Genomic DNA, 53,247 nt, shown 5'->3' with positions numbered 1-53,247 from the left:
AAATCATTTTAAAAGTGGACTATTTATAGAATCTTTTGTTTATTTAAATTCTAAAATATTAACCATTATTTTATTTTGATTTAAATAAGTGAAAATTAAACTTCTTATTTTTTATAGATTTAATTACTCTATTAGTCTCTATAATTTCACAAAATTTTTAATTAGGTTCCTATATTTTTTCTTTTTTAATTGAGTTCTTATACCAATTTTTTTTCAATTGAGTCCTTTATTTAAATCACTGTATCAAACTTTTTTTAGTTAAATTCCTATATAATTAAACCAATTATTATTAAAAGGAATCTAATTAAAAAAATTGATATAAAAATCTAATTAAAACAAAAAAATATAAAAATCTAATTAAAAATTTTGTAGATTCAATACAAAAATTAAAACTTTTTTTTTATATTAACTGAAAAGTGAAAAGCTTGCGTTGTGAGGTGTGGTGGTAATAAGTTATGTAGGGTAGAGCAGATGCAATAAGTTTGGAACTTGTGGGTCCCACATTCTTGGTGATTTGCATAGGTTTCAGATCAAGTGCATGCTGCTCCACTCAATTTAGTGTGTTTGATTCCCTAGCCGCTACGCTTCTTCATGCAAGGAATATATATGTCCAGTTTAATTTAAAAATAAAGAAAGAAAAATAAAAAGAATCATCATATTCTTCATATATAACCTTATTTTATAATAATCAGTAATCACTAGTGGGCTCACACCATGTCTAAACAATGGTTACGTTGTAAGCAAGTTCTAACAAGAGTCACTTCCCATTCTTGATCTTAAAATAAGTGATCATGTGTAAATTGAAATAATACAACATAGAATCCCACCATATATATCATATCTACACATATCTATCCTTTATTTTTTTCCCCGCTTTGGTGTGTTGCTTTTCTTTTCGTGTTAGTATGTAGAGAAAAAAGAGAGAGCAAAATCTTCAATGAAAAGAAAGAAAGCAAAAGCAGCTTCTTTGTGCTAAACATCTAGACCAATATAATTAAAGATTATATTTCCTTTTGTTTTTTGGTCCAAAAAGTTATTAGTCCACAAGAGGAACTCTATTAAAGTATTTGTATACAGTACTGCAAGTTGGCATATATATTAATTAAAATTGATGTCTTATCATGGATCTTATCTAATGTTAATTATAATAAATAATAGGCCTGCATCTATCTAATTCTGTTTGATGAGAAAATTCTTCCATCTTATGAAAATGAGACGTTGATGGAAACATGCAGACAAATTAAAGAGTGAAACATTGATATAACGGAGCTGTGTATGTCGCTGTCATTACTCATTAGAATTGACGTGCCGAGTAGAAAGTGAATTAGTTGGCTAATTTCACCAATAGCGTTAGTTGATCTGTCCAATTTTTTTCAATACGTACTAAAATTACTAGCTATGATCTTATCCACCAACACATTACCTATAGGAACCGGCTGCACTTAAATTATATATATATCTACCAACTGTAATCACCATTGTCTTCTTCTCCAAACACTACAGATCTAAAAAATTTAATATGCAGGAACTAAATTGTACACAAATTTTTTTGTTATTTTTCTATTATATAAAAATAATTTAGACCTAATATGTATTTGTTCATACCCTGACCCAATGATAAAGGCCCAGGTCCAAATAGAAAGGCTTAATCCGAAGAATTAAGCCTAGCTAAGCACCGACCTTCATATAAGAAGTCGGTGTTGACTACGACTTACTTCGAAGAAGTCGGACATGAGGTTAGCTGGCGGATAAACACTCATTTGAATGAGTAACCGCCCCTAAAATCTCTCTAACCGCTTCATCAAGCCATATCTTAACCTCCCTAAGATAGAGGGACGGTTGACACCCAAAAGATACGGCACTACTCCAACGGTGGTTATTGGCTCACCACTATAAATACACTGACACCCCACAGGTATCTCTAAGCCCAATACTCTCTAGACCTGCTAACACCCTTGCTAACTTAGGCATCGGAGTGTCTTTGCAGGTACCACCCCCCATTCACTTACGCACACAAGTCGGAAGGAGGCTCCAGCGTGCGAACCAGCTCGGAGACTACCATCCGCGAGCGATTGGGCCAACCAACGTCATCTATTCTGTTAATCTCCGGTTACCCACCGTAACATTGGCGCCATTTCCGGGGACCCGAGAGATCATCCATCGATGGCGGACAGATCCCACGAAGAAGGCCATGTGGAGACAGACTCTGAGCAAGAGAATCTGGACACAGGCAATAACGATGTGGACCTCGCCCTCCACCAGGAAGTGGATAATCAGCATAGAGAAGGCACCTCCGGGGTAAAAAACCCGAAGGTAAACTCCTCAGAAGGGTGCGAGTCAGAGAAAGGAGGACCATCCCACGTAACTGAACTCATGGGGTTAATCCACAGCCGCCTGGAACAGTTAGAACAAGAGCGGGAGCGGCAAAATGAAACCGAAAAGAGCCTAAAAGAGGAGATGGAACGACGAAAAGAGTTGGAAAGAAAACTCTTGAAGTTAGAATCCTCCCTCAAAGGTCGTAACTCCCGTGATGAACAAGAAGAACTGCCTTTAGGTGGGGAGGATCCTTTTAGCGAGGACATAATGAGAGCAAAGATTCCGAGGAACTTTAAAAGCCCTGACATGGACCTCTACAATGGAACCACGGATCCAAAGCATCACCTGAGTAATTTCAAAAGTCGGATGTATCTAGCCAATGCTTCCGACGCTACGCGATGCAAAGCTTTTCCGACCACTCTATCAAAAGCAGCGATGAAGTGGTTCGACAGCCTCCCCCCGAGGTCAGTTACTAGCTTTGAAGACCTCTCAAGGAAGTTTTTGATGAGGTTCTCAATCCAGAAAGACAAAGTGAAACATGCACCGAGCCTCCTGGGAATAAAACAGGAGGTCGGAGAATCTTTACGAGCCTATATGGAAAGGTTCAACAAAGCATGTTTGGAGATTCAAGACCTGCCCACAGAGGCAGTCATAATGGGGTTAGTCAATGGACTCAGAGAAGGTCCCTTCTCACAGTCCATATCTAAAAGACACCCCGTTTCTCTAAGTGATGTACAAGAAAGAGCTGAAAAGTACATCAATATGGAGGAAAATTCCAAATTGAGAGACCTGAGCTGGCGACCTGGGGTCCCTCCCTCAACAAAAGAGAGGGAAAGGGAAACCAAGAAAAAGGAAGAACTCGGTCTCGAGAGGCCAAGGAAATATCACTCTTATACTCCCCTGAAAGTTTCTATAGTGGATGTATACAGAGAAATTTGCAACACTGAAAGACTGCCACCCCCTAGACCCATTAAAAATAAAAAAGGGGGGGAGCCGCAGCGATTACTGTGAGTACCATAAAATATATGGTCACTCCACAAACGACTGCTACGACCTTAAAAATGTGATAGAAAAGCTGGCCAGAGAAGGTCGGCTTGATAGATATCTCATAGAAAGGTCGGACAGTCATGGAAAGAGAAAGCGAGATGATATGGATAGAAGAGATCCACCACCGCAGACTCTAGAAATACATATCCATATGATCTCAGGAGGGTTTGCGGGAGGGGGACTCACCAAATCCTCTCGCAAAAGACATCTCAAAAGAGTCTACCAGGTCGGGGAGGAGTCACCCGACCTTCCTACCATTTCATTCACAAAAGAAGATGGGCAAGGAATAATCCCTGGACACGACGATCCAGTGGTAATAACTATGATCCTAGCAAATGCCCATCTCCACAGAATCCTAGTAGACCAAGGAAGCTCGGCAGACATTCTCTTTAAGCCTGCTTTCGACAAGCTAGGGTTAGATAAGAAAGAGTTGAGAGCCTACCCCGACACCCTATACGGATTAGGGGACACGCCAATAAAACCACTAGGATTTTTGCCCCTTCACACCACTTTTGGAAAAGGGAAAAATCAAAGACTCTGAGCATATAATGCTTTAATCGGCAGAGCTACCCTTAATCGGCTCGGAGCTGTGGTATCCACTCCCCCCCTTTTCTTTTCTTTGGCCATTTTTTTCATTTTTTTAATGATTGTCTTTCGTTTAGCATTTATATCTTTTTTTTTCAATGAAGAATTTGTCCAATTAATAGAGTTTATTCTAGTATTTGATTTGTAAATCGTTGGATTTTTCTTACTCATTGTTGAATCGTTTTGATTTTGACTTAATTTAAATCCAACGATTGCATGAAATTCCCGACCTCAGCGGGGATAGCAACGGTAAGGGGAGACCAAAAATTGGCAAGGAAATGTTACAATGAAAGCCTAAATCTGAGAGGAAAGAACAGAGAAGTTCACACAATAGAGCTCGGCGGCGCAAGGGCCAGAGAAGAGTTGCGACCACAACCGGGAGGAAAAACCGAGGAGATACAGGTCGGCAAAGAGGAAGGGAAAAACACTTATATAGGAGCCGACCTAGAGGAAACTCTAAAACAAGGGTTGGCAAAACTTCTAAGAGATAATTCCGACCTTTTCGCCTGGAAGGCCTCTGACATGCCTGGGATTGACCCCGAGCTCATGTCCCACAAGCTCTCGGTTTATCCAGGGTCACGACCTGTACAACAAAGAAGACGCAAGCTCGGCCCAGAACGAGCCCTAATAGTAGAAGAGCAAGTACAAGCGCTCCTGGAAGCCGGCTTTATCAGAGAGGTCAAGTACCCAACATGTCTAGCCAATGTAGTGCTAGTCAAAAAACAGAATGGCAAATGGAGAATGTGTGTCGACTATACCGATTTAAATAAGGCATGTCCCAAGGACCCTTATCCCCTACCAATACTTATCGTTCATGGACGCCTACTCGGGATATAATCAAATCCCGATGTATGAGCCAGACCAGGAGAAAACTTCATTCATCACACCTAGAGCTAACTTTTGCTACGTGGTCATGCCATTCGGATTGAAGAATGCAGGAGCCACATATCAAAGGTTGATGAATAAAGTATTTTCCCCCCACCTGGGGAACCTAATGGAAGTATACGTCGACGACATGCTAGTCAAAACCAAGAAGGAAGTCGACCTCTTGTCCGACCTCTCACAAGTCTTCGACACCATAAGGCTGCATGGGATGAGGCTAAATCCCGCAAAGTGCGCCTTCACGGTGGAGGCAGGAAAATTTCTAGGGTTTATGCTGACACAAAGAGGGATTGAAGCCAATCCCGACAAGTGCAGAGCCATCCTAGAAATGAAAAGCCCGACTTGTTTGAGAGAAGTCCAGCAGCTCAATGGCCGACTTGTAGCCCTCTCTAGATTTCTGGCGGGATCGGCGCTAAAATCCCTTCCACTATTTTTCTTATTAAGAAAGGGATGCCAGTTCAAATGGACTCCTGAATGCGAGGAGGCGTTCCAGGAGTTCAAAAAGTTATTAAGCCAACCTCCTATCCTAACCCGACCAGTACCGGGGAAAGACCTCGTTCTGTACCTATCCGTAGCAAACAGGGCTGTCTCGTCAGCCCTGATAAAAGAAGACGAGGTCGGACAACATCCAGTCTACTTTATCAGTAAAGTACTACAAGGCCCTGAACTAAGGTACCACAAACTAGAAAAGTTTGCCTACTCCTTAGTAATAGCCTCACGAAGGCTACGACCTTACTTTCAAGCTCACACAATACGAGTCCGTACGAACCAACCCATGAAGCAAATCCTCCAAAAGACGGATGTTGCAGGAAGAATGGTTCAATGGGCAATAGAACTCTCCGAGTTCGATTTGAGATATGAAACTCGGACAGCAATTAAAGCCCAATGCCTCGCCGACTTCGTGGCGGAATACGCAGGGGATCAAGAGGAAAAACCGACTACATGGGAACTCTATGTAGACGGATCCTCCAACAAAACGGGAAGCGGCGCAGGCATAATATTGGTAGATGAAAGAGGAACCCAGATAGAGGTTTCCTTAAAATTTGAATTTCCGGCTTCAAATAATCAGGCAGAATATGAAGCCTTGATCGCCGGACTAAAGTTGGCAGAAGAAGTCGGTGCTACAAAGGTAAGGATATACAGCGATTCACAGGTGGTGACCTCCCAGATAAGTGGAGAATATCAGGCAAATGACCCAAACATGAAGAGGTACTTGGACAAAACTCTGGAACACCTCGGGCATTTTGCGGAAACCGAGGTTAAACACATAACTCGGGACTTAAACAGCAGAGCAGACGCCCTGTCCAAGTTAGCAAGTTAGCAAGTACCAAACCAGGAGGGAACAACAGAAGCCTGATTCAAGAAACCCTCCAAGAACCCTCCGTAGCAAAAACAGAAGACAAGCAAGAAGTACTTGAGGTAACAGGTTTAAACCTCGGATGGATGAACCCTCTAGTCGAATTCATAAAATTCGACGTCCTCCCTAAGGAGGAGAAAGAAGCTAAAAAGATCCGAAGGGAAGCACAACACTACACCTTGGTAAGAAATGTCCTCTATAGAAGGGGGATATCAACGCCATTGTTAAAGTGCGTACCGACCTCAAAAACTCCCGAGGTATTGGAGGAAGTACATAGTGGGATCTGCGGAAATCATCTCAGAGCAAAGTCACTAGCCAGAAAAATAATCCGAGCTGGATTCTACTGGCCGACCTTGCAGAAAGATGCCACAGAATTTGTGAAAAAGTTTTAACCATGTCAGATACATGCGAATTTCCACGTGGCTCCACCAGAAGAGCTCATCAGTATCACTTCTCCATGGCCTTTTGCAAAATGGGGAATGGATTTGTTAGGTCCTTTTCCCCAAGCGTCAGGACAAGTCAAATACCTGATCGTGGGAATAGATTACTTCACAAAGTGGATAGAAGCAGAACCATTGGCCACCATCACCGCTCAAAGAAGTCGCAGGTTCCTCTACAAGAACATCATCACAAGATATGGGATACCTTATTCCATTACTACAGATAATGGAACCCAATTCACCGACGCTACCTTCAGAAGCTTAGTAGCCAGTATGAAAATCAAACATCAGTTCACCTCGGTAGAGCACCCACAAGCCAATGGGCAAGCCGAGGCAGCCAACAAAGTCATACTGGCAGGGCTAAAGAAGAGACTACAGGAAGCAAAAGGAGCTTGGGCTGAAGAGCTCCCTCAGGTGCTATGGGCTTATAGGACAACCCCCCAATCCGCCACGGGAGAAACACCTTTCCGACTAGTCTATGGCGTAGAAGCCATGATACCAATAGAAATCAATGAGCAAAGCCCAAGGGTAGTTCTCCATGACGAGGTCGGAAACATACGGGGACACAAAGAGGAGCTCGACTTGCTCCCCGAAGTCCGAGAAGATGCCCAGATAAGAAAAGCAGCCTTGAAACAAAGGATGACTACAAGGTACAACAAAAAAGTCATTCGAAGAACATTCGCCCCTGATGACTTGGTCTTAATCAGAAACGACATTGGAGTCAACAAATCAAGAGAAGGAAAGCTCGCCGCAAATTGGAAGGGACCATACAAAGTCAATGAAGTTTTAGGAAAAGGTTATTATAAAGTAACCGACCTGAATTACCAAGGTCGTGGCATGCTTGTAATATGAAAAGGTACTACAGTTAAAAGCGAACTCTACTCCCTGATGTACTCTTTTCCCAACTTCATGATTTTTTCCCAAAAGGGTTTTTTCTGAAGAAGGGTTTTTAACGAGGCATCATAGTAGAGGCTAAGGGAAGATAGGCTATAAAAACCCTTAGTAGCAAGAAGGTACCTCCCCAATAAATAAAGATCTTTTTCATCTACAATATCTCTTATAAAATCCTTTTTATTTTTTATAAGTCTTTCTACGAAACGCGCCGACTTAAGCTCGACAAAACGTGAAAATCCCATGAACCGACCTAGATGGTCGTCAGGATAAAACGACGAGGTACAAGTCGGTGTAAAGAGGTTATATGAGTTGAACGTGAAAACTCGGGAACAATCCGACTCGTAAGTCGAAATGAGAACCCGAGTAGAAAAGCTCGGAAATACTCCGACCCATAAATCGGAGCGAAGAATCGAGTATAAGAGAAACGTATCGCAAAAATAACCTAAGTCACAAAAACTCGCTAAAACAAAGTCGAGTATAGGGGATAACAAAAAGAGATTGGAAAACCTAGGAAAAGTTTAAAGGCTGTCCCAAAAGTCCTTAAACAAGAAGCTCAGAAAAACAAACAAGCCAAAAGGAAAGGTTTTCAAGAAAAGATCAAGGGGACTTCAAAAAACCAAAAAGCATACACGCATAAGGTAATCTAAACCCTTATCCCAAAAGGGTATCCATTTTGTTAACTTAAAAACCCTCATCAAAAAAGGGTATTTTTTAAAATATTTTGTTTACGGCCTGGGGAGGCCAGAAGAAATTGTTCAAACCACACAACCAGTTATAAATAAATAAAGAGTTTAAAAATGGGGGGGGCCCACAGGCCGGACCCCCAAATAGCCAAAGATCATTTTTTCACAGCAGACGGATCGCCACCACCAGAATCGGGAGGAGCGCCACCAGAAGCATCCATGGGAGATGAAGAGATCAGAGGAACTGCTGAAAAACTCGGAGCGTCTTTAGAACGAGGAGGAGACTCAATAATCCTCTGCCCCCGAGTCTTCAACTCTGACTCAGAAACGATTACGGGGATAGGAGGATCTACAATGGCACCGTCAATAACAACTTTGTCGGGATGTAAAGGAGAAAGATCCAAGTCGGGAGCAATAACTCTGACTTGCTCCAGGAAGATCCTCCAAGACTCCTCGGCACCATCGGCAATAGAGTCCTCCAACTCCTCATATGCTTTCCGAGAATTCAACAGGTCAGTCTTCACAGACACAAGATCTTTGAATAAGCTTTGATAGCTGGCCTGCGCTATTTTCCTCAGATCCATCTCCATGTTGCATTGGGCCTGCAAAGCCTTCCCTTTCTCCCGGAGGGTATCTCTCTCCTCCCTCAGCTTGGCAATTTCCTTCCTCAACTCTCCCTCATGCTTTTGATATGCACGAAGCCTTCCTTCCAGCTCCTCGACCCTCGAGGTCATCCCTAAAGAGCTGAGAGGAGCCTTTTCGAAAATATCCAAGAGCTTGCCACAGACCCCCGCTGCTTTGAGACTCTCCTCGATCATAGTGGTAAGGTGGCTCCGAACAGACATATCATCCATGCCTATACGAGTATGAGGATAGATATTCTTTCGAACGAACGCAAGAGCATCCGCCTTAACCTCACCAGAAGAACCAGACTCTAAGGTCTTGCGCTTCTTGGGATCAGGGGAAGGTCAGACGACGGGGGGCGGCTGAGAGGGAGCTGAAGAAGAAATCACCATGGGATTGGAAAGAGTCCCAACGTTCCGAGGAGGAGGAGGAGGAGAGATAACCCTGGCACCACCAGCCCGAGCGCGGGACTTAGCTTTAGCCTCCTGGACCCTCTGGAAAGATTCTTGAGCATTTGTCTTTGCCATTTCTGAAAAAGAAAACAATAGCTAAAGAATCAAACAAGTCGGGCTTTTCATTTAACAAGTCGGAAATCTAACAGACAAGAGAAAACTACCTAGCTGCGATTGGATAAAGGTCGGAGACCCTTGGAGAAACCTTTTAGTATCCAAATATGGGGCCCTCCCCCATACTTCTCGGAGGAACCCCACAACGGCAGCCTCTACTTCATCCAGGTCATCCAGACCATATTTCTCACAAGGGGAGGCCTCCAGCCAGTATAAAGGAAAGCGAGGAGAAGAATTATCATCCAGAAAAAATGGGTGATGACCCTCTACAGCTTGCACTTTGAAAAAGAAATTTTTAAAGTCATGAAAAGATTCGTCGAAAAGGGTAAAAATCCTCCGACCTTGTATGGCTCGGAAGGAAACCCATTGTTGTTTATTGTTCAGCCCACTAAAAGGCTTGGTCATATGAAAAAGATGGAAAAAGATTTTCAGAGAGGTCGGGAAATCCAGAGCATGGCTAATAAACTGATAAATTTTCAAGAAACCCCAAGAGTTGGGATGAAGCTGGGTAGGGGCAACCCGACAATGCTGCAAAACAGACATCTCAAAATCTGAAAAGGGTAGAAAGACGCCCAGATGGGTGATCATGCACTCATACATAAAGAAGAAATGGGGAGCCATTTCATTGGCTCTCCCATGACAAACTCGGTCCTCTGAACCAGGAACCAGCAATTCATACTTAGGCTCATCCTCGTCCGAAGTACAGAGCCGGTGGTGGGTGCGAAGATGAGTAATAAACTCCGCATCAACCAACGGCTCCTCCCCTAGAACAGTAACATCGACCCAATCTACGGAGGCCATTTTCTTTCTCTAAGGAAAAATGAAGAAACCTACAAAGGGAAAAAGAAAAGAAAAAATAAAAAACAAAGGTCTCTAGAGAGGAGAAAAAGGAACCAAGCAAAAGTCCACAAACCTATTTCTCTACAAAGTAAAGTCATACAAAAAGTGCGAAGAAGGAAAAAGAAGCTAACCGCTTTCTGAAAATGAAGGTTGGAAGAAGCAGAAGTCTCCGGAGCACGAGAACACAGTACAAATAAATGCAGCACGAACAAAGAAAGAAGAAGTTTGAAAGATTGCAGAAACGGAAAAATGAAAGAGAGGGAAAGTACTTATAAACATGCTAAGGGGCATAATGGTAAAAACGGAGCAGTCATTAATGAGAGTGCACCGTTATCAAAGCCATCAATCCCTAAATGCATCCCTAACGGACACGACGCTTGAATAGACGTAACTGTCAGAAACAAAAGGTCGCGAAAATCACGTCGGTTTAAAAACCCGTGTTTCCTCCAAGAAAGTCGGCTACGAATCCGAGTTGAATACTTGAACCCAAAGCCCTAAAGAGATCTTGGGCTCAAGTAGGGGCACTGTTCATACACTGGCCCAATGATAAAGACCCAGGTCCAAATAGAAAGGCTTAATCCGAAGAATTAAGCCTAGCTAAGCACCGACCTTCATATAAGAAGTCGGTGTTGACTACGACTTACTTCGAAGAAGTCGGACATGAGGTTAGCTGGCGGATAAACACTCATTTGAATGAGTAACCGCCCCTAAAATCTCTCTAACCGCTTCATCAAGCCATATCTTAACCTCCCTAAGATAGAGGGACGGTTGACACCCAAAAGATACGGCACTACTCCAACGGTGGTTATTGACTCACCACTATAAATACACTGACACCCCTCAGGTATCTCTAAACCCAATACTCTCTAGACCTGCTAACACCCTTGCTAACTTAGGCATCGGAGTGTCTTTGCAGGTACCACCCCCCATTCACTTACGCACACAAGTCGGAAGGAGGCTCCAGCGTGCGAACCAGCTCAGAGACTACCATCCGCGGGCGATTTTGCCAACCAACGTCATCTATTCTGTTAATCTCCGGTTACCCACCGTAACAGTATTTTTTTAAAAAAAAATCTAAAGTGCATAGCGTGATTATCAAAATATAATCATATAAATTATTATTAATATTCTATATAATGATATAATGTTAAATATCTGAATATTTTAATATTATTATAAAGGCAAACAAATTTTTTTTAAATAGATATAGAAATGAGTATATAAAAATTAATTTAAAAATATATAAAATTATTAAATCACATAATATTTTTTATTTTTTTAAATATATATAAGTATAGAATTTTAGAATTTTTTAAGAATCGATGGTACTACTCGCTCCCTTTGGTATTCGTCCCGGTTATGTTGTTAACTGCATGTTAGCGTTTCTTGATTCAGTAGGTATCAGCCGGAGTTTTAAATTTCCAATATCATAACCAATAATATATAATTAATTGAAACAATTTGTCGAGTGGTGGAAAATTTAGATGAAAAAATTCGTATATATAAGTTAGCAAGTGGAAGCTACTAAGTGAAGTGGGTTTCTTTGACTTTAGTCTTAAGTTCATCTCAAAGTGGTCCACCTAAGTGATATATGGAGGGCATAATGCCATCTCTTCTCTAAGTAACACGCATAATAATGACAATCACAACATAAAAATTCGACCTTGATAGAATCAACATATCTAAATTCACCATCATGGTTAATTATTGGACAAGCTAGGTAGTGATAAGTGTGTTGTGAATGCATGGGATGAGAGAGGACATTCTGGTCAAAATAATTGTGGATTGGCTACTTGCATATATCTACTTGTGCTTATGGGTCCAAATAAGTCTTCAAAGGGACTTGCATTATTTTTGAGGTACCTTTCAAGTAATGAAGCACCAACAAGATACAGCAATAAGATTGGGTTTTTCTTTTTTTTGGTCATGGTATGGTCCGGATAGCCCGACCCACCTACTAACATTAATATTACAGAACATGACTCTCCCTTCATATTCTTATCAACTATGTTGGGCTTTCAAGTCCTTTGTTCGTTCTTGGTACTTAATTGAATTGGTGGAGACCACTGGTTGTTTCACATCCGAATCAAGTGACATAATTCACAAAAAGCAAGACCCACCTGAATTACAACTCCACACGAATACTGCGAATCTCAAAAATATTTTGACCAAAAATTTAACAAGACTAACCATGATTATCAAAACTAAATTCATTCGAATCTGATACATGCAGCGAGTCATAGCAATCTATTGGTTAGCTACAGATTTTTAAATAGAGTTTAAATTTGTGATAAATTAGTCATTAAATAGATTTTCACCTAATTAGATTGAATTTTACTGATTTTCTAAAAATTGACTGATTTTCAACCAGTTTGACCATTATTGACCGATTTAACTGCAAGTTCGTTTTGTATAACTTACTGAATCAGCTAACACTTCTAAAGTACAAAAAAAAGAGTGACTGAGTATTAGTATAAATAAAAAAAATAATCAGTTAACATTTTTTTTTATTATTATGATTTTATAGTTTACATAATTGATACATGTACCAAAAAGGATGAAGAATGAGATATCTATCTGACAATGTAACGCATGGTTTTGGTGTAGCGACGATGGCGGTGGTGTGTGTGGTAGATGATCCACAAAATCAAAGAGAACATTACGGCTACAGAAACCACCAGTAATCCAAAATAAATCCATTTAGTAAACAAGCTTAGTGAAGGGCAATAATTGTGTGTTATGGCTGAGAAGGTTTCCCTGACAAAAGTGCAGTCCACTAAATCACTCAAAAACGGTCCATAATGATATAAACCATACGTCACATTCACTAATGCCCCTAATTGTGTGTACACTGTTGGAGTCATTCTACCAACACTCACACACCTTCCCCGTGAAGATGCTTTACATGTGTAATTCTTCCACACAGCATTGGCATCTTGCAATGTCACTTGTTGCAGCTTGTTGCAACTCTGGAATGGGTTGCACACAAGAGGGATTGCAGGACCCGATTGGTTGAATTCGAGTAATGGAAGGTCTTGGTTCAGACCATCCGAAATGAAGACATCTATTGCATCAACTATTTGACCAATCACAACCTTGCTTCCTAGCAAGGTTTGTTGTGCAGTTGAGTTATCTACACATGGAAGAATCTCGTCCAGAGCTGTATGTGCAGTTGGATGCTGCACCCACTCATCCATTGCAACACCTGTATCCCCAATCACACTGTTATGTATGTATATATAGTTATTATTCGTATTACGATAAAGGTGAAAACTCAGTTACAGTTAACTTCATGTAAGATTGATAACTGAGAATCGATAGATGATAATTTAATCTCAGTAATCAACTTCACATGAAGTAAATTGTACCTGAATTTTCACCCTATTCAAAAGTCAAGATCAGAGTAACATTACATACTTATGAAGAAACAGAAATCCAGCACAAAGTATGAAGGTACATGCAACTAGAATCCATCCAATAACTACTAGGCTGCAACCACCACAGAATTCAACACAATCATGATTTGAAATGCAATAAAAAAGGTAGGTCAACATAATATAATGACTAACAATCAATGAACTTACAAGTATACAAGGCACTGTATCCCAAGTAAGGAACATACTGCATAAAAGTAAAACACTCTCCCATATTAATAATTAAACATTAGCTAGCAATCTTACAGAATAATAAGGAATTAAGAAAACTTACAGAATCCAGAAAATGTAACAGAGAGCATAACAGCAGAAACAATGATAAGGGCCAATCTCCTACAAGCCATAGCGCTGATCTTTGTTAATTATCTATAAATATACAAATAAAATGGTATACATATAGTTAATTATTATTACATTGTGTCTAATCCTTGTTGTATGTTGTGTGAGTTGTGATCAGTCTTATTGGAAAGAAGAAGAGAAGCACTAGTGAGTTTGGTTTTAACATGATCGATTTGGTCTCCGAAATCCGGCGGCAAGAATGATAGATCAGCAGCAAGGCCAACCTGCTTAGTTGTATCAAAATAATCTGAGACCTCCCTGAGATTCAGAGCAGTGAGGTGAGCTTGATTCACTAGGAAATGCAGTGTTTGTGAGGTGCTTTCGTGAAGCTTCCCCTGACCACTGTAGAGGATCAAGCATCCACCTCTAACACAATCAAAAAAACAAACACATATATCAAGAAAGAAAAGTGAAACACAAAGCATATATATAAAAGAGTGAAAATGTGATACATACATTGCTGCAATGGTGAATAAGAAGAGGAAGATGAAGGAGGAAACATAGGCACATTTGGAATAGGCATGAGGAGGAGGAGGAGTTGAAGAAGGGCAACAGCAGTAACAGAAACAGATGAGTTGTAAACAAACCCCAAATATGATCAACCATGCTAAAGCTGCTACAATCAACGGAACTGCACTTGAAATCACTGAAGAAAGATAGTGGTAATTGGTAAGATTCCAGCCAGCAGTGTAACGTTGGAAATGGTTGAAGATATCTGGTCGGTTAGTTCTGTAGGGAGCAAGGAGCAGAGTGGTGTGCTTATTCAGCACCGTCTCATTTGTCTCCACGCTTTCATCTAAAGAAAGAGAAAATCTTGTAATAAATAATGAAAGAACAAGAATATGATCGATGAGATGATAATTAAAGAATGAAAGAAAAGACAAACCTGGAAGATGATGCATGGGAGAGAAGGATGCTGCAGAAGAAAGAAAGAGAAAGAGAAAGAGAGGAAAGAAAGAAGGGTTTGATGAGAGGAATTGAAACATGTTTAAGTGATAATCAAGTGAGATTCAAAGATTGAATTGAGAGTGATGGAGTGATTATGCAGTGCGGGTCCGTTTCTTGACTCTTGACGACTTTACGTTATTTTCAGGGTCCAAAATTGGGGGGTTCAATTCAAACACGGGACCAGCTACAAATTAAAATACGATCATGGAAACTTGGGCTCATTCTTAAACGCTCCTTACTAAGTATGGAGTGCTGCACACCTTGTGAATTCGTTAAATCTAAACTCTTCATTTGTTATATTTTATTTGAATGGTCTGGATTTAAAAAAGTAACCTGTTAATCAGGTTAATTATTTTTTACAAGTTTTAAATTTTTTTTATAAATTTCAGATATTGGGCTGAAATTCAAAATAAAAAAATAGTATATAAATATTAAAAATAATATATTTGTAAAAAAAATTATTAGACTTTAGAATTAAAATAAATAATACATAAAAAAATAAATTAAAAATTTATGTACTAAATCTAAAATAAATTTAAATAATATTAAAATTTAAATAAATTTTATTTTGTCTGAAATAAAATTATAATATTGAATATAAACACAATGATAAAAAATTGTGTTATATATATTTTATGTATATAATATTAAAATTTAAATAAATTTTGTTTTATGTGAAATAAAATTATAATATTAAATATAAACACAATGATAAAATTTTTTGTGTTATATATATATATATATATATAATTTTATTTTGTGAGAAACAAAATTAAAACATTAAATATGAATAGAATAATAAAAGATTTTGTATTATATTAATTTAATTAAAAAAATCATATATATAACATAAAAAGCAAACAAACATATAATAATTTTATTTTGTGCGAAACAAAAATTCATATAATTTTTTATTAACAATTTTTTTATTGAAATATGTCATTTTACTATATTTATAATATATTATTTGGGATAATTATATTATTTTAGTTAATATATATTATTTAAAAAATATTTAAAATTTATTATTTTGTATTAAGAATATTATTAAAAATATATTGTTAGTTTTTCTTAAAATAATACTTTCTTTTATTTGGTTCAAATACTATGACAATAAATTTTTTTTACGTAACTGTGTCTACTCAATAAATATTATATTCATTTATTTCTATATAGTATGTAAAATAAATAATTAATGTTTAAAAAAGTTAATAAAAAAAAGAAGTATTCTTTTTTTTTTTTACCAACTTTTAGGTGAATATAGAGACTATGTTATTTGAATTATAACTCGTTGACAAAGAAAGAAATACTCTTAATTATATTTAAATAGAATAATTATTTATTAGGCTCATTCTTATACAAATAAAAATTTTTCTTAGTTTTATATTTGTAATATTTTATACCAATTAGTTTTAAAATTTAATTATTTTTTGAATAAATTAATAAAAAATAATACAAATAATTGTTTAAATAAATTATATTTTAATTTTTCATTCTATTACGTACAAGTTGAGGATAATTTGAAATAAAAGATAATAGACTTATTATAACTGTCATGTATTTTGTGCTTTAATTGCGTCATCATTTGAGAATTATGGCGCCTTCATGGAGACCGGTTCTTCTACCGAATCAGTTTGGAGTTAGCCAACTAGCAGCAGCGACAGACAGCGTCTTCCTTTTCTATGGCAGCAATTTTTTCGGCTTTGAAGGTCCATTTATGGTAGAGGTGGAATTGAGTGGGTTCAAGAGCGTCAAAATCTATGTTTAGACAGAACAATAGTAAAAACACCTGCTAGTAAACAAAACAGTGAAAATACTTGAAGACATCACATCAACAATAACAGAATAATGGAGGAATTCTATTAAATTTTTCTGAGTATTTTTTTGGTGTAAAGATAGTCCTCTGTTAAACGAGCGAATTAGTTTTTTTTGTCAGTGACAGTTTGTTTGTTCATCCCATAACAAAAAAAAATAATAACAATAATAAATAAATTTAATTTACGTGATCACTTTTGATAATAGGTTAACTTTTAAAGAGTGCTGCACTCCCTACTTTACCCGGAGTGCACTAGCTTTCGCCTGAAAACTTGCTACTCTAAAAACAAATTTCCAAACTTTTTTCTTTTATTTTGACCACTTTCGGTGCTACAGAAATCAATTATCAAATTATTTATTATATATGATTTAATTGATTTTTAATTTATATTTTATATTACGAATATATATATTAGTGTTTTATTTTAGTATATATTTGATATTATTGATTTTATATGTATCATAATAATTAATATCTTTCGTATCTTCATTTCTTCAATAATTTTTTTTAATCGTCACAATTTTAAATATTACCGATATTATTATTATTATATACTGGACACTTGTTTTAAAATAGAAGATAATAGGAATATCTGATTTTTTTTTCTTATTTAAGAAGTAAGATACCAATGTAAATGTAAAAGGAAACCGTGTTAATTAAATTAAAGTTCGTCAAAAAGCCATAAGTGTTATTTAATTGATTGTTTTTTTTTTGGATGACTCAATTGATTGCTTAATTGACTGCTTAATGAAGCCGTTTATTTTTTTAATTATTATAAAAGATCATTAAAAAGATTTAATTATTAAAAAAACTGTTAATATAAAATTTATTAAAATAATTAATTTTTATAATATTTAAAAAATCAATTTTTTTTGGAAAAATAAATATATCTTTAGATGATTATTTATTTATTTATTTCTTATACACATATTTATTTTATTTTTATTATATTTAAATCCTTATTTACATATCTTTATTTATCACAATAATTTGTTATTAGTGAATTCCTTAATCTCTAATTTACTATTAATAAGTTTTTTTACTCATATTTTTTCTTATTTACTCATATTTTTTATTCTTTCGCATAAAATTGTTTCTCTTGATCCTTGTATCTAACAACAATTATTAGTTTATCATAAATGTTAGTTTAATATCTTTCAATTTTAAACTAATATTAATAAAACAAAGCAAAAGAATCTCAGAAAAAAGAACACCTTCTATAAAATTTTTAATTGATATAATTTTATTTAGAACCAAAGATTCAACGAATAATTGTGTATTAGTTAAAGTTAGACAACTCTAATACTTCTATATTACTTGTTCATATCCTAACCCAATAAATAAAAGTCAGACCCAAAAAAACAAAAAAAAATCCACTAATAAGGTAGACTTTACTATAAGCCTGACCTCCTTAAAGAGGTTGAACAATAACGTGAAAGTTCAGCTCTACTCGACTTAACGAGTAACTACCTCTTTTAATCTCTCCTATTATCTCTACCTCGTTTAGAAGGTAGATCCCAACAAATTCGGAAGATAAAGAGAACGTTTATCTATCAAAAAAGATAGAACAACTCCAACAAAGGTGATTGTCCACTCTACTATGAATACACTGTCACCCCTCAAGTATATTCACGACCAATCTACTAAAAACCTGCCTAAGCCCTTGCTAACTTAAGCATCAGAGTCACTTGCAAGTACCACCTCCTACCTCCTCACGAGAAACTCGGACAAGCAGTACCTCGGCACCAAACAAATTGGACACTACTATACAAAGGGATCTGGACCTCACGTTCAGGCCCAAACCACCATTTCAGGTAACTCTCGAAACATTAGCACTGTTGCCGGGAACTTAGAAGTCATCCCACAACCATGGCAGAAAACCAATCGGAGGACGGTCACACTGCGTCCAAGTCCGAGCAAGAAGCTCAGTCGGAGGATCACGCCATTGTGCTCCTTCCTCCACCACAATATACGCAATGATCCTACAGAGAAGGGCCCTCGGGAAATCCTCATCCAAGGAGGATCCATTCTAAAGTACACCATCTCGAGGATGAGGATCATCCCCAAGCAACAAAGACATTGAACATAGTCGACGGACAGCAAGATCGCTTGAGACAGTTCGAACACGAGGCCGAGCAACAATGAGAGGCCAAACGAAAATTGACAAGAGAAGTAAGGCAACGTAGGAAGCTAGAAGAAAAACTTCAAAAGATGGAGACCGATCTTCGAAATCGGACTACTAGATCAAACATAAAATAAAGTCCTTTGAAAGGACAAGAACCGTTCACAGAAGAGATCATGAAAGCTAAAGTTTCTAAGAACTTCAAATCGCCTAACATAGATCTCTATAACAGAACGTCCGATTCGAGCTATCATCTCCGCAACTTAAGCCGAATGTCTTAGGTTGCTTCGAGGAGTTTCACTGCATCCCTTTGATGACTAGTTATCAGTGCCTATTGCCATTTGACCACACATTATCTAAAGTGATGCTCCAGTTGTGCAGCACAAAGAATGGAGACTCAAATGCAACGTATCCATTTAGAAAAATTACACTTTTCCAAGCATTCACAAAAGTTACAACTCTGTTACTTAAATTCATTAGTCCAATTTGACTCTAATGATAGTAGAAGTATATATAGAACGTAAAAGTAAAGTTTGGTTAAAAAATTGTTGTGGATGTTAGAGGTAGCCATTTAGAATTCTAGATTGTTCACTCCAATTAAGGAGCAAGGGACAGAGGAAAAGAAAAATCTAAATAAAGTAACCTAATAATGACTCAAGACAACTCTAATAAGTAATAAGTAATCAATCTCTTTCATTTTGGTAGGAATATTGCGAACCAAACTTAAGAGGACAATCAAAAGTTATCATGTTAATTTATAATAGTATATTATTATTATTATTATTATTATTATTATTATTATTATTATTATTATTATTATTATTATTATTATATACTAGACACTTGTTTTAAAATAGAAGATAATAGGAATATCTGATTTTTTTTTTTTATTTAAGAAGTAAGATAACAATGTAAATGTAAAAGGAAACCGTGTTAATTAAATTAAAGTTTGTCAAAAAGCCATAAGTGTTATTTAATTAATTGCTTAATGAAGCAGTTTAATTTTTTTAATTATTATAAAGGATCATTAAAAAGATTTAATTATTAAAAAATTGTTAATATAAAATTTATTAAAAAAATAATTTTTATAATATTTAAAAAAATTAAATCTTTTTTTTAAAAAACAAATATATCTTTAGGTGATTTATTTATTTATTTATTTCTTATAAACATATTTTTTATTTTTATTATATTTAAATCTGTTATAAAATAAATAAGAAAAATTTACTAAATATAAAATAAAAATGTGTAAATAGAAGACTCTAATATTAATATAATTAACTCAATAAAAATGATTCATATATTTATATGCAGTAACGTAAAGAGAAAGAGAGAGAAACTATTAGTAGTGTATAAAGAGAGAGGAGAGTGTTTTATTGTTGTGTATATATTGCTTTAGAGCAAACTCCAATTTTTTTTTTTTTTTTTGGTAGAGTTGGGGGTCAAGGACCCCAAACAGAAAAAACAAGCAACCAAACAAACTAATTACATCCTCTCAATTTGAAAGAGCCAACAGCATCTCTGAAGAGAGTGCATGAATGGTGTCTGGAGGAGGAGCATCGAAAACATGAATCCCGTACGGAAGATCCTGACCTTTCTTAGCCAAAATGTCAGCCGCTGAATTCGCTTCTCGAAGAATATGGTTCCAACTCACCTGAGGAATTCTTCTTACAAGAATAGAATGTCCTCAAGGAGAGGTGCACAAGGATGATGGGTTGAACAACCATTATTAACAAACTTAATAGCCATCTCAGAGTCCGACTCAACAACCACCCACCGAAATTCATTAACTATTGCGATTTGGAGACCTTTGATAAATTTTCACAGCTCGGCTTGCATAATCGAACAGCCCCCTAAATTACAAGAGAACCCTGTAACAAACCTTCCCAGATGGTTGTGGAAGAGGCCTCTACAACTCGCATTTCCCGTATGGCTGAAGAAGGATCCATCAACATTCATCTTAATGGCATCTTCGTTTAAGGGGAACTAGCGAATTAACTCCCGATTAGTACTGACCTTCTTCGGTGTAATACTCGTCTTCATTACCATGCTAAACTCATAAGTCCTGCTCTTAACAGCCTCAGCAACTCCTGTAGGATTAGAACTCTTTTCCTTCAAACACTTGCTTGTTTCTAGTATACCACAGTGAAGATAACATGGCACCAAATCTCACTGCCCAATCTCCAGATATAGACAAGTTCTTGATGAGCCAATTCATGTGATTCAGATTGAAAAAGTCAGCAACGTGGTTACCTAGCTGTAACAAATTTCAAGTAGCTCTAGCAAAATAGTAATCACGAAGCACATGCATAGTTGTCTCATCTCTATATTGACATATTGGACAAGCTGCATTTTGTGACATGTGTCTTCTAACCCTTTTGGCATTTGTGAGGATGGCGTCATGAGCCACAAGCCACAAAAATACCTAATCCTTTCCGAATCTTTTCATCTTTATACATGTATAGAGTCTTCTTTTTCCTCTTTCATTAAATATAATTTTTCTTGGTAACATGACATTTTACTATGGAAAAGTTAAGCCATCCAAGTCATAACTCGTAAGTAGTCATCCATATTATCATCTTTATCACAACACTCCCCCTTGAATGACCATTTATGATTATGTCTCGTTAAAACCTTACTAAAGAAAAACCCAATAGAAAAAAAACTTTAGTGAAGGAAAAAGAGTACAATATCATTTGTGATGGGAACTGCCTCGTTAAAAACCTTGTCAAGAAAAACCCAATGAAAAAAAAACTAACCAAGGAAAAAAGAGTACAGTCTCCCCCTCTTGTCGACATTATTTAATATCAAAATCGGCGCATCCCAATCTGATGTACCAATCTTTCAAAAGAAGATTTTGGGAGTAATTTTATAAATAAATATGTCAAATTGTCACTTGAACGGATCTGTTGGACGTCAATTGTTCCTTAATATTGAAGGTCATGAGTGAAGAAGAATTTGAGAGAAATATGCTTTGTTCTATCACTTTTGATGTATCCATCATTAAGTTGAGCAATGCATGCTGTATTGTCTTCAAATATGACAGTTGGAGCTATTTTATGATCAATCAGTTCATATGATGACAGAATATATTGGATCAAACTATTGAGCCAAAAATACTCGTGACTTGCTTCATGAATTGCTAGTATTTTGGCATGATTAAAGGATGTTGCCGCTATCGTCTGTTTCGTGGACCTTCATGATATAGTTGTACCACCATATGTGAATAGGTATCCTATTTGAGATCTCCCTTTATGTGGATCAGATAAGTATCCAACATATGCATAGCCAACTAATTGTGACTTGAATTCATATGGATAAAACAAACCCATATCAACTATTCCTGGAAGATATCAAAAAATTTGTTTGATTCCATTCGAATGTCTTCTGGTTGGAGAGGAATTATATCTTGCTAGTAAATTCACCACAAATGACATGCCAGGTCATGTATTATTAGCAAAATACATTAGCACTCTATTGACACTAAGATATGGTACTTCAGAACCATGGATATTTTTATTTTTCTTCTTTAGAATGGAATTGATCCTTTTTCACATTCAAAAACCTTACGATCATTGGGGTACATAATAGATGTGACTTATCTATATAAAATCTCTTCAAGATCTTTTCTGTGTATGTTGTTTGATGAATGAATATCCCATTTTTTGTATGCTCGATCTGCAAGTCGAGACAAAATTTAGTCTTTCCAAGATCTTTCATCTCAAATTCTTCTTTTAGAGCTTTTATAGTTGTTGGAATCTCTTCGGGGGTTCTAATGATATTTAAGTCATCAACTTATATAGTAATTATAATGAATCTAGATGCAGATATTTTTATGAAAATACATGGGCAGATATAATCACTCTTAAATCCATTTTTTGTCAGATACTCAGTAAGATGATTATACCATATTCATCCAAATTGCTTTAGACCATATAAAGATCTTTATAATTTGACTGAGTATAACCCTTGTGAATATTCATTGGATGATTTAGATATCTTTAATCCTTCAGGGACTTTCATATAGATATCATGATCTAATAATCCGTATAAATAGATTGTTACCACATCCATCAAATGCATATGTAGTTTATGGTATGTGGATAAACTGACCAAATAACGCAATGTTATTGAATCTATTACAGGGGAATATGTTTCTTCATAATCTATATTGGGACTTTGTGAAAATTCTTGTGCCACAAGTCGAGCTTTGTAGCGCACAACTTTATTTTTCTCATTTTGTTTTCTCACAGATACCCATCTGTATCCAACAGGTTTTACATCTTCTGGCGTACAGATTACGGGTCCAAAGACTTCACATTTTGCAAGTGAGTCTAACTTAGCCTCCATAGCTTCTTCCCATTTTGGCCAATCATTTTTCTGTCGACATTCTTCAACTGTTCTTGGCTCAAGATCTTTACTTTGATGCATGATATTTAATGTCACATTATGTGCAAATATTTCATTAACAATTGTCTTATTTCGGTCCCATTTTTCTCCTGTAAAGATATAATTTATCGAGATCTCGTCATTTTCACAATTTTTAGGAACCTGAACGTCTTCTTGCGTCAAAACTATATCAGAGTTTTGGACAACTGCAGGTGTCTTTACTATGTCTTTATCTTTTTTAACAAGAATAGTATTTACCTCTTTTCTTTTTCGAAAATTTTTATCTTTGGAACCGACAGGCCTACCAAGCTTTTGGCGCGAATTTGTTTTAGTAGTCATTTGTCCAACTGGAATATCAATTCGAATTGGAACATTTTCAGCTGGTATATATGATTTAGTGATCCTTTTCCTATCAGAAAATACATCAGGCAATTCATTTACTATTCTTTGCAAATGTATAATCTTTTGAACTTCTAGTTCATATTGTCCTAATCGAGGATCTAAATGCATCAAGGATGATGCATTTTAATTAAGTTCCTTTTCAAGAAGCTTATTCTCTCCTCCTAATGTTGGAATTTTTTATTCATCAAAATGACAATCTGTAAATCAAGCTTTAAACACATATCCTGTTTATATCTCGAAATACCTCACTATAGAGGGAAAATCATATCCAACATATATCCCCAATTTTCTTTGGGGTCTCATTTTGGTGCGAGAAGGTGGTGCAATGGAAACATATATCACACACCAAATATTTTTAAATGAGAAATATTTGGCTACTGGCCAAAAGCTAATTGTATAGGAGAGAACTTATGGTAACTTGTTGGCCTCAAACGAATAAGTGCTACAGCATGTAAAATAGCATGCCCCTAAACCGAGGTTGGGAGATTTGTTCTTATAAGTAAAGGTCTAGCAATTAACTGGAGGTGTTTAATAAGTAATTCTGCTACCCCATTTTGTGTGTGAACATGAGCTACTGTATTTTCAATGCTTATTCCGTTAGCCATACAATAAGAATTAAAGGCTTGGAAAGTGAATTCACTAGTGTTATCAAGACGAATTGCTTTTATTGGATTTTTTGAAAATTGTACTTTTAATTGAAAAATTTGAGCAAGTAATATCGCAAACGCCAGGTTGTGAGAACACAACAAGCACACATGTGACTATCTCGAAGATGTGTCTATTAGGACCATAAAATATCTAAAAGATCCACACGGTGGATGAATAGGTCCACATATATCACCATGAATTCTTTCTAGGATTTCAGGGGACTCAAATTCAATCTTTACTTGTGATGACCTTAAAATTAGCTTTCCTTGGGAACATGCAGCACAACAAAATTCACTAAATTTAAGAATCTTCTGGTTATTTAGTGAATGTCCATGGGAGTTTTCAATAATTCTCCACATCATGGTTGTTCTCGGATGACCCAATCGATCGTGCCAAGTTATGAATTCATTTGGGTTAGTAAACTTCTGGTTTACAATGGCATGTGATTTAATTGGACTAATTTTAGTATAATATAACTCAGATGAAAGTGAGGGTAATTTTTCTAATATAACCTTTTTATTTGAATCATGAGTTGTGATATATAAGTACTCATGATTTTTCTCATTTATTGTTTCAATATGATATCCATTTCGACGAATATTATTAAAACTCAACAAGTTCCTTAGAGATTTGGTAGACAACAGTACATTATTTATTATGAATTTTGCTTCTCCAAAAAACAAAATTATAGCTCTTCCGGAGTTTTCTATCACATTGCCTGATCCAATAATAGTATTAACACATTCTTCTTTTGGCACAAGATGAGTAAAATATATATTCCTTTTGAGAATAGTATGCGAACTTGCACTATTCGCAAGGCAAACATCCTCATTATATGTCCTTGCCATTTTCTACAAAGACAAATAATAATAATAATAATAATAATAAAATGAGTAGAAGTATATGCATGGTAAAATTATTTTCTTGATTGTTTTTCTAAGAAATACTGTACAAAGTATCATATACTAAAAATTTTATTATTATTATTTTAGAACTCGACACATTTAGTAATTTTGTTCATAAATATTTTATTAAAAATTATTTATATACATCATACTTGAAATTTAGATTCATAAAAAATAAAATTTAATAATAAATTTTTTACATTATTTATTTACATGAATACTTAACAATTCCACATAATAAACTATTCCATCATTGATCAAATGACCAATATTTTCTTTAGGATGCTCAAAGAAATCAGATATTTCATAATGAGTGGTGTAATTTTTAACAAAAGCATTTGAAACGAAATTCATCTCCTTTCCTTTGTCGTCCTTTTTCAAAGATGCTTGATAAAGATCGACTAGGTGCCTTGGGGTACGACAGGTACGCGACCAATGACCCTTTCCACTACAACGGAAATATTTATCCTCTGTTGATTTATTTTACCCATTGTTTCTTTTTTTATCATACTTCGGGTGAAATCCTTTTTTGTGAATATAATTTTTCTTCTTTCCATAATTTTTCTTGTTACCAAAACCTTGTCATTTACCTCTTCTGGGGTTATGATTTGTCGCATTTGCTTCAGAAAATGGGGCGGCGCCAGCTAGGCGTGTTTCATAATTTTTAAAAGCAATTCATTGTTATGCTCAGTAATAAGAAGGCAAGAAATTAACTCAAAATATTTTTTAAATCATTTTTCTCGATACTACTGCTGCAGGAGCACATTCGAGGCATGGAAGGTCGAGAAAGTTTTCTCTAACATATCATTTTCAGTTATCTTTTTTTCACATAATTTCATTCGTGAGGTGATTCGAAACATTACTGAATTATATTCATTTAAGGATTTAAAATCCTGTAGATGCAAGTACGTTCATTCATATCGGGCTTGAGGAAGTATCACTGTCTTTTGATTATTATACCTTTCTTCAAGATCTTTCCATAAATCTGCAGGATCTTTTAATGTGAGATATCCATTTTCAATCCCGTCAAGATGACGACGAAGGAAGATCATGGCTTTATCTTTATCCTTTTGGGATGCATTATTTTCAACCTTAATTGTTTCTCCAAGATCCATTGAATCAAGATGAATTTCAGCATCTAGTATCCATGATAAGTAATTGTTTTCAGATATATTAAGGATATTGAATTCAAGATAAGAGAGTTTTGACACAATGAAAATTTATTACCTCTGTCTTCCTAAATTTTGATCAGAGTGTCGTGCTGATAACGTGTTGTAAAATAAATAAAAAAGATGTACTAAATATAAAATAAAGATGTGTAAATAGAAGACTCTAATATTAATATAATTAACTCAATAAAAATGATTCATATGAGAGAGAGAGAGAGAAAGAGAGAGAGAGAAAGAGAGAAACTATTAGTAGTGTATAAAGAGAGAGGAGAGTGTTTTATTGTTGTGTATATATTGCTTAAGAACAAATCCCTATTTATATATGTACAGAGTTCTCTTTTTTCTCTTCCATCAAATATAATTTTCCTTAATAATATGGCATTTCACTATAAAAAATTAAGCCGTCCAAATCATAAGTGGTCATCTATATTAAAAAAATTCTAAGGTGTTGAAGGAAAAATTTTTAACACTGCGGATTGCACATGTCATGGATGAGTGTATTTTGCACGGGTTAGTAAGAATAGGAAGGAGCAGATACGAATCTCCCAGTGACAGATGATGGTGACACTTAATATTAATTAGTTGATCTAATTAAAGTGATAAAAATTTTAATTGAGTGTTTGCATAGTGGGCCACATGCAGAGTTTTAAATAGATTGGGTGTGGGCCTAAATTTTTTGCTAGATGGGTTTTAGATCCTAACCTTTATTATTCTAAATGGAGTGTGGTAGTTAGATTTTTATTTTGAGGTTTGAGATAAATTTGAAGAAAGTTGGCTGGACTAGTGGTGGTAGGCTCAAAAGGATAGTTGGGCTATGTTAAAAAAGTGGTTATGAAATATCCCAAAAAAAAAAAAACAAAAGAAAAGTTGTGATGAAAGTTGTATGGAAGAGTGTAGAGATAAATAACATTGCATGAAGGAAAGAATGAAGTAGTAAAAGAAGTCTGTGGTTGTGTTGAATATTATTAATTTCATGTGTTATAATATTATTAATTTAAAACACTGTTTAGAGTTAAACTTATAATATATTCAATTTGTTAGATATTTTATGTAGTTTTCATGTATTAGTATTTCTTTAATAAAATATTTTATGTTAAAAATGTAATTTATTTTATTTATTTTAACTAATTCATAATTTTATTTCTATGTTCATATTTTCATTGATTTTTTGAAATATTGTTGAGATTTACTATATCATTGTAGGTTATTTAAAATTTGATGTTGGAACTGGTTATATATTTTCAATGTTGTTAATTTACAAAACTGCGAAAATTAATAAACTCCGTTCCTGAATATTCCCGTCTATGTCGCAACATTTTTCTATTTCTCTATACCTTTTCTACGATATGTAGATAATTTATAATTTATTCTTTATATTAGTAATTTCAAAAATTAAAATGTGTCTCGATATTGCTTGTTATGAGTAAAATAAAATTTTTTCTTGTAAAATGTACAAACTCCATTTTCAAGTTAATTTTGTAATTATTAATTGTATGTTTTTTATACGCAAACAACTAATTATAATTTAAAATACAGAGAAAAAAACATATTATTTTTAAATTTTAATGAATAAAAATTAATTAATCTTATTTGTGCAATCGGTTTGAGATCTGGTTAAACATAATAGTGTATACGGTCAGGGACGGACTCAAGGGAGACAAGCAGTGGTCTTGGTCCTCCTAACAAATTTTAAACTCATATGATAAGATTATAATAGATGCATTATATAGAGTAAAATTTAATAGCGTAATAATAACAAGAGTTATTATTCATCATGTATTAGAGTTTAAATTTCTCTACATACATTTATATTATTTGTATTTTCTTATTTGATTTAGAGTTCTTTTTACATTTATTTCTTAAAAATTAATTTTAACATCTATAATCATATAAAAAATACTTTAATATTATTTATAATATTATTATTATTTTTTTAATTGGCATTTTAGTTATTTCTTTTTTATTATTTTTCTATTAATTTTTACCCTTATTATTATATAAACATGTTTTAGTATATTTTAAATTCACACAACAAAATTGTTAGTGAAATTCATTTATAATATTTTAAGTCATATTTTATAATGATATAAAACATAAAAATTTAACTTGCTACACATAAATATTTATTGAAGTAAAGTAATTAACAAAATATTTAAAAATAGAAAATTTTATATTTTGCTAGATGTAAAATCATAAAAAATTATAAAAAAAATTATAGAGACTGAGATAATTTTTTTATTTGACAAGTATTCATTAATTTTTTAATTAAAAAACTAATTATGATTATAGGGTTTCAATTTGGTACTGATTTGCTTTGCTTCATTAAAGGGGGTTGGGGTTACTTCACAAGTGACAGAGGGTGTGGGAGGTGCTAACAGGATTGGATTCTCCTCTTTTTTTTTGGGTATAAACCTTTTTTCAGGCCCATTCAATTTTTTTACCTAACTGAGGCCCGAACATAAAAAACAAAAGAAACAATTATATTACATTATATTTAATTTCCAATTAATTAACTTACTGTTACTTCTTAATCTATTTGTTAACAACCTTGATTCCAGCACTCCTACTGAATTGTGGGACTCTCTGCTGCACCAGCTGTCTTCGACTGCAATACTTGCAAAAATAATGAATGTTTTAACAGGACACATGTTCTTACCATGTTGAGACATGCAAAATTCACACCTGCTGAAAAATCTTTCTTTTAATACAATAGCAGCTCCCTCCATATTATCATCCTTATCACAACAAAATTCTTATTTACATATCTTTATCTATCACAATAATTTATTATTAGTGAATTTCCTAATCTTTAATCCACTAGTAGTAAGTTTTTTTACTAGTATTTTTTCTTATTTATTTATCTTTCACATAAAATTACTTTTTTATCCTTGTATGTAATAATAATGATTGGTTTATCATAAAGGCTAGTTCAATATCTTTCTAATTTTGAACAAAAATTAATAAAACAAAACAAAAGAATCTCAGAAAAAAAACACCTTTCTATAAATAATTCCAATTGATATAATTTCATTACGAGTCAAAGATTTAACAAATAATTATGTATTAGCTAAAGTTAAACAACTCTAATATTTCTATACTCTATTTCTTATACTTCTATACAAGTAGATGATGCTAGTTTAAATTTTTCATATTTAATATCATCTTTTTTGACTTGACATCACTTTACTCAAACTCAACTATTTGAAAAACTTCAGAATTCATTACAAAAAGTATGGCATTGACATATCTTGACAATGCATACGTATCTGCCTAATTTAAAAAAAATTAACATAATATTATTAATAAAATACCTGCTATAATTAAAGTTTAGAGTTTTACTTAAGTTTAAAAAATACTACCTACTGCCAAAGTTTATTAGCATTTTTTATTAAGCAGTTAACTTCAAATCATAGCCACCAACTCAATCACATTTAAGACCAAGAGCTTCGCTTTAAATCTTTGAGCTAGTTGTGTAATTAGCATATTTTACAATTGGTTGAGCTTAAATTTTGATTTAAAATATTATCTAAAAATTTTCTAACTTATTAATATAACAACTAAGTTCCAAAGATAAAGATAAGATAAAAATAAAAAAATCAATAAATAAGAGTAAAGAGCTACTTGATAATGAGCATAATAGAATTGTATTAAACTCAAAATAAAATAATTAGGCTAACAATAAAATCATATACTATAATTGATCATTTAACAGTATGCAAATAAAAATGATCTTTCAAACAAATAAATCTGAATTGCAGTTGAAACAACTATGATTATCTAGTGCATGGAATATCCATTAGACTGCATAAAAATAATTTGGGGACGAATTTTTTTATGTTGAAAGATTTTTCATTTTCTGAATTTTAAAAACAAAATTATGAAGTTATAATCTGCTATACATATAAGATAAAGTATAAAACCATGCAAACTTTATAAGTAAGACAATATTTTTTAATTTGGATAAAAGATTATCAATACAAAGAAAAGTAAAATACAGAACATGAGATTGAAAATTTTAAATTCTCCTAATATAGCACAAGACATAAAGGATCTTTTGAAACACTAGCTAAATGCTAATTTAAATTTGAGTCAAATGCCTGTTTCAATTTATAACCAAGGCGAACGGATAATGTATTCAATAAAGTAAATTACTTATTTAATTTTTTACAATAGCAAAATGAAATTAAAATGGAATATATATAGGTTTTTGGTGATATCTCATTCTATTTATTATAGACAATCAAGTAAACCTAGGTACCTTGATTCAATTTAAACAAATGATAAAAATACAGAATCCATCCAATCCCATAACGTAAAAAAAAAAGTTAGTAATTTTGACAAAAATTGCATGGTACACCTAAAAATGTGAATTTATGGAGAACTCAAGAGCGAAAAAAAATTCATCGGAAGAGTCCCAGTAGTGGCAAAGACAGAACATAGCTAACTAAGCGTGGCAAGGACATCTGTGCACAAGAAGATAAAGCCAATAAAAATAAAAAAGATATGCCGAAAAATATAAAGAAAAAGCACAACAGCAATAAAGATGATGCAGGAGGAGAAAACATAGAACAAGAAATAAGAAGAGAAGAAGAGAATAATAGAATAATTTTATCATTTCAAATATTATTTATTGGTCTTTTTTTAATATAATATCTATTTAGTCTTTTTAATAATTTTGATATAATTAATTTTTTTGTTAATTAAAGTCTTTTGATGATTCTTAACACTGATTTTAAATTCTCCTAATACAGCAGAAGACACAAAAGACCTTTTGGAACACTAGCTAAATGCTAATTTAAATTTGAGTCAAATGCCTGTTTTAATTTATAATCAAGGCGAACGGATAATATATTTAATAAAGCAAATTACTTATTTTTTACAATAGCAAAATGAGATTAATATATATATATATATATATATATATATATATATATATATATATATATATATATAGGTTTTTGATGATATCTCATTCTGTTTATTATAGACAATCAAGTAAATCTAGGTACTTCTATTCAATTTAAACAAATGATAAAAACACAGCATTCATCCAATCTCATAACGTAAAAAAAAAAGTTAGTAATTTTGACAAAAGTTGTATGATACACCTGAGAAAGTAGATTTATGGATAACTTAAGAGCGAAGAAGAATTTATCGGAAGAGTCTCAGTAGTGACAAAGACAGAACATAGCTAACTAAGTATGGCAAAGATATCTGTGCACAAGAAGATAAAGCCAATAAAAATAAAAAAGATATGGCGATAAAGATAAAGAAAAAGCACAACAGCAATAAAGATAATGGAGAAAGAGAAAAGATAGAACAAAAAAGAAGAAAAAAAAGAAGAGAATAATAGAATAATTTTATTATTTCAAATATTATTTATTGGTCCTTTTTTAATATAATATCTATTTAGTCTTTTTAATAATTTTGATATAATTGATTTTTTTGTTAATTAAAGTCTTTTGATGATTCTTAACACTGGTTTTTCCTTTTTTTTTCTTTTTCTCTACTATTCAATTAGAAAGTAGTATTAATGTATTATACATTCATTTTCAACGCATATAATAAAAATAAATAAATGTTTATACCTTTTCATTCAATATTGTTTTTCAAAGGATTAGAGTAATGTTAAGCATCTATCTAAGAATAATTTAGATCCATTTTTGCATTTAAACTTATATTTTCAATATAATTTTTAGAAATTAAAAGGTAATCACCAAATCCAATTCTCTGTCTATGTAAATTGACTTGAGACAATTATTTTCTTTTACTCCATGTGGGAAAAATATTCTTGCATACTGATGGATTTCCTTGACATTATCTCTTGGGTCATAGGAATACATAGTTTTAGTCTGTGTTAAGATAGGGTATAGGCCCAAAGTAAGAATGTGTAGTGTCGTAAGCTTGATTTTTGGGCTTTGGACCCATTTGCATGTTTTTCTAACCAAGCCCTTGGCCCAATTTTTAGCTCGGTCTCATGGAATGCGGTCCATCGATAAATTTCAGTTAAACGTAGTTTCGAGACGGATTGATCATTCTCTGAAATGTGGGATATTATGGAAAAAAAAAATGAAACAATTATATGACTGGGGTTGTGTGTGATGCCTGGCCATTATCTTATAGTCTGAATATCGCTAAGCGTGACAACTGATGTTTGAATGTGAGATATTTTTCCACGACATAAAAAAAAAAGTTAGATATTTTTGGAATATTGAGAATTTAGTAGTGAATATAGGTTGCGCTGGCTGTGGCAGATTTTGTGCGGCTACAGTGGCAGTAAGGTGCAGAAATTTCGCAGAGTTTATGTTCTTTTTAGGAATGGGTTTGTTTATTATTGACTTATTCTTGCGACGAAAGGAGAATAATTCCTCACCTTAGGTTGCTTAGTTCCCAAACTAGAGAAAGTTAAAGTATGGACATCATCATTACTTACACACATCTTTCTCGTGTCATTGACTTGTTTCCCATCTATACTTAGAAAGTATATACGTGCTTCTTATTTTCGATTTTCTAGTTGTATGATCAATCTTATTTTGTCGTCTAATTTTAGTTCAACACTTGGAATTCTAAATCTGAGCAGTGCTATAGGACCGTTGGCTAAAATGAAAATAGTACTATTTAGTTTTTCAAGTTTTGTTGTTATTTTGAAATTTAACTGTTTGGGGTAAGTCAAAAGCAGAATTTAACGAGTAGCACATTATTATTATGACCATAGGATATGATATGTAAAAAAATGTACAGACCATAACTTGGAATTGGGAATCACGTGATGCCATTAAGACAAAACCCCCGACCAAGTGATTAAAAAAAAAAACACTTCAATTTCTCGAGAGAGTTTGAACAACATGAGTAGTCGAGTCAAAATTAATACTAGTAATTAGAAGTAATCTCTTTAATTATTCCCCATTATTGTTGGGGCATAAAAGTGGTAATTAAAGAAACTAATTAACATAGAGGAGATCTATGAGGAATGCCTTTTCTCCTACTGATACTGGTGGCCATGTCTTCATCGGAAACTTTGTTGGTGCTGGAATTTGTTATTAGCCTTGCACATACCTTCCATCCACTCCTCTTCTTCCTCACTATGTTCTGATCAGTACTGCAACCCATGCTCATGTTCTCTGATCCTGATGACGAACCCCATGAATAACAAGAACTCATTGGCTCATCACTGTCCACAATTGTTGATGATGAACCCCCAGTAGTTGTCATCTCCTCCTCCCCCATCTCCTGAATTTGTGGGATCAAGAAGTCTGGACCTAGCTGTAGGGTCTTGCATGTCCTTAAGTATGGTGATAGATCCTTATAGTGTTTCAGCACAAATTCCACCTACACACATTATTATTGGTAATTCATTCATTCGCAACTTAATTCTATATTTAACAATTCTCATCTATTAATTTTATGTAAAGAGAACTACACGTGATTCTTGACTATACAAACCCTAACAAAGTGCAAATACATAAATACAATTAAGTAGTTGTTCAGGTAAGGTAAAAATTCAGGTGCAATTAATTTTATATAAAATGATAATTGAGAGTCGTTAACTGATTTGACTCAATTGTCATTAAATAACTTTTAACTATCAACTTTACATAAAGATAATTGCAACTGAGTTTTGTAAGGTACCTTGCATGAAAGAGAGCAATGAATAAAAGGCTCTTGAAGGCTACGGTCACAGGAAGTGCAGTAATTGCCGGAGGATTTGAATTGGCGGTTCTGGGGCCTATTCTTGATGAAGACAACTTTGGCGCTGTTAATGGTGTAAGGTTGGACATTGGAGCAGTCAATGAGTTTCTGAAGATCTTCTAATCTGACAACGTCATGGTAAACGTAACGGCGAACCTGAAGAAGCCTATGGAAGCGATGAGAAGGGAAGCAGTGTGGACATATACTTATGCAGCAATCCAAGCAGCACACGTTCTTCTCGTTCTTCTTCGCCTTCTCATGGTATGAACATCCCACAAAGAACTTCTCTCTGTATAGTGCTTCTAACCATGCAGGCTTGTATCCCTATTCAATTCAACACATATGTCATTAATTCAAACTATATATTACAATTCCGATAAAAACTCAGATACAGTTGTCTTCACGTGAAGTTTATAGTTAAGAATCGTTAGATGATAATTTAGTCAAAGTTATCATTATCATCTGATGATTCTTAAATATCAAGTTCACACGAAGATAGCTGCACGTGAGTTTACACTTACAATTCAATTACTAATTAACAAGATAGGGATGGAGAATTATTCACACTACCATGATCATCAAATTAAGGTGGATGAATTATTGTATGTGTGATCAGAAAGATAGAGCACAAAGAGAAGGAGGTGAGCAGCACTGAGATAGAGAGGTATTTATGGAGTGGAGGTTCACAAGAGATTCATTTTTATATTTATAGGGTAAATAATAAGAGGCTTATTATGATATGATATCATAAATTAAAGAAACAATTAAGGTAAGAAATTAGGGGGAACGTGGGCGCTGTTTCTGTGTCTCCCATTCTCTCTAAAAATTAATTAAACTATTAATACTATTCTCTCTGCTCTCATCTCCTTGGCTTAAGAGCTCTATTCCTAAACAAATTTAACACTATTCTCTCTCCCTAAACAAGCTCCAATTCCAATACTCACCACTTATTTTATGTTTATTAATAATCCTCACCTCCTTGGCTTTGATTCAATATATGCCTTGGAAACAAAACTAACCAGTTGCTAATAGCAACTTGCTTTTGGACTTTGAAATATATCATTTTTATTTTCTTTTTGTGGTGTGCAACTAATACAGTGCTGTCACATACCTACCTATATACCTCAACTCCTATATTAATACTAGTTTTAGTCTTTTATGTAGGCGTTTTCTCAAACGTGTTACTGCTGTAATTTTATTTTATTTTCTCTCTTACATCATTTCATATTGCATATCTTTGACTAATAATAATGTTTAATTTCATCAAGTCATTCGGCATATGTTACCTCTCATTAGAATTTGAATCCAAATTTTGTAGAGGAAGAAAAATTTTAATGTTTGCTTGGTGATTAGATCTACCTAGTGAAGTTAAAAATAATAGTGTAGTGTAAATGGAATCATTGAATTTGCCGTATTAATAATACTTTAAGAAGTCGGTTAGTTGCTCAGCAGAAATTTAATTAAAATTAAACAAAGCCAGACAGTTTAGTTGACAAAGCAAAGCACAACAGAACTTGGAGCCATCACCTTTTTCTCCAAACACCTCTTTTTTTTCCCCTTCAATTTCCTTTGTGCTATATTAGATTTTTCTGCATCTCTGATAAGTGATCACTACCTTATTAGCTTATTGCATAAATCATACTTCAAAGCTAAGCAATGGGATCAGAGCATAGAGATATACATATTCCCTTTAATTTGATTTTAGAATTTCAATTTGACTTATTATTATGTTACAATTTTGTATATTTTGTTTTTCTGCCTTCATTAATAAGTAGTAAAAATTAAAATGGTTCTGTCTAAGAACTATCTAAAGAAGAATAAGGCAACCCTATCATCAAGTAATTTCATGAAGGGATAAGGTCATAAGGACATATATATATATATATATATATATATATAAGCAGTTTGGCAGTTTCAAGAAGACTAAAGTAATAATATTATTGAGCACAGCTCAATTCTAACTTAAAATTGAAGAAAGTTAGTTAATTAGACAACAATTCCGACCAAGCTGTTCACTACTATATACTCCTGGTATTGATTATGACATTAACTAAAAAATACATGTTTTATTATTATGTAACATACAAAACGCCTCATCAATCACATCATGCATGGAATGTTGTTTCTGCTAACAACTAATAACAACTATTTGGTGGGACTAATAATATCGGAATTGAATTTAAAATAAAATTATTAAGAAAAAAATGAATGTTATTAGTGGTATATATGTGGTGTGCATATGGAATGACAGAATGGGCTAAAGAGGCAGAGCAAAAATCTGGAAACAAGACATGAATCATATGAAGTCCCATGTTTTTTGGGGAATCAAATGTGGCCAACATTAAAATCTAAATAGTCCATCAACCACTCCACTAAATAGTACAAATCACTAAGCAAGTCAATAATTAACTGCATTAGTAGTGGTAACAAACAAGCATTTGAGTGGACAAGACAGGCACAACTCATTAAGCACTACTAGCCATCAAAATTAATGACACAAATTGTTTAATGGCTTAATTTAGTGCTAATTTTGAGGAGCTTTGCTTGTTGTGTTGTGACTTTAGACTCTAATAACCATGACTTGTTCTTGGGCTCTGAAATACTAATAGCCGTATAGTATAGGAGATTTTCATCTTTGTGATTTTCCATTTTTACCCTCCATCCTTTACCTTGCCCACATGGTTTTTGTAGATCCTGTTCACGTGATCCTTAACCTTGGCGTGAGAGCTGACTATATATGCTTAATAGTGTCAATGAAGTTTATTCATGAGTTTAATTTGTCTTTGAATGTTCACCATATATATATATATATATATATATATATATATATATATATATATATATAGCTCCTATAGCTTTCACCACTATTCATTATTCTAAACTCAATTTGGGGCTGCTGCACAATTTTATTATCACTATTACTTTGAGAATACAGAACCGACTTTGTAAACAGTTAACTTTTTAAAATATTCAATTTTATTTTAAAGGAAAAGTTGTAATAGATCTGTTAATAAAGTTTTGTCAGTAATATTTGAAGAATAAGAATGCTTTTAGAAGTTTTATACTGTTAAAAGAATATTATTATAAAATTGTAAACTTGAAACAGTATATATATTGTAACTAATTATGTTTTATATGGTACATGTAATAGTATACTTATAGTATTGATGTATCAATTAGCATTGGTGCACACATATTTAATTTCTTGGTATAGTTCAACAAAATCGTTAATAACAATTATGAAAATCCCTCTTCATATATTTTGAATTTTTTTTATGCCTATCTGTGTTCCCGTTTTCCTTTCTTACTTTAGCACATGCATAAAAAAGAATTCAAATAAAGTATCTAACCCAATGCTTGGTAGACAAAGAAAACAAAAAGTATTTACTGCAAAGGACATAATAACTCTAGAGCCATCATTTATGCAGCAACAAAAGTCATCATACTAATTCAAAAATGTGGATCGTCAAACTTTTGCAGTCTCAATTCGTTTTACTGCTGTGAGTTCATCTTATGATAAACAAATGTCCCATACAGTGTTTTTTTATTAACATAAGAGTAAAGTATCGTTTTTGTCTTTAACGTTGGGGTAAATTCTAAAGTTGTCCCTAATGTTTTAATTGTTCTATTTAAATTTCTAACGTTTTAAAATTGACTCAATATTGATACGTTAACAAGAATTGACGGCGGCACAAAATTGAAACAATTTTAAAACATTAAGGACTTAAATATGACGAAAACGTTGAGGACAAAAACAATACATACAAATAAATTTTAGTTTTATCCTTCAATAATATCAATTTTTCATTATACATAGTATTCAATTATTTTTTAATCACATCTAAATAAATTACACTTAATCACACTACTTAAATTTATTTAGAATAAAAGTAGTGTGATTAAGTATAATTTACTTAGATGTGATTAAAAAATAATTGAATATTATATACGGTAAAAAATTGATATTATTAAAAAATAAAAATAAAATTTATTTCTATGTATCGTTTTTATTCCCAATCCCTAACGTTTCAAAATCGTTTCAATTTTGTTCCGCCGTCAATTATGTTAACGGATCCTTAACGGCAGGACAACATTGAGCAAATTTTGAAACGTTAGGGACAACTTTAAAACTTATTCCAAATATTAGAGACAAAAACGATACTTTACTCTTAATATAATTAGAAATGTCAAGGGATTAATATTATTTAAAGTATAAAAAATTTAATTAATATTAATTTAAATATAAGATAAAAACAAGGAGAAAGTGTTAATTATCTAATATTTTAAACTTAGTTTATCTATTTTTATTTGAAGTATTTATTTAAAAGTTATTAGACTTTATTCCAACATCGTAACAAGTCTAACATAAGTAGATCAGTTGAAGTTAAGGGGGAAAATATATTAAATAAATTTTATGAACCGTCTTTAATTTAGAAATTAAATAGATAAAAAAAATTACATAAGCGTGTCAGGGCACTAAAAACTGCAGGAACTTGATCCTAATGATGATGAACTATGAACCTCGTAACTAGAAATCCATAATTAATGGGAGTGATGAATGGACTTTTTAAGTTTTAACCATAACTCCAGAACAGTTTCAATGAAATCAGCACCGACCAACAGAAGCAGGACACTGCATCTGAATGCTTAATATCTTAGCACTCCAAAGCAAAATAGTGTGTAGATTTTTACAAACTCTACGTTAACAGAAAAAAAAAAAATGATGGAAGAAAAGAAAAGAAAAGAATTGTCACCCCCACGTGCCACGAAAAGCAGAATGGTATCTATGATCCTAACAGTAACAGAGGAACTCACGTGCAAGGTATCCAAGAACCTTACAAATTTTAACATTTATGTTAATGGACTCATCATCCCCTTCTCCTTAAACCCAACTTCTCTAGTGATTATAAATCATAGAATAATTTTAGGCACATAATTTAATGTATGTACATGATTATATTAATTCTCCAGTAAGAATTTATTTACAAAATTACAATAAAAATTTATGTACAGTTAATTTTATATAAAATTAATAATTAAAAATTATTATTTAATAATTTAATAAAATTTAATATAAAAATAATTTTATATAAATATTAAAATAAAATAAATATTTATATATGAATATTTTTATAAAAAATTAATAATTAAAAATTATTAAATAATAATTTAATTAAATATATTAAATTATTTAATTATTTTTAATTAATAATTTTATATAAAAATAACTGTATTATAAAAAAAAGTAAAATATTATTTTTATCTTTAATATTTGGGGTAAGTTTTATTTGTGTTTTAAATTGTCCTATTTGTATTTCTAACGTTTATAAAAGTGATTCAATATTATTCTACTATTAATTATACTAACAAATTAGATTATATTTTTTAATTATTTTTACTGTATTCATTCTCAATTAGGTCTCATTTGAATGTGTTTAATTTTAATATTATACACACTATTTGTGATTAGATTCAATTATGTCCATAGAAAAGTGAATTATGTAAATATTATAAGAATTAGTTTTAACTTTTGATGAACTATTTTTTGGAGTGATCATCGATTCTATCTCAGATATTTGTATTCTAACTCCAATAAGAGATTTTCAAAATTCAAACTAAAGCATTCATGATGTGTAATTGACAGTAGAATAACATTAAATCACTTTTACAATGTTAAGAATACAAATAAAACAATTCAAATATTAGAGACACAAATAGAATTTATCTAAAGATTGGAACAAAAATGATATTTTACTCATAAAAAACGTTTAGGGTATATAGTAGATAGGTGTATGTGGCGGTCAAAGGTCAAAGGAGAGAATGACAAAGTGTGGGTCAGCGGGTGAGCCGCACGAGGGGATCTGTGTACCTCGCCACTCACTCTGTCACTCTTTCTTTAATACCCTTTTGCCACTTCCACATGTCAGTCACATGCACCACCCTCTCCTTTTTCTCAATACCCCATGCCTCAATTTCTCACTTTAATTAACTACTACTATAACAATTACACTCAAATTTATAAATATTCTCTCTCAATTAGAAATACGATTCAGGTCATAAAAAATTTTTGACCATTCAGATAATACGTTTAACTTAACATCAATAAAAATATAATTTTATTCTACTGTATCAAGTTAATTACATAAATCACACGACATCATTAAATTATATTATATATTAATTACATATAATTGACAACTTATAAAGGATTCTAGTTAATCTGTTCATATATTCTGGATGTGTATGATTACTCATTTAGTTTTTTTTTTCTTAAGGTTTATTTACAAATTGTTTGAAATGGAGAATGAAATATTGGTCTAAGGCTTCTGAGCAGAGAAGATGATAAAGGACTGATGAACTTTGCTTGTGTAATTGATGAGACCACATGACATGCAAAGCCCTTCAATTTCTTGCTCTGTTAAGAATTTATGTGTCCTTGAAACACTCTGCAACCAAAAAGGCTTCAACATCATCTCATGCAAGCTAAGAGATCAAACAACAACATACTTTTACCTCTCTGAATAAGCGCACAATTAATGGGGTTGTAGAAGAGTAACGGAGAAAAGTGGTTCCAACAAAGATTCCACCACTTCTTAGTATCCGGCTAATTTCAGCAACCTTCAATTTTGTCAATTAGTATACATGTAACAAATATGACTTCGTATGAAATTGATAATTAAGAGCCGTTAGATAATTAAATTGTTTAATATATCAGGTGTTTACATCTTAGCTATCATCTTCGTACGAGTATCATATAACAAAGAGAGAAACAGAATTTAGTGTTTACAGAATTGGAGGGAGATGGCCAACAATGCAAGGCGGCGCCGGCGTGGACGGCATCAACAGAACCAGATGAGAAAGGAAGCCTACAAACATCTGCTCTTACAAGAGCAAGATTACTGCATACAATGACATCAAAAACAAACATGTGGCGTTAATTAATATAACAATTTTTCAGGGGATGAAGGAGAGCAAAACTCACGCTTTCAAAAGAATGTCATCTTTGTTAATGAAATCATAACACTGGCGAAGCATGTTTTCAGAAAAATCCAGCGCCACCACTCCAGAATATGATCCAGATTTGGCGAATTTTCGCGAAATCAAGCCAGTTCCACAGCTAACATCTACGATGCAGCCACCTTTAGCAGATTGAAAGTAGTCTTGAGCCATTTTGAACTGCACTATTCCAATCATTACTATGACTTGTAATATGTGAATTAATTCAAATAAGCATATATAGTTATATACCTCTTCTTCAGGACCTGGAAAGCCTCCTAGATTGAAATTCTGACGCCAACCTCTTTCGTACAAAAATGAAACAAATGGACTCCTGAAAATGGATACAAATTTTCATCAGTTATTGGAGATGAATAAGGAATGTAGTTATTGATTATTATACCTGAAAAGCTCAGTGAGATATGGTTGGTTTTCAGTGTAGTCCAATAATCCAGAAGTAACCGTCAAATCAAGATACTTATCTTTACTAGAGAATGATTTTCTGCATCTTTTACACTTGAAACCTGATCTGTATATTGCTGATCTGAAGTTTTGGATCCATTAATTGAATTGTTATTAATTACGTACACAGAAATATAAACTTGGATTGATTCTTAGTTAGTTACCCAACTTACAAGTTAAGGCCAGAGGGACCTTTTCTTATGAGTGGTTCATAACATATTGGGCATGCAAAATAGTCCTTTTCTATTGCCTGACCCTCCTGAACCCAAAATTAACATTAATCAAATGAGTTTAACAATTGTAAACTAAAAATAATTAATAAAAGGGTATATAGTATATACCAAGTCCATAACAAGAGATGAACTATTATTAATAGCAGCAGGAATAGTTAGTGTTGAGTAGGAGGGAAAGCCTAGGCGAGGGTCAAACTCGGATTTCAAAGAAAGATAGTGGCATTTTGGGAATTGTAGTCGATGAAGAGGAGAAGAAGCCATTATTGCCATCCAAATCCAAATCCAATTCAATTGCTACAATGTTTTTATTTTTCATTAATAAAAATGCTACATGCAGTAAATGATACATGCATTTAGCATTCCCCTTATAAAAAGCATAAATTGGGGGCTTTACTATACATGTACAAAGTGTGTGTTTTTTTTGGGCCTATTGGGCTACGATTATTGGGTTTAATAAAGCCCAAACCTAAGGGGGAATTCTGGATAGAATAGTTGGGGGAAACATAAGGCTTGAATTGAAGAGCTGGCAGATAATGAAAGAAACTGTAATAACTGCAAAACAAGTGTTCCACAGTTACTACTTCATCTGCACAGTATGGCTGCCACCATGAAGTTGAAGCCATTGCTTCCACTCTCTCCTTTGCCTGAACAAGCCACTACTTCTTCAATTTCACGCATTTCCTGTGGCTTATTCACCTCTCTTCCAATTCCTCATGCTTCTGCTTCACACAGACCACAGGTTTCGGTCTCAGTAGCATTCAATCCCCGTGGCAACTTCGACATCTCTTTATTTGATGAGGATAACGGTAACATTTATCTTATATTATTATAGAAAATAATTTGTTTCAAACTTATTTATTCATTTATCATGAGTATATCCAAAAATAAATCTATATCAAATTTTTCTTGTATTAAAATGCATCCTAATTAAAGACAGATATAGAAATATAGAAATATTTTTGATATGATATTTTTATATTTATCTAAACTATCCATTAATAACTATCTTATCTAGTAATAGAAATTGCATAACTGTCAAATTATGTGACTATTCAAGTAAAGATGGTTAAGCAGTTTAGTCAAATTCGTCAATATTCAATTAGTATTTTGATTTACAGATGCTACTAAAGCTGAACATCCAATGCCTCCAACTGAAGGCCGATTCGAAGTTGTTATCGACAATGATGTTGTGACTCGCCTCGACTTGTCCCCTTTTCAGGCTGCAACAGGAATCAAGTCCCCTTCTTTAGGTAGGCCCCTGTTTAATTCAAGGTGGAACTCAGGTGTAGTTAACTCTGTCTGAAGTTGATAGCTCAGAACCGTTAAATGGTTTGACTGATTTGACTAAGTTTTTATCTAATGACTTTCAACTCTCAACTTCATGTTCACACGAAGTTGAGTGTACATGAGTTTTCATCTTAATTCAATCTTGAAAATATATTTATTTTGGGATTGTAACTGATTTTCATAGTTAACAGTAAATCCAAAGGATTTTCTGGAGCGTAGAATTGGATTTACCATAAACTACGCTCGAGAAGATCCTGGCGATCCGCGAGAGTTATCAGAGTTCCCTGAAATCAGGCTCTGGTTTGTGAGGCTTGATGCTACCTATCCATGGCTGCCTATCTTGTTGGACTGGAGAGCAGGCGAGCTTGCTCGCTATGCTGCAATGTTGGTTCCTCACCAGGTAATTAAGTTACTTCTGATCTTGTATGTGTGTATTATTACTACCAACAATGTTTGATGCTATGTTTTTGCAGATGAATATGAAAATGGGAGTTGTATTCAACCCAGAGGCATTAGAACTGTTTGTTATGAACAAAGTGTTTGTTGCATATTCATGGTTGAAGCATCATGACATTCCCATGCCTAAATTAAGGACAAAAGATATGGCCACAATGCTTGGATTTGGGATTGGAGATGAACTATACGACTTAATTGACAAACATCCTCTTCATCTATCATCATCATCAAATGAGGAACGTGTATGATGATGCATGCATGTGTATCAGTATTTTTAAAAATATATATAAAAAAAAAGATCAGCAGCATCCATTTGAGATTGATATTCATTCCTGTATATGTAATCCTGTTTCAAGGTAAGAATTTTAAAACCCACCATTCCTATGTTAGTTATAATGTAATCATTCTGATATATGTTGTATTAGAAACAGAGTTTGTTTGATTTGGAGGAAAAATTCAGTATAGTCTGATGATTGGTGCAACATATATTTATACATGTAACCAACTCAGCATCAACTAACTTCTAAATATAGCTAACAGCAACTATCATTAACTAAATGAATTACTAATTACAATCATCTAAGCATCTAATATGTTGTGTGTCTCCTCCCCAATTCCATTTGAAACATTTAGTTAACACAAGAATTCAATATCTAAATTATCGTGTAACTTATATCGAGAGAAAGTTATGAATTTTGTCTCGAATTCAAACCATGAAAACAGCTATTGATGTAATTATCAGATTAGGTTGCCTACATTATACACTTTGAATGCAATCCTTTTTCAGACTAACGAACCTGCGGTTAATGTGATATACTTATACACTGCACTATCCTCTTTATATATGTATTTTTTTTATAGTTGGGGTACTAATAGCAACTCCAATGGTATGGTAAGACTACTTAGAATCTGATGATGCCATTCTCAATTCCTTTCCCTCCACATGTTACATGTGATATCATAAGGTAGAATTGAGACCGAAATTCTTCATTGGAATTGCTCTAATTATGAAAGCAACAAATTAAAAAGAAAGGCTTCAAAATTTGAATACATTCAAAACTTTTTGTTTTCCTTTTCAAAACTAAATGTAAAAATGATAGTTGAAATCGGATGATAATTTAATCAACCATCAAGATTTCTTAACGTGAGTACATGCAAAGGGTTGTTATTATATATGAATGAAAAACAATAACATAAAAATGAGTTGCTATCAAATCTTTTAACATTAAGTGCACCAACTGTCTTCCATTTGAAATTATAGTGTGATCTTAACTAGTGTGAACTCTTAAATCAATAATGGCTTTTGACGATAGGGAAAAGCATTGAAAAATAGAAATAGAAGCTCTTCATGCATAGCAATTGTCACACATTACTCGTGCTCGATCTATACATATACATAGAAAGCGATTACTTGCGGAAAGAACTAAAGTCTTGTCATTCACATGATGAATTGGAAGAGGGGGCCTTATATTATTATTGTACCTTCCATAACTCCATAACCCTATGGGACAATATATCTTCACTCCCATGTGCCAATGCGATATATATAATGGACAACAACATGTGCCTATGTGTGAGGGAGTCACAACATTATATATACTATACTATGCATATTCACATGTGTTGTTTTATATATTTTTAATATATATTTTATACGAATAAATTATTTATTTGATAATTAATTTAAGTATGTATTAAATTAAATTAGTTATTTTAATTTACAATTGTATCTTTTAAGAATGAACATGAAGCATTTGATTTTTTTTTTAAATCAAATTGGCAAATACAATGATACTTTTTGTGCTTAAACAACTTAAATACAATGTCGAAGCTACTATAAGAATTGTATACATAAAATCATAGGACAAAACTGACCCTAGTATATATTTACTATGAGGTGTGTTATATAGCAAGGTAACATGGGCCTTATCGGATTTGAGCTACAATTGAAGCAATGATGAAGGGACAAGCGCACAAAAAGTTCAAAGCATTTATTCCTCTGCATGACTTTGCATGAAATTTATTTAGTTTCCTGTGTTATATCAGAACCATGATCCTATTGTGCGTTGACTACCATTTCAACTTTTGTGAGAGTAGGGGTCTTTAGGCTTCTTTCTATGTCTCTCCTTTAATTTCTCCTTTTTTTTTTCTTTTCACCATTATTATATTTGTTGTTCATATATTCGAACAAAAATATCTTATAATTCTAATTAATTAGTTTTCATGTTTAACGTAACTAGAAATGTAAATTTTATTCGATAAGTGGACAATTTTAAATAGTAAATACAAAAACTAAATACTTTTTTTTTGGGTTTGAAAATACATATAATTGAATAAGTTATATTCTCTGTTTATGAATCCTTGTTGAAGTTTGAATAATCATTAAAATATATAATGATGACTCTACCCCACCATGTACCGTATAGTTTGAAATAGTTACTTGGTATGGAAGGTTCATGTATATGTGGAAAAAACGATGACTTATAGCTTATGGACTCTCTGTCTTTTCCATCGCCACATGCATGAAGAAAGATTTGGCAATAAAATTGTATTTGTTTCTACCTCTCGTGAGAAATGATAGCTTCATTTCTGAGGGTAAAGATTTCAATTTTTTTAATTTAAATTAATAAATAAAAAAATACATAAATAATTATATCTCCGAGATACTTTTACTAACCAAATTAATTATTTCAATGCAACGAGTCAAACAACATTTTTATATCAGTAAAAATAAAGAAATCAAATAATAATATTGATACGACCGTTATACATCAATCAATCAATCGGTTATAAATTATAACTCGACCGTAAATATTAAGTATGTTATTAATTTCCGCTTAAAATACCATTACTCGGAGGTATAACAGTTATTTTTTTCAAATATAAAGGAAATGGTAAGAAAATTATTTGATTCATTGCATTTTGCAAAACTTATTATTTAACTTAATCGTCGTAGTGTTTTTTGCAGCTATCTAACCCTTGTTTTTTTCGGTGACAATGTATAACTCATCCCGACAGAAAATTTAAAGACATTGATCGACGGACGAGTTATAGACCGGCCAACCTCCACAAGAACAAATATAATTTATTTATTTTTTAAAACACTATTCTTTGTTTATTACTTTGAATTACTAGATAAGAGTCAAATAATAATTCCAATTGTCCTGAGCAGAAAAGTAGAGACAAATTAAAGAAACAAAATAAGGTTCAAAAGCAAGCAGTTAGAGTTGAACCAAGGGGCGTAGAAGAAACAATCAACGTCCATGATATCTGGAATATTATAATAAATACTCTATCACAAACTATAAACTAATAATCAAAGTACTTACCCTTTTGCTTAATTAACATAAGCATGCATCAAGTGTATATAATAAAGTGGTAGGAAAGTAGGATCTTGGTAGGTTTTGACGTTGGAAAAATCCCAAATAAATGTATAATAAAGAAATGATGAATACATACATACATCACCTAAGCTGGAATGTATGGTTATGAAGAGGCATATAATCAGAAATCAAGCTTCAAGATTTCAGTCTTCTATGCAGCAAGGAAACAAATGAAAGTGCATAACACTTTCAATTGTTTGGGCGGCAGTACCCAATAATTGTTATTCAATTTTGAAAAAGTGACCAACAGTGTCGGCCTTATGTTCTCTAACAAAACATGTCTTTCCACTCCCATGCTTTTCATTATTTTCTCATTCACACACCAAAATTTAATCACTCATCTCTGCTTCTGTTGGCCCTACTCTCGCTCCCTTGCAATAAATTATTTAAAAAAATTATATAATTAAAAAAAAAAAGAGAAACTGGGAGTTTTTAAATATGTGGCTACTCATGCCAAGATTTTTTCATAGTAAAAAATAGTGAAATAATAATTTAACCAAATATATATTAAATAATTTGACTGTTTTTACCTATTACTTTTACATAAAAAATAACTTCATATGAGTATAATTACTTTTTGAAAGACGCGTAATAATAATAATCTATTAATAACTCTTTTAACATGGTAATTATGAGTTTAACTAGAAAGTGAATTTTTTTATATATTAATCAATTATTTTGAAATTAATTATTGTTTTATTTTAAATTTTAAATTTTAATCTTAAATTATAAATCTAAAATTTTTTTAAAAAATTTATAATAAAAATTAGTTAATATAACTAATTAAAAAAAATTATACTTGTTATTCTTAATTTATCTATTGCCATCCATTGAAATAATTTGCGAAAGAACTCCCGTTCAACCTATACATTTTTTGTCATTTTCAAGCTCGAATCCGATATATATTGACTTTGTAATAAGAGCCTTTTTCTCTTTTTAGTTTTGTGATTAGAGAATCATTACTAGCATGACTTGTTAATAAAATTTTGTACGTCGTAGTATATGGTATTAATAAATTCATTGCTATGCGTCCCACAGATATTAGATTTTTTTTTTATTTGAACACATTAATAGAGTCAACAACAATAAATAATGTTTATTATTCTCCGATGATGATTTGGTGAAACAGTACTCGTATCGTGACTATAAGACTACGAAGACGATACATTGAGATAGAGATAGAGATACAAAAATATAAAATCGTATTTGACGGATGAGATATAGGTAAAAATATTATATTCAAAGAGATTAAATTAGTATATTTTGTGTTAATTATAAAAAGAAGGACAAAGAGATACTAACAAAAAATATAACTTTTTTATTATTTTTGTTAATTTTTTTATAATTATATTTTTTATTGTTATATTTTTTTAAAAAAATTTTTAAATTAAAAAATAAAAATAAATTACATTTTTATAATTTGTCTAATTTATTATAAAATAGAATAAAAAACACAACCATTAATATTTCTATCTTTTAATTTGTGTTTTATTTTTTTATATTGTTTTATTCTAAAAAACAAACCAACTTAAAATACATTATTAATTATTAAGAGTTAAGACACAATTAATTAACTTGTGGACCGCAAATATACATGTATCAGATATTTATAAATTACACATTATTTGATATGATGAAATATGTGGTAGCTGTTTAGTTTTACCAAATCAACAGTAGTAACGATGTATGTGTGGTACAGATAGATGATATATAGATCCTCGCTTCTTCTTGAGAGCGACAATTATTCTTATCTCATCTGCTCTTTCACACACACTTTTCTCACTCTTTCCCAACAATAATCTTAATTCATCGTAGCCTTATATTTAATCAATTCCATGTTATGTAATAGTGTAACTATCATGCTAATTGTTGGTCTATTTTATTCGGACATATTTTGAGTAAACAGACAATGATATTAAAAATACATTTTCTTATATTTTAAGTTGTATTTATTTATAGGAGGAATATATCCTCTTAATTTTTTTAATTAATAAAATATAATATTTTACTTTATACTCTTTAAGTAAAACAAAATATATATATATATATTGAATAATAAAAGATTATACTTTACTGAACAATTAAAAAAATTGAAAAAATCTACCCTCATTTATAAGTATAAAATATTAAAATAAAAATATAAAATTATTTTTAACAGATAAAACATAAATACAAATATTATATTTTAAAATATCAATTTTTTTAACAGAAAAAATATAAAAATACTAATAAATAATAGCGTTTATTTTGTTGTTAAATTCAAATGCAGCTTTATATTTAAATTAGTATGAGTTGATTTTTGAATTTTTTACGCTAAAAAGCCTAAAAGTATTACACTGGCCTGGTAGGGTTGTCCGACAAAGAGGCATGTCCGAAGATTAGTGAATAATAGAATAGGATTAAAAATTGCAAGTATGGGTGCATGGTAACTAACAGTAAGTGTGAGTGATCTGATTGGAGAAAGCGCAAAGTAAGTGTGAGTGTTCCCGTGCAGGCCAGAGACGAAACAACACGCGTGAAATGGCGGTGCCCACGTGGTCAATGCTCTGCCATGTCACACTGAGATGTCGACGTCCACGTGGATTGCCCCATCATACCCACTAAAAGACAAACTCCATATTTATTTATAATCAAGATTAAGACAATAATGTAACTATATAGTGATAGAACAAGTGTTGGGGAAACCTAAGCTAACATAGGATATAATAACATACAAGCTGTCTTAAATCTTAACGTAAAATTGGACTGCCTCTATAAGTAGCTAGCTAGGTACGTAGCTATATAGAGCACAAGTGAAATTTTTTTTCACAAGGGTAAAAAACTTTGTTGCACAAGACTGAACGAGACACAACCCAAAGGCTCCAATTTGTAAACATGGAAATTAATTACATACAAAAAACAACAGTGAACCACTATTTGAATCCGCTGACATTCAATATCTTCTAAGTTGGTAGTCCAATCTGTAGTGGATAAATTCGTGTTCAAATGCTGTATCAACTCTATTGTCTATTCATTCAATTTGCACCTTTAGTTTATGGAGAAGTATAGGCAGACAATGAAAATATTAAACAATGTGAATAATAGATATATCGGATATTTAATTTTATTTTAATTCATTATAAAGGTCTGTCGCTGGCCACTAATGGGATGAGTTGTTACATGCACAAGGCGGGTTCGAACCCCAACACTTACTTAAATGGACAAGTAAGTTGATCACTCGACCAACTTAATTTGATTTTTTGTTATAAATTCTTATCTATACAAAAATAAATATGTATTTATTTATATATAAAAAAGTAGTAAATATTTATAAGACAACTCAAATTAAAAAAGTTTAACACTAAATAAAATGTTGTAAAGTACTGAAATAAATCATGAAGCAAAATTAGATCTTTAGATATTAATTAAGCATGATAACAAACTTAAATTATAATTTATATTCTAAAAGAATTTGTCATGTAGATTCAATTTTCACTGTTGCATAAGAATATTTATATATAAGTATTTTTATGAATTTTGATGATGTTTAAAAACAAATTAAACCTTGGCCTACTTGATACGAATCTACATAAATTTTCTACCTAAACTTTAGATCGTTTATAACTGGTTCATGAAAGTCTTACCATGGTACAATTAACCCAAAAGACTGTAGCATTCTCTGACCCCAAATTAGAGAAAATGTACATTTTAATGTTTCAATGCTTTTCGTGTTTTGTTTGAACTCCCAGCCTTTCCTCTTAGAGCGTGTACCTTTTTTTTTTAACGATAAATAGTGATATTACATTATTAATATATATATTTTTATGATATAGAAAATAATGTTTTTGGTCCTTTCATTTTTATTCAACTACTTTGAGTTTGAGAAAGATAGTGAATGTACTGTTAGTGCTGTAAGTGTGAAGAGTGTTGACATTAGTCTCACCTCAAAAAAAGTAAGGAAGAGTGAGAAATTTATAAGACGAGAGACCCATTAACTTGGCACCTTAAGGTTTTGAGTTAAATGTGGTGTCTTCTCATCTTATGTTTTCTCGCTTGATTTCTCTCTGAAATTTCTTCAGTGGTCGAAAGCTCTCTACGGTTGGCCCAACATACATTTTTTCATTTTATTTTTTAATAATGCAATAAATATATATTAGAGGCCTAAACATAGATCCTTATCTGTTTAACATTCTTTCCACCGCTTAAATCAAATTCTAAGTAAGCTAAGCCTTTATTTGTACATACACACACCTAATTAAAAAACGAGCTTAAATAATGATTGGGAGTTGAAATGATTAATTAATTAATTAATTAGTCATGACTAATTTATTTATATTGACATACATATTGGTTGACAGTTTATCAATGAGTACCAGAAGGCAACAAATAAAAAACAAAGAAATAAAGGAAGAAGGAAAAAATCCAAATCCGAAATTTAAGTTAAAGTTGAATAATGTGGACCACCTAAAATGACTCTAATATTTATATATATATATATATAGCAAGCAGCCATCCCCATCTTCTTCCACCCCCTATCAACTACTCAACACAACTTCCAAATTCTCTAATTAAGTTCTTCAAGAAGTTAATTAAACGATGATGAAGCCTTCTTTTGTAGCTTATCTTATTCTTTTGTCACTCATTCTTACAAGAGCTCAAGGTAATTAATTAATTAATAGCATCATATATCACCACTTCATCATTATTTCTACTTAATCTTGATTTATTTGTTTTATTTTGTGCATGCAGGGATTCGAGTTATAATGGAACATAACAAACAACATGTAGGTTCATACATAAACTCCTCAGTTAATTAATTTGTTAATTATTAATTAGAAGTTTAATTAATTTGAATTATATATTTGTGAATACAGAAAGAGGAGGAAAGTGCTGCTTTGTTGAAAAGAAGTAATATTGGATGCAAATTCAAAGAGGAAGAAGAATGCACAGGTACCAACAAGAAGAAAAGAGTACACACAAATTCAAACAACCCCTTATCATACATTCATGAAGATTACTATCGACCTAGACGCCATAGACCTAGACGCCATAGACCTAGACACCATTAACTACTTACAACACTTTAAACCTTCCTTATTATATCTTATTACCAAAATTAAAGGATAATAATGTATTATTATTATTCATTAATTACCTTCCTGCAAGTTTTGCCCCAAGAAATTCATTCCATCTTATATTATCACAACTTCTAATTCTTGTAGTTATACTGAAAAGAAATTAGTGCTACGCTAGATTTTGTTAATTATTATTATTATTAATTCATTTTAATTCCTCTGGTTTGGCTTAGCAATGCAACATGCAACTACTTGATTTATTTAATTAGTAGTTTAGTACTAATTAATTAATTAATCTCCCTATGTACCGTATAAAATTATATATAAGAGCATCAATTAATTACTATTAAGCATATTGAATATTATTGTTGTATGTTATTATGTTGGTGCAGGAAAGATAAAGAATAGGAAACTTGTTACCACTACTACCCTCACCACCATTTCAAAGGTTGGTTTATTATCATAGATCATTAAACAAACTAATAAAATAAAATAAAAAAAATTAAACCTTGGAATTTGTTATTTTTCCTCTTTATAATATATGCTCCATATGCACAGAATAATGATGAAGCTGATGAGCAGTACCTCCCAGCATTAAATAATGGAACCACAAGAAATTATATGAAAGTAGTGAATAATGAAGCAGAGGGTATAAAAGTAAATAAACAAGCTACTTCTTCAAAGAGCAAGAAGGATGATGAGAACTACTACCCTGACATGGAAGACATTGTTGAGATGGATTATTCTCCGGCAAGGAGAAAGCCTCCCATACACAACTGAGTCCTACTTAGGGAACACCACCATTTACATATACAATAATATTATTAATTCTTACTAGACAAAGTTTAATATATCATCTAATTAAAAAATCTTATAGTAGTATATATAATTTTATATATATTATATATGGACAGATCAGAGCCGAAGTTATTGGACACAGCATTACCGAAATGCTGCAGTTTTTTTAGGGTTAGGAATGATCATTTGTACATTATTATTATATTATTACTTGTTACCTTTATTCATTACCATCATATATTAATATTAATCTATATATCTTACATAGCTTTTTGCTACACATTAGGTTGTTAACTCCAAATATCGCGAACTAGCGTCTTAATTAGGTTTAGACGAAGATTTTAGTATCAATTCTACTGGACGACGAAAATTGCTAACAATGTGAATAATAGGCTATATGTCAGGTTCACTAAACATAAATAAATCTAATTAATTTAAATTTTAAATTTTAAAATTAAAATTAACCTTTTTTTTAACCTATTG

At 32.5% G+C, this 53,247-nt stretch overlaps 5 protein-coding genes across 6 annotated transcripts; 2 read left to right on the top strand and 3 right to left on the bottom strand.

The window, feature by feature from the left end:
• Window positions 1-12,721: 12,721 nt before the first annotated feature.
• LOC112701273 (uncharacterized) lies at window positions 12,722-15,096 on the bottom strand. Of its 2 annotated transcripts, none has more exons than XM_072200311.1 (7): window positions 14,894-15,096; window positions 14,464-14,803; window positions 14,083-14,349; window positions 13,943-14,001; window positions 13,819-13,855; window positions 13,652-13,723; window positions 12,722-13,439 (listed from the first exon to the last, which is right to left on the bottom strand). In XM_072200311.1, the coding sequence occupies exons 1-7, from the start codon at window positions 14,991-14,993 to the stop codon at window positions 13,424-13,426; spliced, it is 891 nt and encodes a 296-aa protein (XP_072056412.1). In that variant the 5' UTR covers window positions 14,994-15,096; the 3' UTR covers window positions 12,722-13,423. The 2 variants fall into 2 exon arrangements, with proteins under 2 accessions (XP_072056412.1, XP_072056404.1); XM_072200303.1 differs by having other exon boundaries at window positions 14,083-14,373; window positions 14,894-15,094.
• A 17,988-nt stretch (window positions 15,097-33,084) lies between these two features.
• Window positions 33,085-34,805, bottom strand: LOC112701262 (protein RGF1 INDUCIBLE TRANSCRIPTION FACTOR 1-like). The gene is made up of 3 exons (XM_025752044.3): window positions 34,666-34,805; window positions 34,036-34,419; window positions 33,085-33,735 (listed from the first exon to the last, which is right to left on the bottom strand). The coding sequence occupies exons 1-3, from the start codon at window positions 34,672-34,674 to the stop codon at window positions 33,352-33,354; spliced, it is 777 nt and encodes a 258-aa protein (XP_025607829.1). The 5' UTR covers window positions 34,675-34,805; the 3' UTR covers window positions 33,085-33,351.
• A 5,532-nt stretch (window positions 34,806-40,337) lies between these two features.
• LOC112778013 (uncharacterized methyltransferase At2g41040, chloroplastic) lies at window positions 40,338-42,047 on the bottom strand. Its single transcript, XM_072233931.1, has 8 exons — window positions 41,907-42,047; window positions 41,727-41,809; window positions 41,495-41,635; window positions 41,344-41,425; window positions 41,078-41,271; window positions 40,883-40,994; window positions 40,609-40,713; window positions 40,338-40,541 (listed from the first exon to the last, which is right to left on the bottom strand). Exons 1-8 carry the CDS (start codon window positions 42,045-42,047, stop codon window positions 40,413-40,415), a joined length of 987 nt encoding a protein of 328 aa, XP_072090032.1. The 3' UTR covers window positions 40,338-40,412.
• A 140-nt stretch (window positions 42,048-42,187) lies between these two features.
• Window positions 42,188-44,011, top strand: LOC112701255 (protein CHLORORESPIRATORY REDUCTION 6, chloroplastic). Its single transcript, XM_025752038.2, has 4 exons — window positions 42,188-42,592; window positions 42,905-43,036; window positions 43,265-43,473; window positions 43,547-44,011. Exons 1-4 carry the CDS (start codon window positions 42,382-42,384, stop codon window positions 43,775-43,777), a joined length of 783 nt encoding a protein of 260 aa, XP_025607823.1. The 5' UTR covers window positions 42,188-42,381; the 3' UTR covers window positions 43,778-44,011.
• Window positions 44,012-51,252: 7,241 nt separating this feature from the next.
• Window positions 51,253-53,044, top strand: LOC112777927 (uncharacterized). The gene is made up of 5 exons (XM_025822335.3): window positions 51,253-51,551; window positions 51,641-51,675; window positions 51,766-51,841; window positions 52,359-52,414; window positions 52,525-53,044. The coding sequence occupies exons 1-5, from the start codon at window positions 51,488-51,490 to the stop codon at window positions 52,744-52,746; spliced, it is 453 nt and encodes a 150-aa protein (XP_025678120.1). The 5' UTR covers window positions 51,253-51,487; the 3' UTR covers window positions 52,747-53,044.
• Window positions 53,045-53,247: the final 203 nt, after the last annotated feature.

Source organism: Arachis hypogaea, chromosome 1 (assembly GCF_003086295.3).
Source record: "Arachis hypogaea cultivar Tifrunner chromosome 1, arahy.Tifrunner.gnm2.J5K5, whole genome shotgun sequence".
Classification (NCBI taxonomy): Eukaryota; Viridiplantae; Streptophyta; class Magnoliopsida; order Fabales; family Fabaceae; genus Arachis; species Arachis hypogaea.
This window is presented reverse-complemented; position numbering and strand designations above follow the sequence as displayed.

Excerpts from the sequence above, each read along its gene's own strand:
- LOC112701262 (XM_025752044.3), bottom strand. Across the intron at positions 33,736-34,035 it reads ATTGCTCTCTTTCATGCAAG|GTGGAATTTGTGCTGAAACA; the intron begins GTACCTTACAAA and ends TAATGTGTGTAG.
- LOC112701273 (XM_072200303.1), bottom strand. The coding sequence starts at position 14,993 with ATGTTTCAATTCCTCTCATCAAACCCTTCTTTCTTTCCTCTCTTTCTC. Across the intron at positions 14,374-14,463 it reads TTATTCACCATTGCAGCAAT|AGGTGGATGCTTGATCCTCT; the intron begins GTATGTATCACA and ends TGATTGTGTTAG. Across the intron at positions 14,002-14,082 it reads CAACAAGGATTAGACACAAT|GAGATTGGCCCTTATCATTG; the intron begins GTAATAATAATT and ends TATGGCTTGTAG.
- LOC112701255 (XM_025752038.2), top strand. The coding sequence starts at position 42,382 with ATGGCTGCCACCATGAAGTTGAAGCCATTGCTTCCACTCTCTCCTTTG. Across the intron at positions 43,037-43,264 it reads AATCAAGTCCCCTTCTTTAG|TAAATCCAAAGGATTTTCTG; the intron begins GTAGGCCCCTGT and ends CATAGTTAACAG. Across the intron at positions 43,474-43,546 it reads CAATGTTGGTTCCTCACCAG|ATGAATATGAAAATGGGAGT; the intron begins GTAATTAAGTTA and ends ATGTTTTTGCAG.
- LOC112778013 (XM_072233931.1), bottom strand. The coding sequence starts at position 42,047 with ATGGCTTCTTCTCCTCTTCATCGACTACAATTCCCAAAATGCCACTAT. Across the intron at positions 41,426-41,494 it reads TATCTCACTGAGCTTTTCAG|GAGTCCATTTGTTTCATTTT; the intron begins GTATAATAATCA and ends ATCCATTTTCAG. Across the intron at positions 40,714-40,882 it reads GGCCATCTCCCTCCAATTCT|GTTGCTGAAATTAGCCGGAT; the intron begins GTAAACACTAAA and ends ACAAAATTGAAG.
- LOC112777927 (XM_025822335.3), top strand. The coding sequence starts at position 51,488 with ATGATGAAGCCTTCTTTTGTAGCTTATCTTATTCTTTTGTCACTCATT. Across the intron at positions 51,552-51,640 it reads CATTCTTACAAGAGCTCAAG|GGATTCGAGTTATAATGGAA; the intron begins GTAATTAATTAA and ends TTGTGCATGCAG. Across the intron at positions 51,676-51,765 it reads TGGAACATAACAAACAACAT|AAAGAGGAGGAAAGTGCTGC; the intron begins GTAGGTTCATAC and ends TTGTGAATACAG.